This window comes from Vicia villosa, unplaced genomic scaffold (assembly GCF_029867415.1).
Source record: "Vicia villosa cultivar HV-30 ecotype Madison, WI unplaced genomic scaffold, Vvil1.0 ctg.000060F_1_1, whole genome shotgun sequence".
In the NCBI taxonomy this organism is placed as follows: Eukaryota; Viridiplantae; Streptophyta; class Magnoliopsida; order Fabales; family Fabaceae; genus Vicia; species Vicia villosa.
In genome coordinates this window covers 28,628-100,475 of record NW_026704990.1, presented here as the reverse complement: position 1 = coordinate 100,475, position 71,848 = coordinate 28,628, and the positions used below count along the sequence as shown (strand labels likewise).

At 34.8% G+C, this 71,848-nt stretch overlaps 5 protein-coding genes, 1 long non-coding RNA gene and 1 pseudogene across 9 annotated transcripts; 3 read left to right on the top strand and 4 right to left on the bottom strand.

The window, feature by feature from the left end:
- Positions 1-6,589: 6,589 nt before the first annotated feature.
- LOC131623281 (uncharacterized) lies at positions 6,590-8,083 on the bottom strand. The gene is made up of 3 exons (XM_058894280.1): positions 7,994-8,083; positions 7,450-7,803; positions 6,590-7,384 (listed from the first exon to the last, which is right to left on the bottom strand). The coding sequence occupies exons 1-3, from the start codon at positions 8,081-8,083 to the stop codon at positions 6,590-6,592; spliced, it is 1,239 nt and encodes a 412-aa protein (XP_058750263.1).
- A 4,832-nt stretch (positions 8,084-12,915) lies between these two features.
- LOC131623307 (uncharacterized) lies at positions 12,916-15,946 on the top strand. 2 transcript variants are annotated; one of them, XM_058894308.1, is made up of 12 exons: positions 12,916-13,266; positions 13,420-13,687; positions 13,789-13,879; positions 13,966-14,093; positions 14,170-14,260; positions 14,357-14,513; positions 14,616-14,773; positions 14,878-14,998; positions 15,079-15,252; positions 15,342-15,386; positions 15,487-15,546; positions 15,650-15,946. In XM_058894308.1, the coding sequence occupies exons 1-12, from the start codon at positions 13,129-13,131 to the stop codon at positions 15,812-15,814; spliced, it is 1,596 nt and encodes a 531-aa protein (XP_058750291.1). In that variant the 5' UTR covers positions 12,916-13,128; the 3' UTR covers positions 15,815-15,946. The 2 variants fall into 2 exon arrangements, with proteins under 2 accessions (XP_058750291.1, XP_058750292.1); XM_058894309.1 differs by having other exon boundaries at positions 12,918-13,266; positions 15,345-15,386.
- Positions 15,947-17,224: 1,278 nt separating this feature from the next.
- On the top strand, positions 17,225-18,274 carry LOC131623308 (uncharacterized). The gene is made up of 3 exons (XR_009290179.1): positions 17,225-17,512; positions 17,587-17,783; positions 17,903-18,274. It is a non-coding gene; the product is annotated as an uncharacterized LOC131623308 (long non-coding RNA).
- A 3,230-nt stretch (positions 18,275-21,504) lies between these two features.
- LOC131623246 (uncharacterized) lies at positions 21,505-26,272 on the top strand. Its single transcript, XM_058894242.1, has 6 exons — positions 21,505-22,462; positions 22,551-23,753; positions 24,178-24,396; positions 24,515-25,372; positions 25,453-26,046; positions 26,143-26,272. Exons 1-5 carry the CDS (start codon positions 21,505-21,507, stop codon positions 26,028-26,030), a joined length of 3,816 nt encoding a protein of 1,271 aa, XP_058750225.1. The 3' UTR covers positions 26,031-26,046; positions 26,143-26,272.
- A 6,026-nt stretch (positions 26,273-32,298) lies between these two features.
- LOC131623306 (separase-like) lies at positions 32,299-50,222 on the bottom strand. 3 transcript variants are annotated; one of them, XM_058894305.1, is made up of 27 exons: positions 49,509-50,222; positions 49,247-49,424; positions 49,075-49,170; positions 48,566-48,700; positions 48,015-48,481; positions 47,566-47,674; positions 46,678-46,803; positions 46,099-46,359; positions 45,903-46,004; positions 45,560-45,781; positions 45,340-45,450; positions 44,932-45,078; positions 44,476-44,841; positions 44,266-44,355; positions 40,320-40,583; positions 40,099-40,222; positions 39,198-39,995; positions 38,725-38,962; positions 38,167-38,269; positions 37,482-37,655; positions 35,626-35,681; positions 35,301-35,530; positions 34,960-35,194; positions 34,290-34,692; positions 33,695-33,934; positions 33,476-33,563; positions 32,299-33,386 (listed from the first exon to the last, which is right to left on the bottom strand). In XM_058894305.1, exons 1-27 carry the CDS (start codon positions 50,120-50,122, stop codon positions 32,869-32,871), a joined length of 6,495 nt encoding a protein of 2,164 aa, XP_058750288.1. In that variant the 5' UTR covers positions 50,123-50,222; the 3' UTR covers positions 32,299-32,868. The 3 variants fall into 3 exon arrangements, with proteins under 3 accessions (XP_058750288.1, XP_058750290.1, XP_058750289.1); XM_058894307.1 differs by having other exon boundaries at positions 38,866-38,962; XM_058894306.1 differs by having other exon boundaries at positions 44,932-45,075.
- A 1,071-nt stretch (positions 50,223-51,293) lies between these two features.
- LOC131623280 (uncharacterized) lies at positions 51,294-52,326 on the bottom strand. The gene is made up of 2 exons (XM_058894279.1): positions 51,861-52,326; positions 51,294-51,766 (listed from the first exon to the last, which is right to left on the bottom strand). Exons 1-2 carry the CDS (start codon positions 52,324-52,326, stop codon positions 51,294-51,296), a joined length of 939 nt encoding a protein of 312 aa, XP_058750262.1.
- Positions 52,327-52,860: 534 nt separating this feature from the next.
- On the bottom strand, positions 52,861-53,865 carry LOC131623278 (uncharacterized; annotated as a pseudogene).
- Positions 53,866-71,848: the final 17,983 nt, after the last annotated feature.

The window sequence follows — 71,848 nt, the reverse complement described above, 5'->3', positions numbered from 1 at the left end:
TCTCACAACTAAGGTTATCTCTAACGCGGAGTCGCGAGAACATCCGTGTTCTCGCGTCGGCGATCTCTCGCGCGCCGCTCAAACACGAAAGCATTAAGAACAAATACAAATAGTGAATGCTATCTCTAAATCTATCTCTAGAGTTCATAACCAACAGATAATCATCCTAGATAAGGATTCAAGAAGTTTATCTCTAAAGCACCCCAAATCCCCAGCATAGAGCAAAAATCCAGGATAATATCAACACAGATTCGTAAATGAACCCAACCAAAGAGAAATACACAAAGAAGAAGAGAAATGAACCGAAGATCTCCCGGTTTGTCAGCTCCGTTCGACGCTCAATCCACCCCCGATCATCCTTATGCAACCTCCGAAGTTGTTTTCTAAGCCAATTTTACTCTAAGAATGAAGTTGATGGTGTTGGGACTCAAAAATACCCAACCCATAACCTAAAAATGTGATTTTTCCCCTTTTTAACAAGTCTGAAAATCTGCAGGTCCGCTGAGCGGAACAGAGTCCGCTTAGCGGAGTCTGCTAAAAATCAGATTTTGTTTTCGCCATAACTCTAGAACCGTAACTCCGAATTGCGCCCGGTTCGAAGCGTTGGAAAGCTTATTCAATGCTATATCCAATAATGAATGAGTGGAAACCAAAATGATGATTTTGGTCATCCTTATTTTGAGTCTTTGGAAGTCTGCTTGATGGTGGCTAAGCGGGCTTGCACCAAAACTGCAAAATCGAAGCCGTGCCTTTGACACTTTATTCCTCAAGGCTCCAATAAGCATGAATACCTATAAAAACAAAGGAAAAAATATCAAATGGTATAAAAGTATATGAAAATACAACTATTTATAAAGTATACGTATTTATACATAAAACGGGGAATTATTCAAACGGTATTAACAAAAGTATCGATAAGTGCCACTATTTACATACACAAAATAAGTACATTTTGGCACTTATCAGATGTACATGCATTTTATCAAATCCCCAAACATTGGAGATATAAGGATGATAAACCCTCGTTAACCCTTTTGAGCCTTGAAGTATGAGTTTTTTTTATACGAAAAAAACCTCACATTTAACCCAAGGGCAGGGTAGTGTTCAGTTAACCAGATTGAGCGTTTAAAATTCATTAGGAGCACACATCTAAGGATACGACAGCGATTATCCTTCAAACGGTTGAGGAAAGTCAATACCACAATGGTTATCCCTTTTAAACCAATAAATGAGACAGTCACAATCTTTCCAACAAATCTAAGACGTCTCTGGATCATACGACCTGTTCAAAAAAAGAAAAGAATGAATAAAAAAAGAGAAAAGAAAGCCACTAAGTCAACAAACTTGAAAACAAGTGACTTAGGCAAAAATTAGGGCATCTCGCTGGACTCCAAATTTGAAACTCAAGAATTTTTCCAGGAAAAAGTTAGGGAAACAAAAAAAATCCTCAACAAAAGGGAAAAATCGTGTGACTATAAATTCAAAATCGTATGATCAGACACAAAAAATAAAAGGTAAATGACTTCCGTCGAGTTAACTGAAGTTAGGTTGGAGAACATTACGAAGGGGTGGGCACCAATAAAATTTGAGCCTAAAAATCCTTTTTTCTAAAAGCCGTGAACCTAGCCACGTTACAACCCTCAAAAGTTTGAATTGAAGCAGGGTTAATTTGAAAGCATACTATAATAAGAATACGGTAAACCGACTCCTAAGAGTTTTGCTAAAACGCTTGAGCTTGTATCACACCATCTTTCACAAAAAATCGATGTTTTGACATCCTTTCTAAAATTTTCTTTTTAAAATCGATATTTCTCATAATAAACATTCTTTGCATATGAATAATTGTTTGGCATCAGGAAAGTTTCCATCACGAACTTCAGATGAAAATTTTAAGTTTCTTCAAAGCTCCGTTGATTTCGAGCGAGAATATCTCAAATCCTGATCACCCTTAGGGGTACAAAAGAAGTCTAATACTCTCTTGAGTAATAATTCAGTCAATCTGGGGGAAATCATGTCAAGATTCGAATAATCTCTTAGAAGCGTTGAGCAATCGGGGGCATTCAACCAAGCACAGTTGAAACTACCTCCAACCCCGATCAATCAGGGGCATTATTCCTAAGTTCATGATACTGGGGCATGTTGCTTATGATAGCACAAATCTCATAAAGTCCTCCTGATAGACAAAGTCGCTTCAGAAATGCATCGAAAATCAGAAATATCTCCTGCATCTGACTCAGTTGGCTAAAGGATAATATATACAAGGGGCATGACATGTTATCATCCCATTCATTTGGGGCAATCGAATCAAGTTTCAGAGAATATCTCAAAGGCGCTGAACAACCAAAGGGACAAGTCTATCACTTGGGGGCATGTTCCAAAGGCCACTTAGTGACCAACATCAGATGGTTTCGGTATCACTCTCTCATACAGAGTTCTAAATCCAATAACTTCAAGTATCATGCTACCAATCCCAGGGGTAGATAGACTCCCACATGCAAAAGGTCATATATGGTTGAGAAAATGTTTTTCAACAAATAAGTGACGAAATGCTTGAAGACATAGGGGCAATAAGGAATTGAAATCTCAGGGAATCTTCCCGACAGAGTTGTTTTCACAAAACTATCCCAATAGAGTAATCCTCAAGAAGTTATCTTCGAATAATATCTTTTCCAACATGGTTTATTCAAACGCACCATCCCCAGTAAGGTTGACACTCGTAGCTGAAATTTGGTCAGATAGTACATCAGAAGGTTATCCATCTCGCTTATCCCTAGTGAGGGCACATCAAGATCAGATCCTTTAAATTACTTTCATCCCCAAGCGATAATCAAAAATTCCTCAGCTAAGTACCTTTGTACATAAGGAAAAATCCCCAGCTAGGCCATTCTAAGATCAGGATGAAGAAATATTGTCATCAATTCCAGTTGCAAGTAGGGATTTATTTTCCCAACCAGAAATTGCTATACGGAGTTATCAATACGCCTCAACCACATAGTGGTGTCCATACATCATAGCCCATTCATACATTATCCATAAGGTATCATGGCACATACATACATAATGTACAAAATTATCATTTATTTTGAGAACTTCATTGCACCATGCATTATATGCATCATGACATTACATAAAGCTAACTTTGCCTTTTTAGGTTATTTCATAATCAAATGAACATTATCATCTAGTGCAAAGACAATCGGAACAAGGATTTAATCCTGACACTCGTTCAAGACGCAGATATAATCCTGATGCTTAATTATGGATTATTCTCTAGAGAGTTCACAAACGATCAAAGACGAAAGTTGCTCATCCTTTCCAGGAGCCTTTTTAGGTAGTCTTCTCTAAGACGCATCTCTTATAATTTTTAGGAACCTTCTTAGGTAGTCTTCTTTAGGACATTTATCATCCTTTCCAGGAGCCTTTTTAGGTAGTCTTTTTATAAAACACATCTCCTATCCTTTCTAGGAAACTTTTTAGGTAGTCTTCTCTAAGACATTTATCATCCTTTCTTGGAGCCTTTCTAGGTAGTCTTCTATAAGACGTTTTTTATTCTTTCTAGGTAGTCTATTCTAAGACGTTTCTTATCCTTTCTAGGAGCCTTTCTAGGTAGTCTTCTTCAAGACATTTTTATGCTTTCTAGGAGCCTTTCTAGGTAGTCTTCTCTAAGATGTTTCTTATCCTTTCTAGGTAGTCTTCTTCAGGACATTTTTTATCCTTTCTAGTTATTATTTTTTAAGATATTTTCTCATCCTTTCTAGGTAGTCTTCTCTAAGACGTTTCTTATCCTTTCTAGGATCCTTTCTAGGTAGTATTCTTCAGGAAGTTTTCTATCCTTTCTAGGTAGTCTTGTTTAAGACATTTTCTCATCATAACTCATTTTGGAGGAGAAAGACGAAATATAAGAAAGAAAATCTCAAAGGGAAAATCACTTGAGGGAAGAAGAAAAATTCTATAGGAAGCCTCAATTTTTGCAGCAAGTTTCAGCAGAAAACCACCTTGGCAAATCGGGCGTATCTCTCAATCCAACCGTTGGATCGTTCCGATACTTGGACACGGAGTTCTTGACTATTAAAGGTGTGTCTCCAAATTATGTTAGAAAGGATTTCTTTTGGAGAAAAGCTTAGAGCTATGGTGAAAGAGTCTAGATTTACCAAGATAAGAGTGTGATTCTTTCATGATAAAAGATTGTATGATAGTATGTTATGGTGGGTAGATTCAATACTTTATATCCATATTCTTCTATGTGCAATTTTGGGTATTTGATGTTTTGTTGGAATGCGATGATATAAATGTGATAAGTTGTGTGCAATTGATAATCTATGTCCATTAGATTGTTGTGCTTGTTGTGGATAAACCATAGATAGTGAAATAATGGGTTTAGTTGTGGAATTGAAAATGTTAGGGTTTATGTTAGATTCTCATGAAATTGACTCTAATAATGTTTTGATATGAATTAATGATTAATATTATGTGTTTTGTGATGAATTATTAATAACATGTAACCGTGTTTGTGTGCATTATGTGTTGAATTGTTGATAATATGTAACCATGTTTGTGTACGTTATGTATTGATGAATTGTCGATAACATGTAATTATGTTTGTTGTTAGTATGTTGAATTTGTTGTTGTTGTTATAGAACCTATGGTCATAGTTGATAGGTTGTATTGTGTGGATAAGCATGAAGTGAATATTGTTGTATAGTTGGAAATGATTATGTTTGAAATAACATGATGTATGCTCTTTATGACGAATAGTTGTTGTTATGACGAGGGTGATTATATGATGATACTTATTTGATGATGATGTATTGTGAAGTTGAATATGTTGTTATTGTTGAGTTATTGTTATTATAACTTGTTGTTGATGCGTTGATGAAGTTGTAGGCCTATGGCCAATGTTGAATAAGTTGAATCGTCCCAATATATGGACATGTTTGAGTTGTAGGCCGAATGACCAGTGTTGATTTAAGTTGATGCAATTGATGCATGTTTAAGTTGTTGTTGTTGTTGTGTGTTTAAGTAGTTGTTGTACTTGTGGATGTTGCACCATTGCGTCGCATGTCATACATTGTATTATTAAGTTGGCTGGGATTGATAATGTTCTAAGTTGAAGCTAATACTCATTAAAGTTGTCATGGACTGACACGTTCTAAGTTGAAGGTTTTGCCTTATGCCTCGGAATTACTGACAATGTTCTAAGTTGGAAGTTTACTTCGAATGGTACCACATGCACTTGCATAGTTTGAGTTGCATAATGAGTCGCGTATCGAGTTGTTGTGTTGATGAATGATTGTTATGTTAAGTTGATTATGTTGTTTTCTAAGTTGGATTAAGTTGATTTTGTTGTTGTTTAAGTTGGATTAAATGTATTATGTTGTGTTTAAGTTAGATTAAGTTGATTATGATGTTGCTTAAGTTGGATTCGTTGTTGTGAATTCAATGATATGTTTTGTTGATGTTTTATCGTGATGATAGTTACGTTGATTCGCGTTGTGATTATGAAGAAAATGTTGTAGTTGTGGATGACTTAGTTGTGAATTTGAATATGTTATTATGATTTATTATTAACATTGTTGTTGTGATGCAAGTTGCTTTGAGATGATAAGTGGTGAATAGTGTATGATATTATCTTTGCTATAAGTATTATCACACATTCTTTTATACTGTTTGATATCTCACCCCTTTTACTGATGTTTCCCCTACCATGGGAAATGGGAAGGGACTCAAGTATATCTGTGGAAGTTTGTAGCTTCATCGAGTCCAGTTTGTGTGTCGCTCTGATAGGTTGCACTCGGGGGGATGTTTATTTTGTTGTTTCATGTAGTTATATATAAGTTGTTGAGTTCTAAGTTGAATAATGAGAAGTACTATGATGTTTTAAAGTTGTTTCTGATTGAATAAAGATGATTTATTTATAAAGTCGAATGTTATGATTCTGCTGCATATTAAATAAAACTTGGTTTGTTCTTAGAGCTGATATAAGTCGTTTGTGACCCTCTGAGATTAAAGTGTTGTGTATCTAATTATGTGTTGTTTATATGAAGTGAATGTGATATCCCAAATACTTGTTGATAGTTTTTAAAATTTTGGGTAGAATTTGGGGTGTTACACGTACGACTCGTTCTGAAAAATAACCTTTTATAGCCAGAATTCACACTTTAACAGTTTTGCATAAAGCTTCTTCTCTTTCAACACTTGCAATACAATCCGCAAATGTTTGACATGCTCTTCTTATGACTTGGAATTTATTAGAATATCATCAATAAATACTACAATAAACTCATCCAAATAAAGACGAAAGATACGATTCATATACTCCATAAATACTCTCGGCGCATTATTAGCATCGAAAGGCATCACTAAATACTCATGATGTCCATATCGAGTCCTAAAAGCCATCTTATGAATGTATTCAAATTTTACTCGAATGATGGCAACCCAATATTAAATCAATTTTTCTAAACACACGTGCACAAACCAATTGATCCATCAACTGTCGGTAATCAACACAAAGTCTCATACTACCGTCATTCTTATTTACTAACAACACTGGAGCTCCCCAAGGCGGGACACTTGGTCTCACAAATTTCTAATCAAGCGGCCCTTCTAAGTGTTTATTCAACTCTACTAATACAGACGCCGACATACTGTATGATGCCATAGATACATGTCTAGTACCAGGGACAAGGTCAGTAGTAAATTCCACTTCTCTCTCTGGCGGTACATCTGGAAAAACTTTGGCAAATTCTCGCACTACTGGTAATTCATCAATAGTAGCCTTACTTTCAATGATTAAAGAAGCCATCAATGCAAACACCTGAACTTCATCTTTCATCAACTCATTAAACTGTCTAGCAGGTAAGAACTCAGTTTCCTTCTCCTCATCGGAAGTAGAAAACCGCACTAATTTGTTATAACAGCTAATATGAACATAGTTGCATTCCAAAAAATTCATACCCAAAATCACATCCAGTCCACTCAACAGTAAACAAATTAAATCCACAGCAAAATCTCTATCGAACATCGACAAAGGACACTGCAAACATATAAGATAAGTAGTCACCGGCCCATTAGCCGTAGTATCGACAATCATTTCTCCATTCATAAAAGATAAAACAAGACCCAACCTCTTTACATAATCAACAACAATAAAACAATGAGTAGCACCAGTATCAATAATAGTAAGTAAAGGAGTACCATTAATGAAACATGTACCACTGATCAAATTGTCTTCATTAGTTTTCTGAGTCTCAGATGACACAAAAACTTTCCCTCCGGTTTGAGCTCGCTTCGGTTTCTGACATTGATCACTAATATGTCCTTCCTCGCCACAATTTAAACACACAACTACTTTGAACTCACAATCAGCCACCTCGTGACCAACCTTTCCACAATGAAAACATCTTTTTAACTCAATAGTACACTCATTACTCTTATGATCCGACTTACCACATCTTTAACATCTAATGTTAGCATGAGCGCCTCCCCACTTGAATTTTTTCCATCAACAACTCTTAGTTTACCTTTGTTAGCTGGAGAAGTGTAACGCTTTCCACGGTTCTGATGTTGCTTGCCCCTCCTTTCACTCATAGACTTGTAATGAGCTTTATTATCCTCCTCGTAAATTCTACAAGAATCCACCAACTCCAGAAACTTGCAGATTTTTTTATATTTAATTGCCCGCTTGATTTCGGGACGCAAACTGTTCTCAAACTTGATACATTTATAGAACTCAGCAGTAGCCTCATCGTAATGAGGATAAAACTTTGCCAACTCTACAAATCTAGCAGCATACTCAGTCACCTACAAATCTTTCTGCTTCAATTCAAGAAATTATATCTCTTTCTTCCCGCAAACATCTTCTGGGAAGTACTTCCTTAGAAACTCCCTGTTGAACGTCTCCCAAGTAATAACCTCACCAGTAGCTTCCAACCTATGATGAGTCTCTAGCCATCAGTCATCAGCCTCACTACCCAACATATGGGTGCCATACCGCACTTTTTATGTTACAGAGCAATCCATAACCCAAAAAAATCAGTTCCATCTCCTTGAGCCAAGCTTGCGCTCCATCAGGATCATGCATGCCCTTGAAAGTTTCCAAGCCGCGAGACTCGTCAATCGCATCAGTGTTAGGCTGATTCTACATAGCCTGGGCCATAGCTTCCAAGGCAGCAGCAATAGCAACATCATTTCTTCCAGCCATCTTCTGATTCACTTCAAACAACAAACAACGGTTGGAAATCAACTAGACAGTAATCGGCCGTCACACTACTCTTCTAACTCAATAACTTTGTCGGACGAACCGACCTGCTCTAATACCAATTGTAATACCCTATTTTCCCATCGATAATTTAATAAAAATCAAAGTAATTTAAATTCTCAATCAGCGTCAAATAGGATGGGTGCAGTTACCGTGCATAGATAAAAATATATGCACCGTGCATAGATTATTATGGACCCTTGGATCATTAGATAAAATTCTAAACATCAATTGTTATTACTCAATACTCAATACTCACAACTCAAAACTCAATACTCACCACTCAATACTCAATACTCAATACTGGATTAAAAACATGATACAATGGCTTAGATTGACTTATGTATGGTGCATAAGGAAAATCCTTATGCATATTAGCCAATGCCAAATAGGATGTCACATTATCATGTCATACAATTTGTTAAAGAATTAAATAAAAGGATACATAACACACTTATTCGGATGAACCGACATCACAATCATCTTGGTGTTCAACTTCACTTTATTAATGCAACATAAAATAAATAAAATAGAGATCATAAGACTCTCACAATCTTTCAAAAGCAACTGTAATAACTTTAACACCCGCATCGCAACAATCGTTCATCCCCGGTGTTACGTATCAGAGTAAGACCCGACTCAATCTACGCAATACTAGGAGCCACTCCATACCTCAAGCAAATTTAAAACCTTGTCACCTGCGCATTACCTACGTAGAGGCAATATTCAAACAGATGGGGTGAGATATCATAATAATATAAACAAAAAAATGATAACGAGCAGATAAAGTATGACACACATCATTATAATATTCATACATCATGCATTAACATCCATGCACATCACAACTTCAACAACCACACCCCTCAACCATATAATTACATCTTATTCATCAACGACATCACAAAATGTAACGAGACCGACTTCTTTGACTACATGCAGGTGGTACCATAGCACATTGCTTTTTCCATATAAGGTCACGTCGCCATTTGCCATTTAGGCCACATCATTATTTGCCATTAAGGTCACATCGCTATAAAATGCATGCAACATTATCACGTGACAACAACTTATGCAATAACACAATACACATTAATATGCAAACACATGCCATGTCTTACACATCGCTAATTTATACATCATTGCAACATCATCACATCAATGAATTCCATCGGTTTCATCATCATATTCACAACTTCACGTTATAACAAAATACTGAAAAAATATAAGTTTTTAGAAAAATGTTTTCAAAATGTTCTCAAATTATTTTATTAGATAAAAATATTTTTAGCTTTTCGTAGGTTCGAACAGCGCGTCAAACAGACACCCGAATCAAAAGATATGATTTTTCAAAATTTTCAAAAACAATCAGTTTCAGTGGTAACCGGTTACCTAGTTAGGGTAACCGGTTACACTACTTTAACCCAAAAACACTCGCCTTTGTATTATCTACAATAACCAATTACGCACTTATAGTAACTGGTTCCCATTAATTTCATAAAAGGCCCCATTCTGTCAAAGCACTCAGTAATTGGTTACCCAGTTATGGAAACCGATTACTACCTCACAAAATTTTCCAAAAGTCAAATTTTTCACGTGGTAACTGGTTCCCCCAGGTGGTAATTGGTTACCACTGCAATTTGCAGAATTTTCTTTGCTACAAAATTCTTTTCTCAAAATCCCAAAAACTAGATTTTTTTTTCATCTAAAACATTTTTTATTCTACAAAACTTGGGACACAACTTCACCCAATCTTCCTACATCATTAATCAAGAAAAATTCCGTCAATATCAAGGATTTAAAACAAAATCATCATCAAACATTCAAAATCCACCATACACACAAAAACCCCAAATTCACACAAACATGAACATACAAATTATACAACATAACTCTACCATAACTCATCATCATATAATCATTTATAGTGTTAGAACCTCATCCTTACCTTAGTGTTCTTGTAAAATTTTAACCTTAGCAATGAAAGTTCTTCCTCTCATGAACCATAGCCTCCTCTTCTCTCTTTCTCCAATTACACGGTCGTATCAGTTATGTTCTCCCTTCCTTATTTTCTCACTATTAACCCTTAGACCTCTAATATGATAATCCCAATTTATCCTTCCTTATTTTTATTATTTATTTAAATTTAATTTATTTACTAACCATATTATTATTACTATTAAAATAACCACATTACTAATAATTCAAATAACATTCTAATATTTATTCTCAATTCCACGTCACGGCTACCTTATTCTAAGGTGTTCTTCTACCCAACAATTCACATCATATCAACCACATCATATCACATAACTTTTTTCTAAATTATAAAATAAATACGATAAAAACTGGACGTTACATCAACTCTGATTAATAATAATCGATTGTCATAATACACTTTTCAATATCAACTAGCAAAATACTTGTGCGTCCGCACGAGTATATTATTTAATACGATACATATATTATTTAAATAAATATATAAATTTGAAATGAGTTATTTAATTATAAAAAGAATAATGATAATATAATATCAATTGTATTCAATAATTATACAAACGAGAAAAAAACTTGTGAAACGGAGAAATGGAAAAAATTAAAATTTGAGATTCAAAAATAAGAATTTTGTGTTTCAAATAATGGCAAATGTAATTAAAATAAAATAGGCATTTTATTGATACCGTAAAAAAAAGAGAAATTTTGACATCTGAAAATAAAAATTTTGCTTCTCAAATAAAGATAATCGTTAATTAAAATAAAATATGTATTTTGCTGACGTGAGAAAAAGAGAAATTTTGATATTTGAAAATAAGAATTACGTGTCTCAAATAAAGACAATTGTAATTAAAATGAAATAGTTATTATTTTGATAATGATTTGTTAAATGGAAAGTTATTTGTGTGTATGGCTATTGAGAATTATATTATCCAATTTCATAAATTAAAATATTATTTTATTAAATTTTAAAAATTAATTAATTAAATTTTTTAATAATAACAAATAAAATTAATTAACCTTGTCGTAAAAACAAAATAAATGCCAACATTGTATATTGCAATGTTGTTTTTTATTGAGACAAGGCATATCATATGATGATGTCATATTTATATGAGAATTTAAGAATGAATCCGAATCATTGGATTTTAAAATAAATGGTAGAGATTACGGGTGATTTTTTTTTCTCTCCTACATTTTAAAATAAATTATTTAGGTGAAAGAAAAAAAAATTCACCCATAATCATAAATATATCATTCTCATATGATATGATATGTTATATATATATATATATATATATATATATATATATATATATATATATATATATATATATATATATATATATATATATATATATATATATATATATATATATATATATATATATATATATCACAACTTTATATCAGAATAAATCACACTTTAATTTAAAAATTGTTTTAATAATAAGACACTTTAGTTGTTTTCTATTGGTTGACATAGAAAACGTGTATATAAATTAAACTCATATAACTAGATATAACTACGTACGAAGTGTTGACATTTTTTGCATAATATTACAATAAAAAACCTAGATGGATTTATCTAAAATAAGTTGTTTACACCGCGGGATTCATGTTTATTCACGGACATAAATTAAATAATTTAATGTATATCAAGGAGTAAAATAAAAAGATATTGAATTATTATTTTTTTTATAAATATAGATGCAGATTTGATGGTGTACGTTTCTACAGGTATCGTATCCATATTTCCTTCGACTACCGTGGCAAGGGTCATGTTTTCACTCTGCTGTACTCATGCAACTTCATATCCATGTCATCACTAAAATAAATGCTTTTTGAAAAATGGCAATGTTTTGGTGGTGAAGAGAAAATAAGAGTTTTGTTCTTAGTATTCCCCTGTAAACCATTGATCGTTTCCAACTTCTGAAATGACTTTTTTTTTTACTTTTTGAACTACAAATTTTCATGATTTGTGTTCTTACACCTTAGATAATTGTTTCCAACTTCAGACTATTGATTGATTCATAATTGCTCCACCGATGTTCGCCATACTAATTAATGTGAAGCTGATATAACAGAAAATTAATCATATACATGAAGTTGAAGAAGGAAAATAACTAGTAGATTTGGTAGAGTATAGAAACTATAATTGTGTGATTGCTTATGATTACCAGATACTTGAGAGTTCCTAATCCAGGAGAAAGTTGTTAATGATGATCAGCTGGTGATGGTTCGGGTGCAGCCATTTGAAATTAAATTTGTATAAACAGTGTGAGATGACTATCTATTGTGTTGCTTCACTGATAGCAACAACTTCTACTTCTTTTAGTCCCCCGACGTTTGGTATAAGCAGTTTGAGACGATTATCTGTTGTGTTGTTTCACTAATAGCAACAACTGCTACTTCTTTTAGTCCCCGTCGTTTGATAAATAAACGTTTGTATACCAACTAAACATATAGTCTTATGAATCTATCATATCAGAAAATTAGGTGTTCTTAAAAACCCCTAATTACCCTTTTTAATTCTTAATCACCCACGTGGCATACTTTACCATTAACCATTCCATTTGATTGTTTTAAAAGTGATAACTTCCTATTAATAAATTACAATTATTTCCAAATAATAAATTGCCATTATTTAAAACCTAATAATTAATATAAAATTGGTCTGCTCCTTCATTCCTCATTCAACCTAAAACCGTCTCTCACCATCACTACCACGATCCTCACTACTTGTCAGTTTCCCATCTATGTTCTACCATGTATGTTTTGAGATATTACAACTTCCAAATTCTTAGACACTATAAATACACTGAAGAAATCTTCCGGGTAAACTCTTTCTTAGGCACATCTATTTTTCCGTCATGGCCAGACCTTTAGAGAGAATCGCCGATATCAACGACAAGAAGGAGCTATGGAAGGTTGCTGTCAGGGTGCACCACAAATGGATGGTTGTCTCCAACAACAAAGAGCACTTTGAGATGATATTCATAGACAAAGAGGTAGATTTCGTAACTCAATTTGCTTATGTTTGTTTGATTTGCGACTTGTGCTTCTTTATGTTATAAGGAGTTCTCGATTGCAGACTGTTTGAAAACCGTTTTATTAACATTGGTTTTTATAATTTTGTCATTTGACATTTCTATGCCTCGCAGGGGGATGATATACATGCTGTGGTGACAACAACCCATATGGCTGCGTTCTATGACAAAATAGCACAGGACCATACTTACACGGTGTCGAACTTCAAAGTTCAGCCAAATGTGTCGACTTTCAAACCATCGTCGCACAAGTTTATGGTGAAGTTTACCGGAGGAACATCCGTTGGTGATGACGATAAACACGAAATACCACCCAAACCACTGAAATTTACAAGTTTTTCTGATATCATCACTGGCAGGTTTAAAAAAGATGTACTGATAGGTAACAGATCTATGTTAGTATTTTGTTTCTGTTTTGCTTATGTAAATAACTGTGGCTGATGTGTTATTTTATTATTCAATCCCTTTTTTTCTTTTTGGCAGACATCATAGGAATGGTGGATAGCATTGGATTTTCGGTGGCACAATCAGGGGCTAAAAAACAACAAGTTAATTTAGTGCTACGTGACCACAGGTGCATATACTTTCCCAATAAAAATCTGATTTGATTGTAAATTTACTTCATGTTTCATAACTTAATATCATGTACTCTTTTTCTAGCAACAACACCTTGAACTGCACTCTTTGGGAGTCCTATGCTGACCAATTCATCAAGTTCAATCAGGATCGGGTGAATGCGTCTGCACCAACTGTGGTCCTGCTTCAATATGCAAAAGTCAAGGAAGAGGGTTAGTTGGTTTGTGTTGTATTTAATAGTGCGACACTTTTAACTACTCACACGTATCTGTCGCTTGATTAATGTAGGGAAGTTTCCACTGTCCGTCACAAACACTTACAACGTTACGATGCTCTACCTGGATGCTGATTTTCTTCCAATCAAAGAGTTTATAGACAAGTATGTTATGCTATTTTATAAGTATTGTTTACATTTCTCTGGTAGTTATATGATTGTTTCATGTATACGTTTATTAATAGAATCAAAATTGTGCAGCATCCCTAAAGATTTGGTGGTTAGTGTGTCTGGACAACTAAGTTGTAATTCTCAGCTTACCTCACAAGGCTCCGAAAATACTCAACAAACTCCTGTTCAGAAGTTACTATCTAAGGCCGTTGTTATGCCTCTCACTGAGATTACCAAACTTACTGACGTATGGACTACTTTTACCTATAACTTTTACTTTCTATTTCCTAATTGTGTTGCCTGTGGTTTTTACATCATTTACATTTTATGCTATTTTCGGTTGATGCAGATCACATTTTGCGCTACTGTTGCCGAAACTAAAATTTTAGTAGCATCTCCATTTGGCTGGTATTATCGAGCCTGTCATTTATGCCCAAGGGTTGCACGCGGTGACAAACCTCCATTTCTTTGTGAAGCTGGTCATTCCACCGAAGCTGAGATATTTAGGTATGGTTGGTTATGATTTGTTGTCCAAAAACGTCTCTGAAAAGTATATTTTTTATATTTACGACCCATCCTATTTCTTACGACCATTATTCCCTATATCGTAGGTATAAGATAGAAATTGAAGTTTGCTACTCAGGGAAAAGTTGTAACTTTGTTTTCTGGGACAGAGAATGTGCACAGATTTTGGATTTATCTGCTGCTCAGATGCGCGACACCATGATTCAGGTTTGTTATTTATTTCAACATCAACATATTAACAACGTCGAACAGTACCCTCATATTAATTGTGTTGTTTCCTTCTTTAGGCTGGAATTCATGATCCATTAGAATTTCCACTGGCACTCGATGCGATGTTGAATTTGGAGATGGCATTTAAAGTTAAGTGGCATCCGCGTTGGAAAAATTGCTCTGTTGTCATGATCCTAAGAGATGACCCCTTCATCAAACAACTTAAGGCCCCTTGGGAACTTCCCCTGCAGGTGTAATTCATAAGAACACACTTAGTATTTTATTATTTCTTAATTTTTTGTTACGAAGATTGTACTGATCCTACTTTGATCACAACAAGAAGGCAGCTGGAAATGTCCCGTCTAAAACATCGGAGTTGCTGCAGGTTTTTTCCTCGCTCCACAATTTACATAGTCTTTTACTTTTATTCGGTTGTTTTGTAAGGGTATAAATTGCACAATGAAAATTTTGTTAATTATCTTTAGATTAAAGAGAGTGTTGATGAGGCGAGGACTGAAGCCCCTGAAGAATGTGATTTGGTTACGGTAACCTTCGATGCCCTTGCACCGTATGAATTTAATGAGTTACTGTAACAATAAATAATGTTGCATGTATTGTTAAACTTGACTATACTTGATTATGTAACAGGATCTTGAGATTACGTCGAAGCATAACCCTGATCCGATAACACCCACGTCTAAAAGACAGCTTCCAGATGGATCAAGTGAATCAACAACTTTTGAAGGATTGTCTGAAGGAGAACTCTCATCGAACAAGCTTAAGAAGATCATCAAAATGGAGAAGAAAGATTAGTTGTAGCTATACTTTGTTTATCGTCTTGAATCCTAATCTGTTTGTTTCATTGTTGCATTTTACTTTTTAATCGACTATAACTACTTTAGCATTTGCGGTTGAAGTTTATCAATATGCATTATTTATTCATAATGGATTATGTTTTTTTAATGCTAAAGCCAACTTTATATTACAATACATGCTAATACAAACATCGGCATACATGCTACTAAACAAAAGCAACAAAGAACGGAATACTGGGATGTGCTAGAACTGGAACAATACCATTTGGCACATGACAAATAAATTAAAAACGGCAACAGGAAAGTTCCACCGAATACTGGCATGTGCTGGAACAACAACATTCTTAATATTTTACATATTTAATCGAATTATTATTGTGTATGGCCTAATAGTCACATGCATCTATGTTTTGGTTTTGGTTGATCATAAACCTGAGTTAGTGACTGACTTGCAAATATATATTTTGGTTTTGTGCTGATGGTGTACACATAATTAGTCAAAAATCACAAGTTAGTTTCTGTGACACCGGACTCTTCAATCTCAAATGAGGAGGTTTGCTCAGAAGTTTAAACACTTCTTAACTAATCAATTTAGTTTGGCTTGACCTTTTCCATACAACTGTTATTTACCCCATTTTTAATCTTCATGTTATGTAGATTCCGAAACTATATAAATTACCTAAATTCAGGCCAATTAAATCTGACTGATGTAGACCGCCTTATGAGTATGTTCTTCTTTGTTTTTTGAAGAATTTCTTTATCTATAATAACTGGTCAACCGATATAGGTTGCAGATTTTGGATTGACTAGGCTTAGTGATGTTGCAAGTTCAACGGATAACATTATTCATGTGGCAGGTCCATTTGGTTACATGCCACCGAAGTTATTGACAAATTCTGCTTATTTTTTTTATGTGGTTGATGATTAATTAGAAGTTTTGTAACTGTAAAGTTTGTCCAGTTAGTTTAATTTTACCACTGGAATCATATCATGATGTTAAGATCAGTTAATTACTATTAGAATTATATCATGATGTTTATAGGGTGTAGGATTGTTTTTGCAGTTAAAATCAATTAATTACTGATAGAATCATATCATAATGTTCAATTGTGGGATTATAATTATGTTATCCGTTGCTGTCTCCCGTGCCACATCGGTACACGAGAGATCTATGAGCAAGCAATTCAATGCGGTCTTCCAAATATATGCTGAGCTTGAAAAAAGCTTGGGATAAATTATGCGTGCTCGTGGAATATATGTTTTTGCTTCAAAGTTTGCTGATCCACTGTCTGATCCAGACTTTTGGAATAACTGGCATGAATTTCAGGTTCAGCATGGAAACCAGTATACATTTAGAGAAATGCTTCGAATTAAACGGAGTGTGTCTGCAAGATACAGCCAGGTAGGTTACTTTAATTTCTCAATTTTTACTTTCTTCAATTTTATGCTAAATTTTTGTGGCATTTAGTCTAATCTTAGTTCTATTGTTTGTCATGGAACCGGTGACATCGTGCAACTCCACTGAGATCGAACTTTGCTTCACAAATGAATCAACAATATGATTTTCAATCTCATTTTTGCTATCTCCCATTCCGGTTTGTATAACAGCTACTGGTGTGATACCTCATTCGCAATAGGAGATTGTGGTGATGCTATTAAGATTGCACCCGAATCAGAACATGTACCTTCGGTCGAGGTAATAATATCATAACCTGCAGTGGCATGGAACTCCATTGATATTAAGTGTGGTTGATCATTTGTTTCCTACAGCTGATGAAGGAGAAGGATTCTGAGATGGGTGCTGATACCTGGGGTTGAAATGGTTATTGATTAATTTGGAAAATCTAACATATTTTTAAGATAAAATCTCCAAACAGTTTAGTTGAACAAATATGTTAAAACAAGATAAAAAGTCTTTCAACTAAAACAAGAAAGCAAATGTCTCTTTGTTGTCTGAATCTCTATAGGTAAGATTTGCATTATTTTTCTTTGTTTATCCATCATTTGCATTATGTGTATATGAAAGAGCTTTTATCGTTTTATCGTTGTGTAGTTGATTTGAATTCCATTCTGTTTGTGTAATCAGTTGGACAAATATTAAGGTTTGGAAACCTATAGTTGAAAAAACAGAATATGGCACTACTGCTCAACTTTGGCTAAGGCTGCTGCTGGAGTGTATGAAGCGCATATGCAATTTGAATTTTGGTATTGTTATTCAAAATTAGCACTTACTTCTTTATCTAATTATTGTAACTTTTAAAGTAAAATTTGATACAACACTGATTCGTCGATGTCAACACTGCATATTGAACCCAAACTTTTATACGGAAAGAATGTTATGATTGCAGAGTTTTCATGTTGTGGTTTATGAGTTTAGTAGTAAGTGGTTTATGTAAATTATATTTAGTGAGAAGGTTTTTTTTTTTTTTTCTTCATCATCAATATAGGAGATTCTTATAGTGATTCTGAATCATCATAAATATGCAGATTCTTAATTGGTGCTTTGGAAGGGGAGATTTGTTGCTGAGATTCCACCCGTCCTAATAATGACATAATGACAGATATTATTTTTGTTCCTTTTATAAGTTTTTTATACAATATTCGTTCCTTTATTTTTGTTTTTTCTTTTGCAAAATTAATCTCTATATTGGTCCTCTTTTAAAAAAAAACTCAAAAGAGGACCAAAATAGATCGTAGTAGTTTTAAAAATGGGGACCAAAATTGAATAAAAAAAAAAAGATAATAGGGACCAAATTTCTATTAAGCCATATTTTTACTATGAATTTTAATTTTTTTTTTATATTTGACCAAATATTTTCATTTAATCTTTCAATATTGGATGAAATATTCTTTTTAAAATTTTTCGGATAAAAGTTATTAATGTTTGTATGTATTTTAACTTTTAACATTCCTTATATGGAAAGTAATCTTTAAACTTTTAACATTTTTTTTAATTTTATCATTTATTACAGATATTAATATGTATTAAGATATAATCAATCATATTAAATTTTAAATTTAATATTTATCAGTTTTTTCTCTTCCATACCATCTTTACTTATTATAACATTCGTTATTACACTTTATTTATAGTAGTATATGTCAATTTTTCATCTTATTTATAGATTTTAAAATTAATTAATTAATTACCTTATTATCATAAAAGACTTAATTTTTAATTAAAAGTTAAATTTAATTATGATCAGTACAAATAATGGTTAATTGTATTTAACATGATCTTTAATATCTTTATTATTTTAAATATTTATATTATTGAACTAATTATTTATTAAATGTGTTTTTTCATTATTTTTAATAGAATTAAAAAATGCATTTTTTTCTTTATTTTTTAATAGAATTAAGTATAATTTAAAGAAGAAAAAAAAGGAAATAGGAGAGTAAGAATAAATTCAATTGAATCCACCATATTTAATGACTTAGGATTTATTGTATTATTTCTATATGTGTTACAAATCACAAATAAAGCATAATCATAATTTTATCGCTAACAAATTATATATTTTTCAAATTTCAAATATTTTTTATAAAAAAATTAACTTAAATATACTAAATAGGTGCTTTAAATAAATAATTTATAATCGTTTTTAATTTTATATACCATGCTTTAAAAAAATTCCATTAGTTGAACAAATATTAACGACGGAATCGGATATAAACCAAGCTCAGTACCTTCAAGATAAAAAATTCCATTAAAAATCAAAATTTTGAATAATTTTAAATATTAGTTGAACACATAAGTTAATATTCTATTTAGTAATTTAACTATGAATGTATATACTAAATAGAATATTCTGCTAAATAATGGATATAACGTGGATGTATGAACTCATTCAATTATGTATATCTAAATTAATTTAATACTTAAACTCATTCAATTACTAAATAAATTAGCTTTAATGTAAATGTATTTTATTTAGTGTTATATCCATTTTTTATAATTCTTTATAATACTGGAAGTTGTATTTTATAATGGTTGGTTACTTTTACATGGCCCACTTCACTAATCATGATGAGTATTAATTTTGTAAAAATAAGTAGCAAGTTATCGAAGGAAAGATTAAGTCTTATCCATATGTTTCAGTTTGTAATTTTTAATAACATTTGCAAAGTGAGTGGGAACACATTAACTTCACATCTTTATTGTTCTGCTACAGCTTTTGTCGACATCTACACCTTAGCGGACTTCGTGACTATGGATGTTTCCCTCTGCTTCAAGGTATGTTGAAAGCAAGAGCACACACCTCCTTCAATTGATAAAATTAATTGCTTTTATCTGCTATATTTGGTTTTCCATGTTATAATGATTTTCCCTCTTAATATGTGATTTATTGAGACTCATGTCTTCCTGTCCAGAGTCAGAACAATTAACGATTTCATCTTCCAACGATGGAACCAAACTTTATTCAAAACAACGTCACTCAATGTGCAATTGCTAGACGTAGGAGGAGGTTTATTTTGACAGCAAAGAGAAACGCACGTTACGCTGTGCATACCCGACAATCTACTGATGTACAGACCCGTAATTATGTATCTACTTTACCGGCTTCTCTTTCAAGTCCTTCATCTAATACACTAATTGATACCGTTTCTTCTACTAACTATGAAAACTTAGAAAATACTTCCGATCCTACTATTGCTAGAAGGAGAAGAAAGCTAATTTTAAGTAACAAGAAAAAGTTTCGTGATATCGCAAACAAGGAAAATTGCACCGGGGGCCATCAACACTTTGCTGTCCCTAATCAGGCCTTATTCTCTGGCACGCGTATACCTCTTTCGCCAAGCAATTCTAATTTGATAAACACTGGACCATTTCAGAGACATCTCCAACAACAACCTGTGCCTAAAAAAATTAGATTGCTTAGAAGTACACAAAACCCGCTCGACCGTTGCACCAAGACTATTCAACCGAGTTGTAACACGAGTCACGCGTCTACGTCTAATGCCCCAACCTACAGTCAATATGTAAATCCTGATATTGCAACAGAATGGCATCATTCGGACGCTGCATTGTCTAATTCTGACGACGAATTCAGTTTGAATGGTAGTTCTGACTCTGATGGCAGCATGGATCCTGAACCCTTAACAGATTCTCATTTGCAGGGTAAGTTCCATATTGCAATGCCTTTATAACTATACATTGACTATTTTATTTGATTAATGTGTTTTGAGCTCTGCAGAATACTCTGATATAGGAGACCAAGTATGGGAATGTCCATGTTGTCAATCTTGTATGTGGTATCAAGAACGCATAAAAAAATCGCGCCATACAACAGTTCCTAAGTTCCATCGTTGCTGCAAGGGTGGAAAAATTGTACTCCCCCTCCTACAAGACCCACCACAACTGTTGCAACATCTTCTGTATAACAGCACTTGTCCACAGAGTAAAAACTATCAGAACAATATTCGAACTTACAACGCCATGTTTTCTTTCACTTCTTCTGGAATGAAATTCGACACAACCTACTCGAAAACAGGAGGCCCACCTACTTTAAGACTGCACGGTCAAACATGTCATCGCATAGGTACTCTACTACCGGAAATTGGACATCCTCCGCAATATGCTCAACTATATATTTATGACACCGACAACGAAGTTGATAACAGAATGAAGTGTTTCAGGTATTTGTAATTAGTTAGGAATATATACTGCATGTGTCGGCACATTTTATGTTTCAATTTTTCACATATTATTCATTCCAAATTTACAGGGAAAATAAAGTGGTCCAAAGGGAGATTGTCACTAAGCTGAAGCTTATGTTAGACGAGTTCAATGTTCATGCAAAGGCTTTTAGGATGGCAAGGGATCTTTTGAAGTCTAATAATTTCTTAGACTTAAAGCTGAGGCTCATTAGTGATAGACCCGAGGACGGACGGGTGTACAATAGACCCACTGTGTCAGAAGTTGCTGCTCTGATTGTTGGAGATATTGATTCTGCCTCTAAAAGAGACATAATCATTCAACCACGCGATGGTCATTTGCAACGCATTGATGAGTTTCATGCTGCGTACTTAGCATATCAATACCCTCTCATTTTTGTGTATGGAGAAGATGGATACAGGAAAAATATATTGAAGAAATATGAACATCAAACTGAAGTTAATAGGAGAAATCGTCAGTCCATCAAAGATTGGCTATCATTCCGATTGCAGGAACGCCACAACGAGGCTAAAACATTACTTCACTCAAGACGGCTATTTCAACAGTTCTTAGTTGACGGTTATGCAATGATGGAGTCTGAACGACTTAATTGGTTGAGGGACAATCAATCAAAGTTAAGAGTTGGTAAATACAATAAGTTGAATGATCAATGTGGTGGTGGCGAGCCAAGTCGACGATCAAAGCGAGGAAAACGTGTAGTATTACCATCTACTTTTGTTGGTAGCAAGAGATACATGGATCAATTGTATTTTGATGGGATGGCCATTTCAAGTAGGTTGGGATTCCCTGACTTATTTGTTACATTTACTTGCAATCCCAATTGGCCAGAAATCACCCGTGCATTGTCTGGAACTGGGTTAAAGCCGCACGATCGACCAGATATTATTACAAAAGTTTTCAAAATCAAGTTTGATGAACTCATGAATGATATTACAAAACACCATGTTCTCGGAAAAGTCTTGGCATGTAAGTGGTGTTCTTAAATTAATAATGCAATTTTTCAATCATTTTTGTTCCATGGACAGCAATCCTTAACTAACTATTACGTTTACAGTTATGTACACGATTGAATTTCAAAAGCGGGGATTGCCGCATGCACACATTTTGATCTTCTTGCACCCTCAAAGCAAATATCCAACACCTTCGGACATAGATAACATCATTTGTGCAGAAATCCCAGACCCTAATCTTCATCCAACTTTATACAATTTAGTTAAGGCACACATGATGCATGGACCTTGTGGTCTATCACGGATGAACTCACCATGTATGAAAAATAGAAAGTGCTCGAAGTACTTCCCGAAGAAGTTCATTGAAGACACAATCGTTGATGCTGAAGGTTATCCCCTTTATAGAAGAAGGTCAATCTCCCATGTTATTCAAAAAAATGGTATCGAGCTGGACAATCGACATGTTGTACCTTTCAATACAAGACTACTTTTGAAATACCATGCACATATAAACATGGAATGGTGTAACCAAAGTACATCCATCAAATATCTTTTCAAATATATACACAAAGGGTTTGATAGAATCACGGCAACAGTTTCAAGGAATGACAAGGAGCCAGTTGATGAAATCAAACAATATCTGGACTGCAGGTATGTATCCCCGAGTGAAGCGTCTTGGCGAATTTACTCTTACAATATTCATGGCAGAAAACCTGCAGTCGAACGTATGTTCTATCATTTAATAGGTGAGAAAGCTATTTACTACACCGATCACGATCGAATGGAAAATATATTGGAAAATGCAAGTGTCACCGAATCCATGTTTACTGCTTGGCTGGTTGCAAATGGGAAATACGAAGAAGCCCGAACACTAACATACGGCCAATTTGTATCAAAATTTGTTTATGATAAGAGAAAAAGAATGTGGAAACCTCGCAAAAAGGGGTTCACCATCGGTCGTTTGATATGGGTTCCACCAACCACTGGAGAATTGTTTTACCTGCGGATGATGTTAACGGTAATCAAGGGACCGACGACTTATGAGGAAATTCGGAAAATTGGTGACAACCAATATGATACATTTAGGGATGCATGCTTTGCAATGGGCTTTCTTGAAGATGATAGAGAATACATTGGAGCTATCAAAGAGGCGAGTGAATGGGGTTCAGGTCATTTTCTTCGCAAACTTTTCGTCGTTATGCTTTTGTCAGGTGCTGTTAATCGCCCTGCTCATGTTTGGAAAGAATCATGGGTGCTATTAGCGGATGGTGTGTTGCATGCCCAAAGACAACTGGCTCAAAATCCAGGTTTAACACATCTCAATATCATAGATTTTGTTTAGTATTATTTGTTTACGTACTACCTTATATATTTCTAACAATTATGTTTCTGTAACTTACCATCCGTATTGCAAATGAATTAATGATATACCTTTTATATGCCAGCATCCAACAACATATATAATCTTCACCTAAAAAGTATTGTAACCACATATAGACTCAGTATCATTGCCGAAAGTATTGTATAACTAATGTACATGCTATTTTTTGACCTGCTGTGGTGAATAAGTGTTTGGTCTTTCATCATTGATGACTCTAATCTTATAGATTAAACATACATATTATTCCATGCCTTCGACTTATTAACCCGACATATGTATGTGTTTTCTTACTTAACTACCAAGTATTCTAACTACTTTCGAACTTCGTTTTCTCATATCAATGTGTCCAGAGTTGCTATTGACGGAAGCCGAATTACAGAATTTGACGTTAATAGAAATTGAAAAACTCCTTCAGGCAAACCGAAGGAGTCTCACAGATTTTAAGCCAATTCCATATCCGGATGGGTATGTTCTGCAACAGTTAGGCAATAGACTCATATATGATGAACGTAATTACGATGCGTCGACAATGAGATCCGAATTCACAAATCTCTTTAATGCTCTTACAGGTTTGTATTCATGATTAGTACCTTACTTTTTACCTTTCCATTGTCATTGTTACGTCTTATTTCGTGGCCTACTTATCATCAATAATCATAAATGTTTATGTTATCAACTCTTTATTAGATGAACAGAGGGGTATCTATGAAAGAATTATGGAGTCTGTCCAGGCGCAAAAGGGTGGCGTGTTCTTCCTACATGGTTATGGCGGCACTGGTAAAACCTACATGTGGAGGACACTTGCAAGCAAATTGAGGTCCAAACATGATATTTGTTTAACCGTTGCAACCAGTGGAATAGCTTCTCTTTTATTGCCTGGAGGTAGAACCGCTCATTCTAAGTTCAAGATACCTGTACCAACATTGGATAATTCTACTTGCAACGTAGAATATAACGATGATGTTGGAGAGCTTCTTAGGCAAACAAAACTTATTATATGGGATGAAGCACCCATGGCACACAAGCATGCTTTAGAAGCACTTGACAGAACTTTGAAGGATGTAATGAGTACCTATAGTAACTCCAAGGATGTGTTCGGTGGCAAGGTTGTTGTATTTGGTGGTGATTTTAGACAGATTTTGCCTGTTGTTCCAAGAGGGAGTCGTTCTGATATCGTACACTCTACGATAAATGCTTCTTATATATGGCATTCAGTTCAGGTCTTAACGTTAACACAGAACATGCGGCTGCATTCTGGGCCAACTGAACAAGATAGGAGAGAGATTGCAGACTTTTCTAATTGGCTTCTGAGAATTGGTGAAGGCAAAGTTTCAGAACCAAACGACGGTGTTGCTGAAATTGAAATACCCCCTGAACTTTTAATAACGGACTTCGACGATCCTATTGTTGGCATTGTCAGTAGTACATACCCTGATTTCATTCAAAATTACAAATCTAACGATTACCTCAAAAGTCGAGCAATACTCGCTTCCACGTTAGAAGTTGTTGATGAGATAAACGATCACCTTCTTGCCTTAATGCCAGGTTGTTTGCCTAATCCCCTTCCAATTTTAAATTTTATATGTTTAGTTCTTTTTTCTGATATATTTATGTTTGATATATAGGAGAGATACGCGATTACTATAGTTGTAATTCAGTTGATAAATCTGAAATTCATGATCCGACCGTAGTTGACATCCTTGCGCCTGAGTTTCTTAGTTCTCTACGAACATCTGGTTTGCCTAACCATCACATAAAGTTAAAGGTTGGAACACCTGTTATGCTAATGCGAAACATTGATCAGTCAGAAGGTTTGTGTAACGGCACAAGGCTAATTATAACAAAGATGGCAACCCATGTCGTTGAAGCTAAAATAATGGCTGGAAAGGGTTTTGGAAATTTAGTTTACATCCCTCGGATGGATATGTCACCCTCACAATCCCCTTGGCCGTTCAAACTAAATAGACGACAATTTCCAATAATAGTCTCATATGCAATGACTATTAACAAATCCCAGGGCCAGTCTTTGGATACGGTAGGACTTTACTTGCCAAGAGATGTATTCACCCACGGTCAAATATATGTCGCTCTATCAAGGGTCACAACCAAACAAGGAATCAAAATATTGGTACATGATGATAAGGGCAAGTTCAAAGGAACCACTACAAACGTCGTTTACAAAGAGGTTTTCAATAACATATGAGATAAACTTAATTACGGTAACCCATTATATATTTTTGCTATTGTGTTAATACTTTTTTGTGACTTCTTGATATTTTCATTGCTACTGAAGGATGATAATTGTTCTGAAACAGGCTGCATTTTTATCCGTCTTAGAAGAGTTGCTGCTCCCGTTATCCTACAACTTTACTGCCCCTGTATGAAGTGAGTATGACTCCTACAATATGACTGTAACTATGTTGTCCATGAATTGAATTGAAAATGACACAACTAGACTCTTATCCAATCTAAAGCAGAATAAGCTATTCTTTGAGATTAACTACAAATATCAATATTATGTCATAGTATTTTTTGTATAGTAGTGGTAATTGATAATTAATGGATATCATCTATTTTGCAGATATGTTGGCTGTGTGAACGTGAACGAGTAATGTGGGATGTTTAAGTTTTTGACATTTCTGTTATTTTTCCTTGGAGAAATACAACATCAGAATGTAGCATAATATTAGAATGTATTATGAATTCGTATTTATTTTGGCAGTTAGATATTATTGTGAACTACTTGATATTTGTATTTTCAAGTTTGTGTTACACTGCTATCTGCAACTATTGATAGTTGAACTAACTTAACATGTTAATACATTTAAATTGTTAGATATTAGTTAGCAATGTATAAGTTATATATTAAATTTTGATGAGTTAAAAAAGACTTAATCTTTTAATATACATACTGTTATCGTTTATAAGTTATATATTAAAAGAAACTTATTCTTTTAATATTAATATATAACTTATATCTAATATTCCTAGCAGATATGCAAGTTGGTTTTATTTTGTAGGAGTTGCCAAGTTGGATCCACCAACTGGAAAGCAATTCAAAGTCAAGGCTACTACACAGTCTTACACAACATACTTTGCAGAGGCTTTAATCGCAGAAGCTAAAGCAGACAGAGACATTATCACAATCCATACTGCGATGGGAGGTGGAACTGGCATGAATCTCTTCCATCGCTGATTCCCTACAAGATGCTTTGATGTTGGGATATTGGAACAACATGCCGTTACATTTGCTGCAGGTCTAGCTTGTGAAGGCCTTGGGCCTTTCTGTGCAATTCCAAGATGTTGCAGATATATATTTATTTGCATTATGTTTGTGATCGATTTTTATGGAAGCAACAAATTTTATCTTCTGTGTCAATGTGTATCAGTTTTACCATACACAGTCAATTATTCAATCTCACTTTAATAGTATCACTGCAAAAATAAACCCTTTGACTCAAAGAAAAATTATAAAGAAAAGAAAAAGTAGTGGTCTATGAAGAATATAGCAGTATGCCAATTTTGTTATCCTTTCTAATCAGTAAAAGCAGTGCAGAATAAAGACATTTTTTCTCTCCCATTTGTATCGAGATGTATTCTTTTATAACGTTTGTATTTTAATCTTTAGAGTGAAAGTGTTGGATTGGGGTGATGATGGTGTCGCCGCTGCTGCTGAAACTTCTATTTTACGCACATCTTTTAGGCAGTAAGTTGTCATCTGGCACAAACTTGACCAACCAAAGGTCACAAAGGTAGGTAATGACTTCGTCTTTTGAATCTCATTTATTGAAATTAATGTCTGCTACATCATACAATATTTCGCATCGATAAATCATGAATAACTTTTCGGATTAGTGATTGTTTTGTAATTATTTATGCAACAGTTTGTCGGAGCTTCAATGGAAACTTCGAATCTTAAGATTCCTTCAAAAAAACTCTACCGACAATCAGGAAACCCTTCCTTCCGGGGCATGTTGTGTTATCGTCGAGTTTCTTACCGGTGGAACGCTGAAACTATACTTGATCAAAAAATAGGCAAAAGAAACTTGCGTATAAGATTATGGTTCAACTTGCTTTGGACCTCTACAGAGGGTAAATCCTATTTTTCTAGCCCTGTGATTAGAAAATAAAAATCTTACAACACCACACATTAGGTGGCTAGGAGTAAAGTCAGCATTGTAATCCGACAGGTGGTATCATTTGGTTCTATTCAAAGGATTGTTTTGTCGAGACAGAACAACATCGTCGAAGTTGACAGTTATTTGGTTTTCAAAGTAAGGATATAAATCTTGGAAAAATGGTGGAAGAGGTGAAGATTTTATCTTGGAAATGGTTACATATCAAATGTGGATCGATAGCAAATAATATTACGCAATGGTTCTCGCATCCTAGAGCATGTTTGGGTTTCACTGAGGATTGATCTGCTGATTTTGTTGAGGGGAGGTTGTCTTAGTCTTGTCATAGCGACAGCGCTGCTGTTTGTAGTTTTAGTCAGGTGCAGCAGGGAGCCTTCAGTTTGGTGCAGCAAGGTGTTTGTTTTCTCATGCAGAAGTGTGATTGTTGGTAATGTGGTGTTTAAATCCTAAGGCATGCTTAGGTCATGAACAATCAATGCCTTTTCTTACTACTGGATGGTTTTGGCCTGATGATTCAAATGACTACATAATGATATCTACTATGTTACTTAGAAAATTATATCTAATGTCAGATCAGTTAAATTTAATTCCTTTTAATGACCAGAACACATTATCGTTTATTACTTGGATATAAAGCTTGTGTTATAATATTTGCAATCAGATTCTGTGAGCTTGAAGGCCTTGGAGAAGAATCATAAAAAAACTCCTAGAATTTGGGTTAAGTTAAGGGATGCCCACCACTGATAACCATTATTTAGGCCATATTAATATCCAATGTGGAACTCTTAGGAATAAAGAATATAAATAGTGAATAATTGCAATCTTGATTATAGAATTCTAGATGTTTCTTTATGCAAGCCAAAACTAATTTAGTGATGTTTCTGATTGAATAAGTTCTATGAATCTGATACTATCAATTGACTATTAACCTTCTAAACACTACAAATGGGATCCACCGCCAAAGGTTATGGTTTTCATTTCTCAAATAAGTATTAGCTTACAGAGTAAATGATTAGCAATTGATTTAAGGAACATGTTGGGAACTCATTTTGTTATACTTCACAAGTTATTGGAATTTATGTTGGGATTAGCTACTGTTGGCGTCTTCACTATATGGTATACACATGGTTCCCTGTTGGGAATTGACCTCGGTGGGGATGGACATACTCTTGTGACTTACTCTCAGCTGGCCAACTGGAGTCAATGCTCCTCTTGGAATAACTTCAGTGCAGCTCCCTTAACCGTTGGTTCTAGAGTCATCTCTTTTGACGACAACCCATGTGACTACTTCCATATCGGTAAAGTCAAAGCTATGACATTATCCCTCTCCGTGTTGGTAGCCAGTGAAATGTTTAATTCTCTCAATGATCTGTCTAAAGATGGAAGCCTTTTGACAATGCCCCGTGGGTGAATCTTTGGCTTCTTTTGGCAATGTCTATTTCATTTGGGCTGCATTTTTTGATCTTGTATGTGTCATTATTAGCTCAAGTATTTAGCATTGTGCCCCTGAGCTTCAATGAGTGGCTTTTGGTTTTGGCGGTTGCGTTGCCGGTTATTCTAATTGACGCGGTTCTGAAATTCGTTGGGAGATGTACAAGCGGGTCTGCAAGAAGGTCAAAGCAAAAATCAGAGTAGACAACTTACAGTAGTCTTAGAAATTGATCAGTCCTTGAATAGTTTGAAAGTTGTTATCCTTACACTGAAGAGGTGAACTCAACACCAATTAATTTTAGAAGTACTATTTTAGGTCTCCATGTAGTCATCAACCCATTTTATAATGAGGGATAATTTGCATATGGTTAGTATATTTTTTTGTTTATTTATCATCCTTTTTGGTTTTTTTTTCTTTGAACCTTTCAGGAATTTCAAAAGGAAGGAAAAACCCTTTTATTAGTTTTTCACATTTGGCTTCCTATAAAAAAGCATAATCAGCCTCTGGTTATTTTTTGTTTGGTTTATTTTCTGATGCGTACGTAGTCCTCGTGACATTTAGAAATCGTAAGATGGATAATTTTGTTTGGTTTCACATTATGTTTGAACTTCAGTTTGATTATTGTTATTCTTAATTTTTTTAATATATTTTTATATCTATTAAATTCTTCTATTTTTTAAATAAAAATAATTTATATGCAAAATGATGGCAGCTTATATAAATTCTACAAATTTAATTTATATATTTGTTATTACATATAAAAATAATAGATACCTAACATATAAAATATTAATTTTTTTTATTATATATTTCATATTCGACTCTATTAGAAGGGTTTGAAATTCTTTTTCTACATATTTTATTTTTTTAATATTGTAAATTCACAATTAATATTTTAATCTCAAATATTTATAATAATATATTTTAAATTACCAGATAAAATTATAATTTATAAAATTTATCAGTGCATCGCACGGGTGTACGTCTAATATTAAATAGTAATAAAACAACTTTATTATTGGTTTAAATATTTTTGACAATAATTTTAAATCAAAAATAATGTTTTAAAAATATTTCATTTTATTTTTATTATATTTTGGGAACAAGTACGTGTATCAATCTTTCTTTTTTCATATAATTTTTTATACAAAATAAATAATCTAAAATAAATGAGCATACCACACCAGTACCCGTGCGAACGCACGGGTATCCCGCTAGTTAAAAATAATATTAGATTAAGGGGACGGTTATTGAAATGTAAATGGGTTTAGACTCAAATGTAATATTTATATAATTTCAAAAAATTATTAATAAAACAAATTTAAGAAAACATAAAAAAAAAAGTAAATATATAAAAAATTAATAAAAAAATTAAAAATATAAAAAATAAAAAATTAAATAAATTCCACGTGACTCTTATAAATTAAATATAAAATAAAATAAAATTCAGCTATATCCAACAAAATATGAAAATTACAAAGGTGGTTTTTAAATTAAAAAAAAAATTACAAGGGCTTAAACCAAATATCGCTAATATTACAAGGTACTTTTGTATATTTAACCTTTTTTATTAATTTTGAAATAAATAACGCCAATTTAATCAATTTAAAATTATGCTAGATTGAAAAAAGTACAATCTAGTTTGTCTCTGCAAATGAAACAACCAAACAAGACTTCGGAGATGTATCACATCTACTTCGCATATACATCTTCAAACTATTTCTTAAAAAATGCAGTGGATGTCTGATTTACTTAGGAAGAAAGATGACTTCGAAGATGTTTCTACGAATTTACCTTTAGATAAATTTGAAGATACATTTCCGAACTTAGTTTAAACAGAAAACAGTATTTTGTGCGTTCAGATATACATTTCCGAATAACTATTTAAACAGAAAACATAACTAAATTTAAAGGTTTAGTATGTTTTTGGTACTTATTTAAAAAAAATGACATATTTTGGTCCCCACAAAATTATGCACGCAGTTTTAATCCTTAATGTCAAACTGATATGTATTTTTGAATAATTATTTTACAAAAATGTTTAAAACGTTATAAAAAATTCCACAAAAAAAAACTCAAAATTTGATTTCTAAGTCAAGAATTGCATTACTTTAATTATTTTTGAATGATCATTATCTTTTGAAATTTGAAAAATTCATATTTAATTATTCTCATTTTAAAAAATTCTATAATATGAAAAAAAAAAATCAGAAAATTAAAACTTTAAGGATAATTAAACCGTTTTTAAAATTTTAAAAAATAACAAGGATTAAAAATGCATGCATAAAAATTTTATAAGGACTTAAAATATGTTTTTTTAATAGGGACTAAAAATGAAGTTTGAGATATTTATAGAGATCAAAAACATACTTAACCCTAAATTTAATCCTCTCAAAAAAACTTATGAAAATAAGTGAAAAAAATCCTTGTGAACATCATAAATTGTTGTTATAAATTATTTTCAAAAGTTATCACATACAAATTGTATCACAAAATTTATACTAATAGATAAACTCGAATGAGTCAATAAAACAAACATTTTGTCTCATTGACCTTTTAATTTATTAACCTATTTAACATTAGTTGAATTACTCATTTACAAATGTTCAAATGAAATAGACTTTTAAGGTAGACTAGTAAGTCAACGAGGTCTTCGCAAACGATAAATTCAGACAAAAAAAATAAGTTATGGCCGCCAAAAAACGAGCGGGGCAGGCATGCCCGCCAAGTAAAATGAGCATAAAAGTCCTACCCGCCCCGTCAAGATGGCGGATTGGCGGGCTGGGGCTTACCCGCCTATTTTTATTTATATTTTTTTAATAGATTAATAGTTATTTTTACCTTTTAATTAAACTTTTCACTTTTTTTAAAACAATTTTTTATAAAAGTAATTTTTTAACAAATTTACTCAAAAAATATTACATATATTTATAAATAAATGTATAAAATAAACCATCAAGAATTGCAATTACTATAATTAACTAAAAAAAGAGTGAGTTTTGGAGGGGAAGCAAACTTTGGCGAGCGGCGAACTTTGACGGGACAGGTATGGCGGGCGGCGAGTTTTGGCAAGTCTTTGGCGAACGGCGAGCCTAAAATCCGAATTCAACCCGCCATTTTTGGCGGGTGCGCGGGCGGCCCGGCGGCCCCTGGCCCATTTTGCCACCCTTATCCCAAGGTGGAACTAGATTATGGGTTTCAAACAAGAAAAGTTACAGTTACGCATTTACAAAAATGTCTTTTAACCAAATAATGGGAGGCCAATGCAAGGCTCAATTAGCAATCAAGGTTTGTATGCCCCATTCCTCAGGGTTCAAGAATAAATAAATTGAACTCATGTTCCGAAGTTCGTATTGTAGGGTTCGTATTTAGCAAAAGTTGAGATGGTCAAGTGGGATAGATAGTAGATTAACCTCTTTAATATAATTCAACACTAATAGTGGTAGAGGTTACCTCTTGTTGGGTTGATAAGGCTAAATATCTTTTTTCTTCCAAATTCCAGTAGGAACACCATAGCATATAGGAGATGCCCCTATTAAGAAGGGAAGCTTGCAAACATTACGCGCCTGGCCCATGAAAGCTCCAATTTTGGGTCTGTGGCTACACTTGTTCTTAGGTGATTCACTCTCAAACAACTCTCTTGATTTCTTCTTTGGAACTTTTTTCTTTGCTCTACCCTTACCGCCCTTCAAATTAATGGCCTCAAATTCTTCTAATTCTAAGTTGCACTGCAAACATTGCGTTGCAACTTTTGGTCGTTCTTTCAACCAGGCATTAAACATAGCTTTGCCAAACCGGTGTATATCACTTTCTGTTACTTCCCATAGATTGGCAACAATGGATGGAGAACCAGCAAGTAGATATGACAGGGCAACACCTTGCGGTGCATAGCTACCATGTGAAGTCAGGGAGCCACTGCAGCACCCCATCAGAAGTGTAGCACCGCACTGTGGGAGTTTCTGAATCTTATGACTTGGAAGGTATTGTTCTCCTGTGAAGACAGATACAATTCAATCAGATGGAATGATAATATAATATATATGCATTAGGTACTATTTTAGATGTTTTCTTAAGCTTTACCGCTTCCATGCCCGAAATATATAAAGAGATCATGGTTCTCCAATGCATAAGTCAATTCTTCGACGGTAGGCTTAGAACCCGCCTTTCCCTATAAAGTAACGTGATAAGAAAAGACGTAAATATTAATTGGACTAGTAGATAAAACAACCGACAGGAATACAAATAGACATAAATATTCTACTTAGTTACTCTTATCAATTGAAAGAAATGTATTATTACCTCAAGGTTTTGATCTCTAAAATAATTCTCAAATTCTAACTGAGTGCCCACGAGATCACCATCTGGATTTATTAAATAAAAAGCATCTAGAGGGTCTATATTAGGAAAGGGCATCAAATTCCTTCCCACTTGTTCCTTGTGGTTGTTGCCATTATCAAGCACTGCAGAGATGCTACTAACCGAAGGCATGCGGTAAATTTCCTGGTTCCTTAGTATGGGAAAATTTTCCCAAGGGAGCATCTGTTGCAGCAATAGAGTTTGGTCATTGAAGTCCGTATTAATTGATTAAGAGCACACAAGGCCACCAGTTAAAAAAAAATATATGTACAAATACAATCTGATTATATATATATTAAAAATACTACTATTTTGAATATCAATTATAGGGCATATGTATATTGATTATTGAAATATGAAATAAACAAAAGCTAATGCTCATTCCAACATAGAAGGATGAAATAAATATTAAAAAGTATAAGCATTCTACTCTACCGTGCCACTAAATGATGTATTCCTAATCATTTCAAAAGTAGAATTTAATGCTTCAAATTATTTTAAGACAACACAATAAGCAAGTTAAAAACAAATGATTTACCTGCACCTCAGAATCCAACACAAGAATTACAGGCTCTCTATTCACAAAGTCATCCACTTCCAGCACATTTAAGGCTTCATTTAATAGTTCAAAAGCAATCTCTGATGAAACTAATTTGTTGGCTGAATTTAAAAAAATCCCACCCATTGGTCCAGCACAATAGCCTCCTTTAGCAATGTAGCAGTCTTTCTTTGAGCATAGCTGTGAAATCAATGTCTTTCCTTCGCTAATATATTTGGAGCCTCCAAGAACAATTTTAAGAATACCCTCATTTACATTCAATTTGCACTTAGATCTTAGATCATTCACAAGATTTTTAAGCACCAAGTCAAATTTTTTGTTGTTTAACCATTCACCAAGAAGCAAGCAATTCCATGAACCAAACCACAAATCTTCAAGGTTCCTGGTAAGATATGACAATTGCAAAAGGAGAGATAACAATTAGTTTCTATTTTTTGTTGACAGAATAACAATTAGTTTCTTGAAGGTTAAAACTAATTCAATGTTGTTAATGATGTCATCGTGCATGCTATTGTTTTAAATTTTAAGTTTGCTAATAATGAATGTATAGAGTCGATAGTTGTTCAACTACAGCGAAAGGATACAAAATATGCAATACATTCTCAAATCAAAATTTAGAAATTGATGAAATCGTACAGAAGTAGTGTACCTCAGAAATTTATCAAGACAATGATCAAGGTTCGTTCTTTGCTTCCACCATGATATCCTATTCTCCATTGTATTTTCAAAACGAGCCACTGTTTGCAAGTAATTCTCTTTCAAAATGGTTTTGAAGGCTGGTGCAATATCATCAACCATTGTAAAACCCCAAGGACAATGCCATACTTTACTAGGATTCTGAAAGATTTGAAAAACATCTGAACCAGTTCGCACATCACCCTCATCTGACAAAGGTGGCAAGCAATTACAAGTTACCTTGTCAAACTTCATGAAGTTTATACGTATATGATTTAATATCATATGAACTATGTACCAAGAGTGGATATATACCTTGTAAAACAGAATCCAGAGGCAATAACATCACAACAGGTTCAGTTTTAAAATTCAGTCGTGAAACCAACATCCACGCTTTAACACATCGAGGATGAGGCAACAACTCCTGAAGTAAACAAGTATATTCAGGTTCTAGCAAACTTATACCAATGATCGTTGTGAGTGGAAGACCGGCAAAAAACTTCTTCACGGATTCTGCAAGATCTACAGTGGAATCAGGAGCAACCCTGCAACACAGAGAAACACATACAACAGAGTATTGCTTCAGATTGTGTTTGAATTGATTCATTGCCTTATTATATGCAATAAGAACAATTGTTACCTGAGAGAGTCAAATGTGACTTCATTGATGAAAGAAGATCCAGTAACATATGGACCCTGAAATTGAAACTGATTAATTTAATGTGCCGTGCTTGTCATATACTCTCTCTGTCCCAAAATAATTGACTCAGTTGACTAACTCACGCAAACAAAGATAAATGTATAAATAAAAGAGAGATGTTTTTACTAAAATACTCTTATGATATATTAATGTATTCACTCTTAGCATAAATACAAAATGGAAGATGATGAATTGAGAGTGATGTAAGAAGTATAAATTAAAGGGTACAATTAGAAGAAAAAAAATATTGTATTGAAAATTGAAAGGGACAGTTTTTATTTTACAAATGAGTCACAATTGTGTTGGACGGAGGAAGTTCATCATAAATGCAACATACAACATTGAAAAAAAAGTAAGAAATTCAAAGATACATTTACAACAACAACAACCAAACTGTATCCTATTAAGTGGGATCGGGTTACATGGATCAAATTACGCCATAATGTTCTATGAAAGCCTTATTTCATCAAGGATACATTTGATTTGTTAAAAAATAAAGGACAAGACAACGTAAAATATGAGTTACATGTTTGGTTTTTAAAGTGCTTTTATATTTGTTATTTGTTAAGAGTCCCACCATCAGACAAGTGGGGGTAATCCTCACCTTATAAGTCGATTTTGTAGGGTTGAGTTAGGCCCAACCATATTTTCTTAAGATGGTATCAGAGCCTCGTTTAAGATCCGGTGGGTCACCTACTATTAAGTTTCCACTATCAGAGCCTCGTTTAAGATCCGGTGGGCCACCTACTATTAAGTTTCCACTATCGGGCCACCCACTATTTATTTCCACACTCCAGTTGTTTAGTCCTGGGCGTGAAGGGGTGTGTTAAGAGTCCTACATCGAACAAGTGGGGGCAATCCACACCTTACCAGCCGGTTTTGTAGGATTGAGTTAGGCCCAACCACATTTTGAAGAGCAGGTCAAATACTTGTTATATGGATACCACCATCCAAAAGTCGAAAATAGCCATATTGATACCCTATGAATTTGGCCAAACCTCATCAACATGGAGAGAGAACTAGCAAAACCAATGAGCCTCCTACAGTCCTACCCCACACAGCCCTAATATTTTCCATTAATTAACAAGCAACAATGAAATAAATGTTTTTTTACAACACAACTACTTGTATTGTGTTCTTCAACTTGTGTTACCCCTTAGGCCTTAAGGCGCATCCTTTTTCCTTATACATCATTATCTTATTATTAATGTTAAGAGTGTTACATCAGACAATATATAGCTCGAATTTTATAAGACAGGTGACACCTTACAAGTCGGTTTTGTAATGTTGTGTTAGGCTCAACCACAGTTCTAAGATAATATTAGAGTCTCTCCTCAAGTGTCATTGATTATGAGGAGACATTTGCTCTAGTGGCAAAGATGAATATTGTTCATATTTTACTATCTCTTGTGGCACACTTTAGGTGGAAACTAAACATGTTTGATGCCAAAATATTTCTTTTGCATGGAGACTTAGAGGAGAGGATGTATATGCATATTCCTCTAAGATTTGGTCTCACGGGTGGAACAAACAAAGTGAGTACATTGAGGAAGGCCTTATATGGGCAAAAGAAATTTACTAGAGCATAGAATTGAGATGTTCACAAAAGTGATTATGTGTTTGAGAGAGTGGTTTAAATAGACAGATACTTTGAAATCATGTTAATCATTGTATTCGGCCCATTAATCAGGCATGTTAGGTACAGCATAGTCCATATAAAGCAAGTTCGCATTTGTACACTTGACACAATATTGATAAACATTAAGATTTGTCCCAACATCAACAAGAGACTGTACCTTACATCGCCCAGTCAAATGTGAAAGAAACTGGAAAGTAAGATGAGTTCCAATTGAAGCCTGGTGGAAGTATGAAGACCAATAATTTTCATCGAAAACTTTGCTATAAGATGGGATTGAAAATTGTTCACTCACGGAAGAAACCGTGTACATCATAGCAAGTAATTTAGACACCTGTTGCAGTATTATTACCAAAACTAAGATCATAAACTGTGAAAGAGCTCAAGTGATAAAATAATATTAAAACCAAGGAAGAGATTAAAAAGCTAAGGGCCAGGATTATTAAGTAACACAACATGGATTTGCACACCATAAAAAAGGAATGTTGAGCAACACAATGTGGGTTTGTACTTCCCACAACCTGTTATATATCAAATTTCTAAGTTTTAAACTTTTGAATCTCTTTGAATTCTGTAAAGTGGATACTTTTTACTTACCACCATTGTGGGTACCTATATCAGAAACTTACTTAACTTTCAATTATAAACAATGAAGAGGATATATATTTGAGCCTTGTGAGTTACATTCTTCAGATTTAGTTTTATTTTATTTAGTTTTAAAAGTTGTCAAGACAGGTAACAATGTCGGAGGTGTTCATAATTACTAAGATTATAGCCAGTTAAAAAATTAGACCAATTACGTGAAAATTGTCACAAAATAATAATATGAAGATAGAGAATACAACCTTTTGAAAAACTATGGGAACCTCACGAGAGAGTACAAAAGCAACCATCAGCCAAGAAACGATGTCTTCAAACTTGATGTTAGATAGATTACAAAAAATGTTCCTGTAAGGAAAAACCAAAATGTCCCGTTTAAAAAAGTTAGTTATCAAATTTTATGTTCTCAAAGCAACAAATATAACCAATTTTATAAATATAACTCATAAGGAGAGAAACTATTGTAAGAATACAGGAAAGCAATACAAGATTTCCACAAGAACATAAGGGATTTAGAAAAGCAGGAAAAAATTTGGATTCGGAAATCAATATTTTCGCAACAATTTTCGAGTGCTTTTATTTAGCAGAATATAATTGGATAATTGTCTGTTGAAAACTGTCAACTTTTATCTATTACAACTTAGATGACACTATTAGTAAAGCAAACACATTATCTCGATGAAAAACACATTATCTCAAAGCATGTCAAAAGTATAGTTATACATTGCAAGTTTGTAACCATTCATATATTATTGCTGAAATGGCAGCCAGCCACTGTCGGAATATTTTGGATGCCAATATACCTTGTAAACTTGGAATGATAGAATTTCAAAGAATACCAACATATGCTATAAACTATCTCTGCGCGCTCAATAGCGAATACATCTCCTGGTATCTCCTTAGCAACCAATTGGAGAAAAGAATCAAGAGGAATTGATGAAAACCTGTGGCAGAATGGGTTTCTGACAAACAGAAGCGACATGCTTTTTAGAAGAATTTTCTGTGCTTCCTCGATTTGACCAGGATATGCATAACACGACACTGCTGATGAACATTCACATTAGAAAAAGAAAAGGAAAAAATTTATTCCATAAGGGAAAACTTTGAGTCAAGCTATTTAGTGGCAAGCTAGTTATTGAACAAACGCTTAATCTGGTGAAGTTACAGCTAATGCTCGAAAATTGTGAATTTATGTTACCACTCTATTCACTAGGTGCAAATAACAACAGAACAATCAAGCATGTACACAAGACAAAATGTGAAACGGTATACATACCTACTCGAGTGAGAAGCTTCATTGAAAGTTTCCTCCGAACAAACTCCCATTTGAGAATAATAAAATCATTCAACAAACCAGATTTCACAACTTCAGATGGAAGGTAGTTCCAACACTTTATTTTAGATAAAATGCATGATATTGCACACCTTGAAGAAATGCTGCAACCTATCTCCTTTGAAATTGACTCTCTCCGACTAATCATGTCAAACTGATCAGTAGTTTGGTTACCTTCCTCATTTTCATTGACTTCTAACTTCCTAGAAATGTTCGCATGTTGGTTTTGTATAGATCGATATCTGGAACGAGTTAACCTTGGTTTATTCTCAACTACTATGGTTGGTTCCTTTAATATAACCTTGGCAGAATTTTTAGACCTTCTACTTTGTTTGCGTTCAATCATGATTACTGGCCCTACTTCAGTAGATTTCGTTACATCTTCACCCGCTTCATTCATTATAGAGCAAGTACAAGTCTTTCCAGCAGCACACTTTGCATCCGTTGCTGTTGCATAACCATTGTCTTCAGGACAACTCAGAGGGTTTTTCCAATCAGAAAGAGTTAATTTATTCAGAGCTGATGTGTACCAATTTTTTGCAGTCTCTTCAGAAACACCCTCTTCACAAGCGTTAAATTTACTTTGACACAAATCTCCAAGATACCCGTGAAGAGTAACTTCAAGTATTAATTTACACTTTGAGCAACAAAATGGCATGCTGTTATCATTCAAAATCTGCTGGGCGCATTGAAGTTCCTTTTCTGCCAAATCCCAAAGTCTTTTCCTAAGGTATAGTTTTCCTAGTAATTCAAAGCAAAACATGGAAATTTAATTTTACACTAAAAATAGAGAACAATACCAATCAATGCAATGGGCGGATAAGGCTACAAATAACTTACACACCTAAGAGGGAAGAGAAAGCAACTATAAACAATGGCAACTGAAGCGAACAAGATATTGCTTTCCCCCATTGAATATAGGTTTCAGCCTCAATCGCATCTCCGATAATTTCATAGATGACTCCTATCTGCATGTATATATGGCATTGAAATGCAGTCCATAAAAAGCTCCTCTACAAATATTATAAGTCCATATATGACAGGATGACAAGAAATAAGCCAAACCTGAAAAGTGCTCTCAAGGTAACACTGCATAATTTTCCAAGGACTCAGATAATTGTCTTTTGAGTCCCATGATATATAATCAAATAGAAAAACCTCTCTGACAACTGACTTGCCCACTTGAATTTTATCAACACCATCCATAAGATTCTTCAAAAAATCAACTTCTACAATATTCTCTTCATTATTCTTCTGAAAATTGCGCCTAAATTTCACTTTGAAGAGTTTGGCATGTAATCTATGGGCTTCTTTTGCGAATGAAAGAGCCTAATAATTAATAAGTAAAAAAGACAAGAAATACTATAAGTCAGAAAACAAGGCAAGGGGCAAAGAAATGTAAAACAAAACAAAAATTATGACATTCATTTATACGTCATCTGTAAATGCGCATAAAAAAACAAATACTGCTTTGAAGTTTAAAAACCTTCATCTTTTGCCTTTTAAAAATCAAGGTCTGCTTGTTGTCGTAGGGAAAAAATTGAAGTAAAAAATGATAAGGTATTTATTAAAGAGAATGGTAGAATGCTGTTGTGTTTTATTCGTAAGTCCCAGACTGGTTTATATATTGGGAATACTATAAATTACATTAATTCTTTTCTTAATGGAGAATAAAGGAAAAAAAAAAGAAAATAAACGAAAAATAATAAAATAGGAAAATAAAATATTTTCCGACACCCCCCTCAAGTTGGTGCATAAATATCTATCATGCCCAACTTGTCTAACAAATGCTCAAAGATAGATCTTGCCAAACTTTTGGTCAAGATATCCGCAGCTTGTTGACTTGAAATCACGTACATTGTACCCCAAAGACACCAGTTAATAAACTATTAGTAGAAATAATTTCTTGTAATGCGTGCATTCAATTTCTTGAAAATTCAAATATGACTTTATTACACTTACTTTGTTCTAATTATAGTATGACCTTTAAATTTTTTTTGTCATTATCACTTCTAAAGACTTGGATATTTGTTTGAAATTGGTTCTGCACCATTGTAAAAAAATAATTTACGGCCTAACAAACATCTGATTTCTCCTTTAACAAGTATACCTAACATACTCTTGTATGGTCAGCTATAAATGTGATAAACCATTTTTTGAGAGAGAGCGTACATGTACGGCCTAACAAACATCTGATTTCTCCTTTAACAAGTATACCTAACAATAACATACTCTTGTATGGTCAGCTATAAATGTGATAAACCATTTTTTGAGAGAGAGCTTACATGTACGGTTAGGGCCCCAAACATCACTGTGAATAATAGAAAAAGGTTTTGATGGTTTATAAGGCTGTATTGAAAATTGGAAACGATGATGTTTTGCAAACTCACATGCTTCACATTTAAACGAAGAAAAGTTCTTATTATGAAATAACTTAGGAAACAAGTGTTTTAAGTAACGAAAACTAGGATGACCTAATCTTAAATGCCAAACCATAATGTTGTCATCTTTATTATTCAAGACAAAAAAAAAAAGACTCGGCAAGAACTTATTGTTTTTTAAGGTAGTTGTGATGCAGATCCAATGTCAAGGTAGTAGAGTCCTTCACTCTCCTTAGCACTACCAATCATCTTCCCCGAGTTCAAATCTTGAAAGACATGTGAGATCAGAAAAAATTAGTTTGACAATTTATATCTTGGGATAATTTACTGATAGACATTAAATTACATGATAAATTTGAAACATGAAGGACATTTTTAAGAGTTAATAATGGAGACAACACAACTGACCCTTTACATGCAATGACCGAAAAAGAGTCATCTGCAATTTTTATTTTTTGATTACCTGCACATGGACTATATGAAGAGAACAAAGTAGATTTACTTGTCATGTGATCAGAGATACCTGAATCTACTATCCAAGTATGAATGGGACTGACACTAAGAAATTCTGAATTACCTTTTGTTGCTATAGAGCAAGAAGGAGTTGGAGACTCGAGGAGTTTGTACAGTTTGTATAGTTGTTCCGTAGTGAGTGGAAGTTGAGACGAAGAAACTTGCTGCCCTTGATCAGAATTACTAGCCTGAAATGCACGAACACCTTTCTTCCAGTTAGGAGGTTTGTCTTTGAGCTTCCAACAAGTTTCGCATGTATGCCATTCGCATTTGCAGTGATCACACCAAGGAACTTTGTCTAACCTTTTCCCCATGTCAAGGTTCCTAGTGGCCAAAGTTAAGCCTTCAAATTCATAGATTCTTGGTGTCTTGCCCATCATAATATCGTATCGTGCCTCCTCCCTTCTTATTTCTCCAAAAGTTTCAAAGAGTTGGCAATGGTGTTTTTCCTAAAACTCTACCTCTTACTTCATCAAGGTCTTTATTGAGTCCGACGAGAAACATGAAGACACGATCATTTTCTTGCCTCTTGAGAAACAGAACACTATCTTCTGTACACCTCCAATTGTCATCGTAACAGAGATTCAACTCTTGCCACCAACAACTCATTGTAATAAGCAGTTACACCCCTGTCACCTTGTTTCGCATGCCAAAACTTTGATTTTAAACCAAAAATTTGTGAGGAGTTTTGAATATCAAAGTATGTTTTCATAACAGCTTCTCATACATCCTTTGCAGAAGACAAAAACATGTAAGGTTTACCTACTTCAGTTTCCATAGAGCTTACCAACCACGCAATAATCAAGAAGTTTTCAGATTTCCATTGTTTGTAAAAAGGGTCTACTCGTGCCGGTTCAGCTACTGCTCCTGTTAAAAAACCAAGCTTCCCTTTGCTATCCAATACCAAGCGAATGGACTCATTCATTATAGTTATTTCCATTCATCTTAGGAATATTGACCTTGAGGGAGTATGAGGAACCCTCTTGTTCATTGCCGCCTATATTGGAATAATTGTCACCATAAACATTGTTGTTTTTGTTTCTATTGTTGTCACCATTACCTCCATTATTTGTGACCACCAACGATTCCTCTACTATGCCAACTTCGCGGTCGTCGCCATTATCGCGGTCGCCGCTATTTCCGCGGCCGCCGCTCTACTCTGGTGGTGGTTGTTCGCCTTGGTTGGATCTAGTGTAGTCATGTGCTGTAGAAGGCCAGGCCACCTGTTAGTTGTGATTTGTCATAGGAGCCTAAACGAGTTTGTGAAGCGGGTCGGGTAAAAAAACAGGTTGGACAGAAATTTTCACTAGTTATGAAAAGCTTTAGAGTAACCCTAACTTAGTGCTCTGGATACCATATTAAAGAGAATGGTAAAATGCTGTTGTGTTTTATTCCTCAGCCTCAGGTTGATTTATATAGTAGGAACACCATAAATTACATAAGAAAAAATTTAATGGAGAATAAAGGGAAATAAAAATAAAATAAATGGAAATAATAAAATGGGGAAATAAAATATTTTCCAATAGTATTATAAATAATCAACTCTAAATCCATTAATGCTTTTACATTCCTATTTTCATCTAAGCTTAAATTGTAGCCAAATAAGTATTCATTATTACCTACCCAACTAAGAATATCGCTCAAGTAGAAAAACCATCACATAGGAGTGACAACAAATTCAAATTCAAGCTTTGACCTAAAAAAATCTAGGTCTGCCTGTTTAAATAAGAAAAATTAATGAAGGAGAAGGACAAGGTATTATAAATAATCAAGTCTAAATCTGTTATGTTTTTTACATTCTTTTTTTTCATTTAAGATTAAATCGTGCCTAGATAAGTGTTCATTATATTCACTTACTAAACTCAGAAGATCACTAGGTAGGGTAGAAAAAACATTGACAAGTCATCACACATTAAAGTCCAACCCAGTTTTGGCTTACTAGAAAGGAAAAAACACATAGAAGTTGAAAATCCATCACCAGCACTGCAATCTCTCCCACGAAAAGCGGCACTTATGACAAATATGAGACATGTTTCAAATAGCAATGGTAAAGTTAAAGGGGTGATGATCAGTATTGCCAGGAGCCCTGGACTAAAATAAAAAACATTGCTAATTACCTCTATTAACTTCCCATTTGCAACGAGTCTCTGGCACAAATCACTATAAAGATATCCAGCAAGGAAAGTGCAATGACTTGGAGCAGGCTCCTAGGAGAAGATTAACAGAGAATGGAGTGATGAGCTTAAATAAAATAAAGGTGTAAATATAAATACCAACAATTTGCCATTCCAAAAAAAAAAAAAAATTATGTCTAAGAAGGGCCATACATTTGAAATCAGTTTGAGTGCAGCTTTCTGAACTTCGTCAACTGTGATTTCTACTTGAAAAGAGCTACCATGGTCGCAAGAACTCCTATGAGAGCTTGCAAGCAAAAAGGAGAAATTTTGTTGAAACCCTATTAATGAGGATTGGTTTCCCTTAAGATTATGCATCCAAAAATTAACATTTGAAAGACCACTAAACTCATCCAATGAATTCAGGATGAATGCCTCATCCACAGGCGAAACGCAGAGAGCGTGACTAAACCTCCTACTTTCCCACAATAAGGTCAACCACTTCTCCGTTGAGATACTCTTCAATTTGAATATTCTGATCAAGAGCCGGTATGCATCATTGAAAAGTTCCATGAAACCCTGAAGAGATGTTGTTGAAACCAAAATACTGTCACACCATGTATCTTATACAAAAACTACATAAACCAATAATACTTAAGAGAAACAAACCTTCAAGTGTAATAAATCGATTATGTTATAGAGTAGAATCATTATACTGTCAGACAATGCAGAACATCCTCCCTCTTCAAAGCAATCCATAGAAGAAATGTCCAACCATAGATCCAAAGCAGCCTTAACATCTTCAAAAATTTGCTGCTTAATGCATAATCAAAGATAGATTTGTTTGATTAATAATAAAATGATTACGGAGAGTTATCTGAAATAAAAAAAACTTCAAAATTGCAAGAAAACTTAAAGAAATGAGGATAAAAAATATATCAAATATAGTTGTCAAATCCTTGCAAGGAAAACCAAGAAAACTGACAACTGTGACATCGTCAGTAACAATTTACTGCCCCCGAAAAAAATTAGAAACAGTTTAGTGACAAAGTGGAAAATATCAGCATGGTTTAGTACCTCTGAACAAGGTTCAGCTTCCTGGGTACACAGTGCTCGTAGACAATATGCCACACACAATTGATGATAAATGGGAATTGCTTTGGAACACATCTCACCAGGAATCTCCTTCTGCGGAAGTGGACTTCTTATTAATGGTCTACACATCTCTAATATAAAGAGCTAAACAGAAAATAGTGGTTAGCTATTTGAGAGGGACGGGAAAAACCAAACAGCTTACCATAATGATGATTGCTTCCGACAAACAATGAATGCAGTCCCGGAGACCATCTATGCCGCAAAACCTTAATGCCTTTCCCTTTCTGACTAGAGTGTGTGCCTTTTGAAAACAGCTAATTGGCGTGATATATATTTTTTGAAGGAGGATGTTTGTGATTTTCAGTTGCATTTTCTGACAGAACTCGGGGTATTTATCACTCATCTCCTCGTAGGCAGTGAGTTCCTAAACAGACAAGGAGGAAAAGATACACAAAGACAAAAGAGGTCTAATAAACATCAAATGCATAGCAGGATAATTGTGATGAAATTTCTATTCAAAGGAAATGTCTACAATATGGCTGAACCTGCTCTAAGATTGTGCCAATGTTCTGCTTTGACAATTCTGTAGAAGATGACAATATACTGTATAAGCTAGGGGAATAAACTTCGTCACGTCTGCATTCTATCTACATGCATATAATATGATATGATAATCAATAGGAAGAAGCAAACTTAAAATGTAACTGTTGAAAACAAAATTTAAATGCTTTGTAATGCTACCTTCACCCACTTCTTCACCACAGGTATAGGAGCTGGAATCTTCACATACAGATCGCTAACACTAGACCAGTTTTTAAGAGTCTCGATCAATTTCTTCCTTATCTTAAGATTGTTGGTTTCATAAAGAAAATCTAAAAGCAATGCGCTTCTTGTGTAAGCATCCATTACAAACTCTTTCAAAGCACCTTCTGACAGATTACCACAGTGACATTTAATACAGAGCCATGATACTTTACAGCACAAGTTTAGAACCTTTGAAGCCTGTAGTAATACATCATACAAGAACAAAAGTAATTTAGCAAAAGATACTAAATTCTTAATACCTAAATTCAACACACTACAATTTAAACCTAATACATATCTTAACAATAATAAACCAAATAAGATACTTGTTGTAATGGCTCTATTTATATTACACGACCTACTTCATTTTTGACAAGTTTGTTTCTCTTAATGATGACTAATGGCTCCTACCGGGAGCTCAAACGCTTGTTGAAATATTTTAAAAAGCAGTGAATAATGTTTTCCCGAGATATTTCATTGCATCGAAGATTTCAAGTAAAAAACAGAATGAAATACCTCTTCTGGTTGCTTGTTTTGGTATAAAAACAAAGCACTATTAAAGAGACAATTAATTATGTATTTCAACCCTTCTGTATCAATCCACTTGCTAGCGATGACATGCTTAATCAATTGCGTGCTTTCCTGAAATAGAGGCAAAGAACATTAGTTTTTTTAAAACACTACTTAATAGCTTTCTGCAAACATATAAGAAATTCAGTAAGATATTTTTGGTGGGAAAAATATTACAGTAGAAAATTAGAAAAAAGTAACAGTATGAAGCCCGGACACGGACACGACACGGATACGGACACAACGACACCGCTAATGTAAAAAATATAGGACACGGATACGGCTATATATTTTTTATATATTAATAAAATAATGTAGTTATGAACACAATTTATGAAGAGTTTAAAATGAGAATCAAAATTTATGTATTTTTAAGTCAACCAAAAGAATACTTAAATTGAGTACTTTTAATTAAGAAAAATAATGAGTGTCGAAAGAGAAAGAGTGAAATACGGGCGGTGGCGACGGTGGAATACCAACATGCGGCGAAGCGGCATGCGGCAAAGATGAAATCAAACAAAGAAGATGAAAACAAACTGAAAAGATGAAAAAATAAGGAATATGAGTTGTTTTTATAGTGGGAAAATGAAATATAAAAGGTAAAAAACGTTTGTATTTTTTAAAATTTTGAGAATTTGATGTGTCCGTTATTTGAAATAGTGTGTTGTATCCGTGTCCGTTGCATTTTAATTTTTTTTCCGTTAGACACTTCAAAAAGTGTCTGATACGTGTCGTACGCGTGTCAGTGTCCGGTGCACGGACACGCCTTCTGATTGGCGTGTCGGAGCTTGGATGGGTAACACGTAAACAAGACTTCATTATACTAAGGAGAACCTGGAGTTTACGATTGGTTCTGATGGAAAGAGTGAAAACTGCCAAAGTAAAGCAGGGCATTGTTTTACTCTTTTCGGCAAATCCATCATCATCCTTTTCAACGGTAAAACTGCAGCAAGAAAGTGGAACTTAGATATTTATCATCACAAATAGTACAAGATGAAATTAACAGAAGGTATAATCTTTCAAACTTGTTGAGATATCTTATAAATAAACAGTAGGAAAAAAACTATGTTCTTAGAAACTACTCAAGAGTTAATGTGACGGGTGAAAATTATAATATAAAAGAGAGCAAATCCAAATATAAGACAAATGACAAGAGGAATGGAAAACTATTTTCATCCATAAAATCAACATAATAGCCGACAAAGAATCAAATAGAAAGACATATAAGTTGATCATGAAAAACTCTACTTCATCAAAATAATTTGGATATTGACAGAGTATACCGTGGATTATAAAGAATAAATTGACAAAGGGCATGAAATGCATCTTCAACAGTGGATAGCATAGTCATAGTAGAGGCATCAATCTTTTCAGTAAGTAGTTGTTTCCTTTCTGAATTTACTGATTTAACAAGTGGTAGGCATAGAAAGTTCAAGGCCTCTACATAAAATGATTGGTAAGTCATAACTGCCTCGCAATCAGAAGCTGATTGTGTACATGTGGGGCCATCAAACTGTTGGTCTTCAACGCTAGTTGGCATACAACTACTTCTGCTGCAAATATGAAAGGAACCGTGCAAAGGAGGTGAACTCTGTAGTATTTTCTTATTTTCAAGTAAAGTTCCCAGGAAACATTCAAATTTTGTGGTGCCAGAGAATACAAGACCTTCGACTCCAGACTTCAACTTACAGCTAACAAGGAGCAACCCAGCAGCATAAAGCCTCAGTATTGAATTAAGGGGTTTCATAAACTGCCAAAGTTCCAAATTACTTCAATTAAAGCAGAATACATAACAAAATAAAAACTACAAAAAAGGAACATTGAATAAAAAAACCTGTTTATAATGCTCTGCTGTTTTGTTCAAATATGTTGCAAACGTATGACAAAAACTTGCATTTGCATTCTGGCATTTAATGACACAATAATATACAAGTTCAATAAACTCGACTCCGTCGTGTCTCTCTTCAACCTGAATGGATAAATATAATAGATTAATATAAAAATCAAGAACCGCAAGAAGAAAATACCAACAGTGTTATTTAGATGTAAAACAAACTAAATTAGTAACTAAAAGCGATCGTGGACAAAAAAAGATGTCAAATGAACAAAATCAGCTTGTAATTCATTGAAGTAAGACTTGTAATTCTTAAATGGTGATAGGCTGCATAGGGCATAATAACTAGGTCAGGTAGCTCTACAGGATTACTTGTACTGGTGCTCTTACCAACTTGAATTTAACGGCATTCAATTGAATGGAATTAAGAACAAACGGCATCACTAGATTAGCAAATTTTGATCCAAAATTAGTGAGTTCTAGACATAGAATTTCACATACATCCTTACCTTGTTTTCACGAGCAAAACAATCCAGTATATCCATGATATACAACAATTTATTCTCATCCAGCGTAAAGAGAATGGAGCACATCTTGTGGGCAATCTGCATTCAAAATTTCATCAGCATTGTTAGTGAAATGTTGATTGAAAATATAGCTAAAAATAAATAATTAGTTTACCTTGAACAATTGATCTTTAAGTGAAGGTTTTGCAAACTCAATCAATGCCGTTTGGCACAAAGTGATCACCAAATTTTTATCAGAGAATGATATCTTTTCAAGGAAATTTAAAGCACAATTACCCAAGTGATATGCTAAAGCCTTGTGAAATTTCTCATATGAATTGGAATCCAATCCCCTAAAACAGTAATAAGTTGTATAAGCACACATTGAATATAAGTCTCGTAGCATACAAAAGAAGTGAAAGCAAACATTGACCTACCGAAGCCACAGCCTTACTTCATCCATCAAATGAAGCACCCTTCTGAAGTAGCCGTCATCTTTAACTGAAGAAGCCATTGATGCACACTTCACTAAAGTCACAACAATATCAACAACCAAAGAGGATAACTCTTTATCAACTACACCACCTTTGTCAATCTCAGGAAGAATCTTCTCCTGCTCCCCCTTGCTTTTCACTTCATGAAGGCTCTTCAAAAGCTTAAACCCTTCGGCTTCAGCCTCGTCGAACCGATTACAAGACACATAGCAACGTATCAATCGAAGCCTCAGGTTATGGATAGTTAAGGGCTTGGAAACTAATTGAGAACACACTGCTTCTAAACAATCTAAACAGAGAATATAAACTTGGAACAACTCGCTGATTAATAACTCGTTGGAATTTAAAACTTCTGAAATACGTTTGGGGAGAATCGATATAGAGCAGTTGATGAATGGTACAAAACGTTTCGCTAATGTTCGAATTAGGGTTTGATCATTCTGACAAGATTTAATATCAGAAAAAGGACGGAGGTAATCGGAGATTAGGGCGTAAATACCAATAGAATCGGAGGTTTTCAGCTTGGAGACAAGAGAGGCTTCGGTAGGAGAAGCCATGGAGGGAGAGTGAATGCGATGTATGAAATGATTAGATGACCATTAGTAACCCTTTCGGAGTATCCGTTGCAATTTTATTTCAAAAAATAATACAAAATGAATACACAACAATGGTATATTTAACCTGTGTTACATACATGCATATATAAACTTTCCATATTACTGTACTTTTTTGTTGAAAAATAATTACTCTTGCAAATGTCCAAAAAAGGTAATTATTTAAGAGAAAAGGGTTGATGCACTGACAGTGTAAAATAGTTTTACACTGTCAACCAATCACAACCATATATCCAATTAAAACACTCTTTTATTTTTGAAAAAGTTTAATAACATGGCAAATTGGTGGTTGTTTATTGGATGACAGTGTAAAACTATTTTACACTGCCAGTGCATATCCATTAAACCCATTATTTAATACAAAGAAAAATTCTCTCATTCACCTACTTATTACTATTATTAAGTTATCACCTCATCAACTTTGTTTTCAAATTCAAATTTTTCCCACCTTTTATTTATTTCAAATTTCAGTATATTATATTCAAACTCGTATATATATATATATATATATATATTCTTTGGCCACCTCCCAACCTTCTAGGTCATCTCTTGTGAAAAATTCAAACTACCCCTGACTTCGGAAATGCATTTCCGAAATGCAAGAAAAATGTGTTTTCGGAGATGCATCTCCGAAAGCGCTTTTTTTTTAAAAAAAATTGTCTTATTTCGGAAGTTCATTTCCGAAAAACAGCATTTCGGAAGTTCATTTCCGAAATACTAGGCGTTTTGCAGATTAAGCAAAACAGCCCCTCCCCCATTCATTTAACTCTAATCCTATTCTAAACTCAATCTCTCTTCAAAATTTCTGCAAAAAGCAAGTGTGAAGTATCAGAGATTGCCAACATCTTCTTCCAATCTCAATTTAAGGTATCGTTTGGCCGGGCTTTTTTCAGTTGTAAAAGTTACTTTTAAGTTACAGTTGAAAATAAGAGCTTTATAACTAAAGCTAAAGTTGTTTGTTAGTTTTTATTTTTTATTTCTATAAAGCCACTTTTAAGTTAAAAGTTGTTTGGTAAAGTTTTTATATTAAATTAAAAGAGTTATCAAATAATTTAAGACTAAAACCATAAATCATTTCATTTTTAAAAATAAACATAATTCATTAGAAAAAAATTCATACATTCCTATTTTCCATCAATGCAAGGGCTATTTGGTTTCTAACTCGATTCATGTAACCTCCATCTTGTACTCTTTTTGGATTATATAAACCCACGTCTTCATTTATATTTATATCTTCTTCACGACCAGTCATATATTCAGAGTTATCATCATTTTTATTAATTTCCTCATCTTCAAGACCATACATCCGAATAAAATTATGGAGTGCGGTTGTTGCAACTATGATCTTCTGTTGTTTAATGAGTGAAAATGGTCTCATATCACATAGTATATGCCATCGTTTCTTCCAAACTCCAATTGTTCTCTCAATGAGATTTCTCAATGAAGAATGTGCATGGTTGAATACTTCATGCATTCCTTCTACCTGACTCCCATCTCTAAAATCAGGAATATGATATCTTTCACCTTTGAATGGTGATAGATACCCTTTCATGTTTGGATATCCAGCATCAACAAGATAGTACTTTCCTGATAATTTTAAAAATTCATTGTTAACTTATATAGAAAATCAATTATGTGTGTGTGTGTGTTAAAATTTATTGTATAACAAATTTATACATACCTTCTGGAGGATGAGGGAACACACTTTTCATTTCTTCAATCACACATGAAAGAATACGAGTGTCATGTGCAGTACCAGGCCAACCAACAACAACAAAAGTGAATAACATGTCTAAATTGCACACCAACATGACATTTTGGGTTGGATATCCCTTTCTACCAATATAACAAATTTGATCTTTAGTGGGAACAATGGCAGGGATATGTGTTCCATCGATTGCACCAATGCATCCTTCAAAATGAGGCCAATACCTACGATCATTTTTTATTTTGGATGGAATTTCAGTAAATTTATAATCCGGAGGCCTTACAATTTCCTTTGCTAATAAACATAAACTATCCAAAACTTCCCCAAACTTTCTACTTACAGTTTCTCCTGATTTTCCAAATTTATTTTGAACATTTCGATTAGTTTCACTATGTGCACAACTCCAAAGAAACATAGCAAGTGCCTCCAATGATGTCATTTCTTTAGATTGGATGTAACCATCCTTTACTCACCAATACTTTTTCAAGTTTCAATAGGGTATGAGTTTCCATCATAAACATGTTATAACTTTCACCTGGAGTGTTAAGATTTTCTCGAACCCAAGTCCACCCATGAGAATAAAGAAATCTATTACCCTGTTTCATTAGGTACTTCATATGATAGTCCCAAGCAATTGTTGCTGCAACATAACATATCTTATAAAACCCATATTTTCTTTTTTTAACTTTTCTCGAATGCTCGTTGATTTGATTAGAAGACATATGAAATTCAATTTAAAAAATAAGGAAATAAATGTAAATACATTATTGTTTAAAATAGTTCAACTAAATAAGCGAATATAAATACAAAACTCACAACCAAGTATTCGAAGACAAATAACAAATTAGATAGAATACTATATAATACATCATGAAGTTAAATCTCAACTAAAAACTTAAAAGTAAATAAAAATAGAAAATAAAAACTTAAATCTTAAACTAATATTATAAATTTTATGTCACCCATACTTGCCTCACTCATACTTGTATAGAATCCACTCTACCAACGCATTTGTAGAATCTTTTAAGGACATTAGTAGGATTCTATTATTTTCATCTTTAAGCATTTCTAAAGCATAGCTAAATTGTTGCCCATTCAAAAGTCCTTCCTCTTTTAAACTTTTCAATATTTTAACACAATCTGGAATTGAGTATTGTCCATAGACATGAGACGTGGCTGTAATTTCAGCCTTTTCAATTTCATTATGACCTTCAGCTGCTTGAACTAATCTCTCTAATGTATTTCTCATAGTTGTTGCAGTACCGACTTTTTTCCTACCCTTTGTCACTTTCTCACCCATATCTAGTGAAGTCTTTATTTTCTTCTTTGGTTGAATATTTTCTACATAAATAAATTCATCTTCATCAGTTTCAATATTTTCTATTGGTACATCATCAATAGTATTTTTTCCATTAGATTCCAATGGCACCCCCAAAGCTGGTGTCCATTGGTGTTGACTCGTTGCAACAGTCTCCCCAAAAATAAATTCCAGCTCATCACAAAATTCTAATCCTTGATATCGAAATTTTGCATATTTCACATTCTCCTGCGTAACCAATTAAAGATAAGACTTAGAAAAACTATTATTTTATTCAACTTTAAATAAATAATAAATATTTTCAATGCTCACCCTTATTTTAGCATCCCACCATGCAGGGTCAGCTTCAATATTTCCTGTTTGAGGATTCCATCCCAAGCCTGTTTCTTTTCCCAATAATTGTTTCCAGGTAGTCCAATCAACTCTCAAATTATCCATTCTATTTTTCAATTATTTCTGGGTATAATTTTTTTTAGCACCTTTGTTGAATGTTTCACGTATCTCTTCCCATTTTTTATTTCTAAAAGCAATCCTCGGTTTTCCACATTTTCGAATCTCATCCATACAAATGTCAAGTAACATTTTAGTATCAAATGGATTATTCCACTTTGCTTTTCCAAAATTTTCAGATTTTAATACAGGATTTTCGTTTATAGACATAGCTGCAGTATATTAGAAAATTATAAATACCTAAAAAAATTATTTAAAGATATTTCTTAAAAAACAGAGAAAAAAATATTTGACTCATCTTTCACCTACTATTTGGCTATTTTTCCATCAATTTTTTATTTTATGAAAAAAATTAAAACTATGTTTAAATTCCAATTACATGTCCTGCACCTACTATATAAAAATCAATTCCTAAAACTAATATTACTATGCAATTAATCTAATACTATTATAGAACCACTATGTCAAATTAAAATATTTATGTATGTTGATAACTTGTATAGAACTACTACAAGCCTCACAAATATAACCATATAGTTTTTTTAATGAATGAAAACAACATGATGATGGCAGTAGTACAAACTTGACTATATAAATGTTGGCTTATAAATATAATAATATAATATGTTGTGCAGGGAAGAAATATTGATATTGACGGTGATATACAACAAGTTTCACATGCAAATATAATAAAATATACTCAAAACAAAATAGTGAATGAAACAAAAATAAAGAAAATAGTACCTGCAAGATGCAGAACTTTTGTATAGAATCGGCGCAAAAGAAGAATTAAGTGGCGGGAGCGTAATAGGGTAACACTGATGATGCTCTTTATATAATATAGAAAATAAGAAAATAATATTAAAAAATGAGAAAAAAATGCATTTGGAAGGAATCGATGTGGGGACTAAAATATTACCTCCGAATAAGTTAGTTTAAAGTTCATATCAATACCTTCTTTTAAAAGCTCCTTCTATTAAGTTTTCTTCATTCTTAAAAAAGGTCTTTTTTTATTAAGAGCTTAAATAAAATATTGTTTGGCCCACCTTCTCCTTAAAATATTGGAGAAGTAGAAAAAAAGTGAGGCCAAACGGTACCTAAATCATCTCAAACTCTATTAGTGGTAAGTTTAGTGCATTTTTTTCAATTTTTAGATCCATTATTATATCTCTATTAGGGTTGTTTAGATCCATTAGTCAAACTCTAAACTGCTATTTAGGTTGTTTAGAATGAATAAAATTAGTTATGTTTTAGGATTTTGGGGTCTTTCATTGGAGGTTGCAGAGAAGTTCTTCGTAGGGGTGTTTCGGAAGTTCATTTCCGAAAACACCTCCATTCCCAGTTTCGGAAATGAACTTCCGAAGTGTATCAGAATTTCAATTTTTTTTAGTTTTTTATGTTGTCTCGCATATTAATCGATTTCAATTGTTTTCAGGAACATGTCAGGCAACCAAGCACGCATCAGACAGGGTAGAGAGACACAGACTACATCGGCTAGAAGCGAGCGGGCGGCGGCGCAGCTGGCGTCGACACAAGTACGGGGGCAGGGCCGGGGACGACGTGTGCGAGTGCCCATGGAGATGGACGAGGGTACCTCTACATCTGGATCGAGGAGTCAGCTGGCTCGGGTATCTTCTTCCCGCCAGCGAGAGGAGGAGGAGGAGAAGGAGGAGGTGGCAGTGCCATACCACGAGGCGGAGGGGGTACCGGATGTTGACCCTCCACTTGGGGAGGAGGATGAGCAGGAGGACAGCTACCCAGGAGGGCCCATTGACACTTCCGTGCTGATTACCTACCACGATCACGTCGCTCGGCGTATCTGGGAGGGAGAGGTATTTTTTATAATTTGCCCGACTACATTATTTAACCGTTTATAATTTAGACGTTTATTCAATATTTTCTTAACGGTCTATTTAACATACGTTTTTATTTGTTTTTTTTTAACAGGAGAGAGAGTCGTTGAAAATGGTGAACCACGCCCGGAAGATTTTCAGTCTGTTTAAACCGACTGCTGAGTGGTTTAACGACTCGGTGAGAGCTTCAGGGCTTAGTGGGCTCTGCATGACGGGGTATACCACCATCAGCCACGGCATGCAGGGGGGCTTTGTGGAGCGGTGGCACAGGGAGACGTCTTCTTTCCACTTGCCGGTTGGGGAGATGACGATCACCTTGCATGATGTGGAGTGTCTTCTCCACCTGCCAATCAGGGGGCGTTGTTGACCCACTCCCAAATCCAGAGGATCGAAGCCACAGAGTGGATGGCGCTATATTTGGGTATGGAGCCCGAAGTTGGTGACTATGAGTGCATCATGACATTTGGGCCTCATATTCGGTTCACCATACTGAGCCGCTATTTCGAGCACCACCTGGTGGCGGCGGCCGAGGTCGAGGATGCGGGTGACGACCTATTTACACATTATCATCGTGGCTGCGCTCTCTGGTGCTGGTACATGCATGTGGTAGGCGCTGCGATCTTTGTGGACAAGAGTGCGAGGTACGTCGACGTGACCTACCTCCGCTACTTTATGGACTTGACCACCGTTCACCAGTGGAACTAGGGGGCAGCTACTCGGGCATACCTATACCAGAAGTTGAATGAGGCCTCCAACTGGAGGACGAGGCAGTTGGTCGGATCCTGCACACTACTTACGGTACGTTTCATTTTAATTGTTTTGTATTTATTTATGTTTCGTATTTATTTTTAATACATTATCGTGTTTGTGTTTCAGAGTTGGATCATCTCCTACTTCTCCCGCATCCACGGCTTCCACATCGATCCTGCGTACGTTGACGCCATGCCCAGGGCCGCTAGATACGTTCTCCAAAGGGGAAACAATGCGGTGGGATCATACCGTGGGTACTTGGACCGCACGATGCACGATGACGTCACCTGGAGGTCGTTCAGCGACTACACTAAGATTGTCCCCTTTGACGGTATATCTCTATATTCTGGCTGGTTGGCATGCGGGACTACCATCATGGTCCGGTATCTCCCTGAGCGGTGCATGCGGCAGTTCGGATTTGTGCAGATGATACCCAGGTCACCCTTTGAGGCTGCTCCCGACACAGTGACCAGAGTGCAGCTCACTGCCATATTTGAGGATTGAGAGCATCATGTGGTACCGGAGGAGTATCGTCGCATGCGAGTCACCCAGGACTGGCACAGTGTGGAGGGGTACGTCACATGGTTCTACCGGGTGTCACATCCTCTACTGAGACCCGACGTTCCCGACGCTCCTAGGCCAACACACGAGGAGATCCTGGAGAACCAGCCGGCCGAGGATGACCATGTCATTGATATCCTGCCGATCTGCCAGCGGATAGAGATGCTTGGACGGGACGCGTTGGATCGAGGTGTCTTTCATCAAGGCGGTCCAGAGGCACTCACCGTGATGGAGATGATCGTCACTGATGCGGGCCGTGCGGCAGTATACAGGCGGCAGAGGAGGTCCCAAGGAGAGAGGGTTAGGCATATGATCCGCTGTCGCACGCGGGTCAAATTCGAGTTAATTTGTAAAACTATAGTAACGACGGTAAGGTGACTCAAATATCGTCTCTCAAGGACTCTTAATTATTACTAACTGAAATCGAAATTGGGGGGGAGGGGGTTTGGTTGGTCGAATTATAAAAAAAAGTTCTTAAAATAAGTGATTCTGAAAATAAGCTGTTTTGAAAATAAGTGATTAAAAGGCAAACGAATTCACTGCTTCGGGTTCTACTTATCATCAATTGATACAACTACGATCTCTATCCTATTCGAACACAATATCATTCAACAAGCGTGATCGACATCGTAAGATATGTATTCCTATTGCCGGATTAAGCATACGGTTAAAGATATCGCAATTTAACGGTTAAGCACTGTCGAATTGCGATCAAAAGTCAAGAACATGTATCAATTCAAATTTAATCAACAATATTATACAGAAATCAAATTAAGCAAACAATGATCATATAATATTATTGAAAGGAATAGAATTATATTTGTAGTTATAACAATTTCAAAGTATTGAACCTGAATACAGTAAATTCGTCCGGAAGGTTTAGTTCTCCATAGCAAATCGTGAAAACTCTCCAAATTCGTGAAAATGGAATATGAATGATACAGCCCGCGGCTGCCTAACCTAAGGGGAAGAAGAATGACCCGTTTTACAATCCAACTGGGTCAAACATACGACCCACGCCCAAAACCAATTGACCCGAAACTTAACTAAAACTAGTGCTGCAACTTCAACGAATATTCTGGCCCTTCTACAGTCCGATTCTGACTTCGACTCAAACATAAGAATTGTAGCTCTTTCTCTTAGCTTTCCGGCGATTATTAGAACGCCTCAATCGGACTCCTGGAACTCTAGATATGATCGTTTCCGTGCAGACTGTTATTGCTGAAAAATTAATACGAAAAACAAATAAGTGCAAAAATAAAATAAAATATAAAAACATATTAAAACATAAAAATAAATAAAACAAACCGAAGAAATGCTTGAGTACAAACATGGAAGAACGTGCATAAAAATGCACTGATCAAATTCCCCCACACTTGAACTTTTGCACTCCGAGCAAAATGAAAAGAAAGCAGAAAAACATCAACAGTTACTCATCCTTGGCTACAGATCTTCTTCGGGTGAGTTTGCATCGACAGGTACTAATCTTGCACACTAAGGACATCGTAAGAACACTAACTACAAATATGCAGACATAAGGCTCCTAAATACACAAACCAATTCAAATCATATTATTATACCATAGCCTAACTTACTCATCCTTTTTGCTCTTTTTTCATTCAGGCGCAATCACATTAAGCCCGTTATCTCCACACACTTATAGCAGGACAACCGGTTAGTGACTCTGATCCTTTTGCACGGGGTTCCGGTACTTGCGTGGCATAACCCTTTGCTTACTCAGATGTAGTTGCGGGGGATCGGACCGTAATCCTCCCTACCAAGTTCAGCACCAGAAACCGCTGAACCAACTAACAAAGAGTTTTGAAAACTTTTTTTTTTAAAGATTACACAGCCGTTGGGTTAAGTGACCGGGTGAGGATCACCAAACTTAGAAGGTGTATTACCTTTTTCTTTTCTCTTTTTTTTTTTCTTTTCGGAACATTCACTTATATTCATCGGCTTCCTGCGTAAAGTGTGTGAGAGATGGTGCCGACTGCTGAAATAAACTACTCAAGAGCTGTCAAAGAATGAGAAATTAAGGCTAAAACATAATAACAAATTCAAATCAATTTCCGTATGCGGGAGACTTACGGTGTTAGAACGATACCAATCTTGTGAACTTTTCCCAAGTCTCCGCAAACCCGACTCAAATCAGTGTGTAGCCTAAAACTTTCAAAAAGATGCATTTTTTTATTGAAATTAAACAAAATACTAACACACAAAAAAAACAAATAAAACACACAATTTCCTCCCCCACACTTAAACTAAGCATTGTCCTCAATGAAAAGACATTACTAATAAAGTAGAGAGAAGGAAAGAAGGACTCCCTGATCAAGTTGCAGTGTAGTCAGGTGCTTCTAAAGAAAGCTCCTCTATGCTGACATTTTCAGGCACCGAACTTTCATGGAATAACTTCAGCCGCTGCCCGTTAACCTTGAACACTTTGTCAGTACCTGCACTTTTTATTTCTACTGCACCATGAGGGAAAACATTAGTAACAACAAAGGGGCCAATCCATTTGGATCGAAGTTTCCCAGCCATAAGCTTAAGGCGGGAGTTAAACAGTAAAACCTGTTGGCCCACAGAAAATTCCTTCCTAAAAATCATTTTATCATGGAAGTGCTTAGTTTTTTCTTTATAAATCCTAGAGCTCTCATAAGCCTCTAATCTAAGCTCTTCCAACTGTTGCAATTGGAGTTTTCTTTCAATACCTGCTTGTTGCATCTCCAAATTACAACTCTTCACCGCCCAAAAAGCACGGTGTTCTATCTCAACAGGAAGATGACACGCCTTACCAAAAACAAGTCGATAAGGAGACATCCCAATGGGTGTCTTGAAAGCTGTCCTTTGAGCCCAAAGTGCATCTTCTAGACGACGGCTCCAGTCTTTCCTGTTTGGCTGCACCATTTTCTCTAAAACCTGTTTGATCTCCCTGTTTGAGATCTCAGCCTGCCCATTAGTCTGTGGGTGATATGCAGTAGAGACTTTGTGCACAACTCCATACTTTCGGAGTAAGGCTTCCATGGTGCGGTTACAGAAATGAGTGCCTTGGTCACTTATGATAGCTCGCGGTATTCCAAACCTGCAGAAGATATTAGACCTGACAAACTCTGCAACAACTTTAGAATCATTAGTCCTAGTGGGGATAGCTTCCACCCACTTTGAAACATAGTCAACAGCAAGCAAAATGTAAAGGAAACCAAATGATACAGGAAAGGGACCCATGAAATCGATCCCCCATACATCAAATACCTCACAGAAAAGCATAGGTTGTTGAGGCATTTCACTCTTGCGAGTGATGTTTGTACCTGCTATCTGGCACTCTTTACAAGGACCTTTCTTGCAGTCCATTGAGGACCGAAATGTCCGCCGACTTGAGATGCATGAGAAAATTTTAAAATAGATTCAATCTCATTGTCGGGGACACATTTTCTGATTACCTGATCACTACCAAACTTCCATAGATATAGATCATCCCAAACATAATATTTGGCATCACTTTTGAGTTTGTGAACCTGTGATCTAGATGCACCTGTAGGAAAAACACCAGCAACAAGAAAATTAACAATGTCAGCAAACCAAGGTGTAATCCCATGCAAAAGAAACAACTGCTCATCAGGAAAATCATCCTTAATAGGAAAAGGATCTTCATCTCTCTCTATCCTGCTCAAGTGGTCAGCCACTAAGTTCTCAGCTCCACTTTTGTCTTTAATCTCAACATTAAACTCTTGGAGCAGCAACATCCACCGAATCAATCTCGGTTTTGCATCCGGCTTCTTCAGCAAGTACTTTAAAGCTGCATGGTCAGTAAAAACAACAACCTTCGAACCTAGAAAATAAGATCTGAATTTGTCAAGAGCAAAAACAATAGCTAGCAATTCTTTTTCAGTGGTGGTGTAATTAGACTGTGCAGAATCTAAAGTCCTAGAAGCATAGTAAATAACATGGGCAGCCTTGTCAACTCTTTATGCAAGGACAGCCCCAACAGCATAATTCGAAGCATCACACATAAGCTCAAAAGGAAGTGTCCAGTCAGGGGGCTGAATGATGGGAGCGGAGGTCAATGCTTTCTTCAAGAAGTCAAATGCTTGTTTGCATTTGTCATCAAACTCGAAAGTGACGTCATTCTTCAACAAGTTCGACAGCGGAAGAGCTATCTTGCTGAAATCCTTGATGAAACGCCTGTAAAAACCTGCATGACCAAGAAAAGAACGAATCTCACGAATGCAAGAAGGGTAAGGCAGTGTAGAAATCACATCAATCTTAGAAGGGTCAACAGAAATTCCTTTTTCAGAAATAATGTGACCAAGAACAATTCCCTGCTCAACCATAAAATGACACTTTTCATAATTCAACACAAGGTTAGTCTCGATGCATCTTTCTAAAATCAAGTTTAAACTGTTCAAGCATGCATCAAAAGAAGAACCATAAACAGTGAAGTCATCCATAAACACTTCCATGCAATTTTCAATAAAATCAGAGAAAATACTCATCATGCATTGTTGGAAAGTGCCAGGAGCATTGCACAGGCCAAAAGGCATCTTCCTGTAAGCAAATGTACCGAATGGGCACGTGAAAGTGGTCTTTTCTTGATCTTCAGGTGCGATATGAATCTGAAAGTAACCTGAAAAACCATCAAGAAAACAATAATGTGATTTACCAGCTAGCCGTTCAAGCATCTGGTCAATGAACGGCAAAGGAAAGTGATCCTTTCTAGTAGCCTGGTTCAGTCTCCTGTAATCAATACAAACTCTCCAGTTGTTCTGGACTCTAGTGGGAACAAGTTCATTCTTTTCATTTTTTACCACTGTGAGTCCAGATTTCTTAGGTACAACCTGCACTGGACTTACCCACTTACTATCAGAGATAGGATAAATGATACCTGCTTGCAAGAGTTTGGTTACCTCTTTCTTTACAACATCAAGAATCAAAGGATTAAGCCTCCTTTGGGGCTGCCTTACTGTTTTCGCTCCATCCTCAAGTAAAATCCTGTGCATACACATCGAAGGACTAATACCTGGAAGGTCGGCTAATGTCCACCCGATTGCTTTCTTGTGCCTCTTCAATACCTGCAAAAGTCTGTCTTCTTGATTTAAATCAAGGTTAGAAGAGATAATAACAGGAAGTTTTTCATTATGCTCCAAGTAAGCATATTTCAGGTTCCCAGGGAGCTCTTTTAGCTCTAAGGACGGGGGCTGAATGATGGATGGAAGGCTTGGGGCAGCCGGGATGTCAAGAGCATCGACGGCAGAAACAACCTCATCGGTAACAACTTCACCTGTAGGAAATGTATCAGGCTGCAAGGAAGCATCAATCTCAGCACAAAGGACACAAACGCTAGTGTCAGTGCAGTCAGGACATGAATAATCATCATCAAAATCAGAGAGAGTTGGAAAATCAAATGCAAATAATTCAGAATAACTCTCATCAACTAGTTCAGAAATCAACTTAATGTTAAAAACCGAATGCTCCTCCACAGGGTGTTTCATGGCATCGAAGATATTAAATTTTGCGACGATGTCACCAAATTCCATGGACATGGTTCCATCATCAACATCAACTTTTGTCTTCGCCGTTTTCATGAACGGTCTTCCTAAGATGATGGGAGCTCTGCTTGACTTAGTCTCTCCTTCCATGTCCAGAATGTAAAAATCTGCAGGAAAAATTAAATCGTTAACTTGAACGAGGACGTCTTCCACTATGCCGGGGGGACGTGCATTGCTCCTGTTCGCCAGTTGAACGATTAAACCTGTATGCTGCATGGGACCAAGGCAAAGGTTATTATAAATAGAACTAGGCATAACATTAATGCCCGCTCCTAAATCAAGCAAACAATTATCAAATTTCTTATCCCCGATGGTACAAGGAATAGTAAAAGTTCCCGGGTCTTTGCACTTTTGAGGCAAGACCTGAGAGATGGCCGAAACACTTTGTTCGGGCTGAATGAAAGCAGAGATGCTTCTTCCCAAGTTGACTCTATCACTTCCTTTTACTTTTCTCTTGTTTGTACACAAATCCTTCAGAAACTTTGCATACCTTGGAACCTGCTTAATCACATCAAGAAGCGGAATGTTTACCGCTACTTTCCTGAACATATCCAAAATTTCTTTTTCTTTGTCTCCCTCCTCAATTCTTTTATTTTTCAGAACTCTATGTGGGAAAGGAACTGGTGGTACATACTCCTTTTCTTTATTTTTTTCAGTTCCGACCACAACAGAAGAAGGAGAAGAAAGCTCAGCTGGAGGAGGTTCAGAAGAAGAAAGTTCAGAAGTTACCTCAATGATTTTTTTATTTTTTTCAGGGGCTGGTTCTGTAACCTTTCCGGATCTCAAAGAAATAGCGCTCACATTAGCATTACCATTCGGATTGACAACAGTTTGTGCTGGAAGTTGGTTCGAACCTTGACCTTGCATATTATTTATTTGAGTAGCAAGTTGTCCCATCTGTGTGGTCAAGGTATGAATGCTAGTGTCAGTTCTTTGTTGAAACTGAAGGTTGTTCACGGCCATTTGCTTAACAAGATCTTCCAAGGATGGTCCGGAAGTAGTAGCTGGAGGGGTGTGATGTGGCTGGGGTAATGGAACGGTAAGCTGTTGTTGGGAAGGCTGCTGATTTCCATATCGAAGGTTGGGATGATTCCTCCAATTGGGGTGATATTTGTTGGTAGACAAGTCAGGGGTGTTGTTGTACCTGTTCTGGTTGTAAAGGTTGGCTGCATAAGCTTGAGGCAGCTCGGTAACAGTATCATCTTTCAGAAGAGGACAAGTATCAGTGGGATGATCATGAGCTGTACAATTGCCACATACAGTTGATGTTTGAGGTTTCGCTACTGCAAGTTGTTTGACTAAAGCGGTCAGCTCATCAAGTCTGGTTTCTAAAGCTCTGTTCAAGGAACCTTGAATTTGATGTACACCCTTGGTCTGGACAGAATTGGCTCGAGTGGTGAACTGCTGGGAATTTAAGGACATATTTTCAATGAGGGCTCTGGCAGCAGCTGGAGTTTTGTCAACAAGTGCTCCACCACTAGCAGCATCAAGAATGTTTCTATCCATAGGTAACAACCCCTTGTAAAAGTACTGAATGAGAAGTTGTTCGGTAATCTGGTGTTGAGGACAACTTGAAACCAACTTCTTGAACATATCCCAATATTCAGCCAATGACTCGTTGTCTTGTCTAATTCCACAAATCTCTTTTCGAATTGAAGCAACTCTAGAGGCAGGAAAGTATCGCTCCAAGAACACTCTCTTTAGAGCATTCCAGCTTGTGATTGAATTCGGTTCAAGATCATATATCCAGTCCTTCGCTGCACCCTGCAAAGAAAAAGGAAAAGCACGAAGTTTGATATGATCTTCAGTGATTCCTTCAGGCTTCAATGGTGTAGAGCACACCACCTGGAATTCCTTCAAATGTTTGTGTGGATCCTCACCTGCAAGACCATTAAACTTTGGCAACAAGTGTATTAAACCCGATTTTAATTCAAAAGGAACAGCAACAGCATCATATTCAATACACAAGCCATTATAATTAACATCAGGGGCTGCAAGTTGCCTTAGAGTTCTATTTTCAGCCATTTCAAAAGCAAATTCAGAATCAGAATCAAACAAATTATGCAAATAGTCAGAGTCAGAATCAGACTCAGCTATGGTCGGTGAAAGTGAACTATTGCTAGCCTGGCCTGCTCTACGTAGTGTGTGCAAGGTTCTCTCTACCTCAGGATCAAAAGCAACAAGTTCAGGACAGGAAGACCTAGTAGCTAGGACTAGTGCACAACAATGCAGCAACAATTGTGAAAATGCCAACTATGTCCCTAAAACAACACAATGAAGCAAATCGATTAAAAAAATTCAAAAAAAAATAAACTGACACCGAAAATAATCTAATGACGTAAAAATAAAATTTTGATATTTTTTTCGGAATTTTTCGACTCTATGAAAACAGAAAAAAAAATCATTAAAAATAGTAAAAAGGTTTTTTTCCCAAAAACCGATTTTTTCGATTCTAGAGGCGTTATGGCCGAAACCGCGAGGAACCTATGGCCAAAACGCACAAACACTACACCTAAAACTCTAATATCAGTTAATATTCACAAGAATCCCCGGCAACGGCGCCAATTTGATCCGCTGTCGCACGCGGTCAAATTCGAGTTAATTTGTAAAACTATAGTAACGACGGTAAGGTGACTCGAATATCGTCTCTCAAGGACTCTTAATTATTACTAACTGAAATCGAAATTGGGGGGGGGGGTTTGGTTGGTCGAATTATAAAAAAAAGTTCTTAAAATAAGTGATTCTGAAAATAAGCTGTTTTGAAAATAAGTGATTAAAAGGCAAACGAATTCACTGCTTCGGGTTCTACTTATCATCAATTGATACAACTACGATCTCTATCCTATTCGAACATAATATCATTCAACAAGCGTGATCGACATCGTAAGATATGTATTCCTATTGTCGGATTAAGCATACGGTTAAAGATATCGCAATTTAACGGTTAAGCATTGTCGAATTGCGATCAAAAGTCAAGAACATGTATCAATTCAAATTTAATCAACAATATTATACGGAAATCGAATTAAGCAAACATGATCATATAATATTATTGAAAGGAATAGAATTATATTTGTAGTTATAACAATTTCAAAGTATTGAACCTGAATACAGTAAATTCGTCCGGAAGGTTTAGTTCTCCATAGCAAACCGTGAAAGCTCTCCAAATTTGTGAAAATGGAAGATGAATGATACAGCCCGCGGCTGCCTAACCTAAGGGGAAGAAGAATGACCCGTTTTACAATCCAACTGGGTCAAACATACGACTCAGACCCAAAACCAATTGACCCGAAACTTAACTAAAACTAGTGCTGCAACTTCAACGAATATTCTGGCCCTTCTACAGTCCGATTCTGACTTCGACTCAAACATAAGAATTGTAGCTCTTTCTCTTAGCTTTCCGGCGATTATTAGAACGCCTCAATCGGACTCCTGGAACTCTAGATATGATCGTTTCCGTGCAGACTGTTATTGCTGAAAAATTAATACGAAAAACAAATAAGTGCAAAAATAAAATTAAATATAAAAACATATTAAAACATAAAAATAAATAAAACAAACCGAAGAAATGCTTGAGTACAAACATGGAAGAACGTGCATAAAAATGCACTGATCAGCATACCCAGTAGTGGTCGGGTTTATTTTTTTTATTTTCGGGTTGTATCTTTCGCACACTATTATTATTTGGATTTGGATCGGCTTGTATATATTACTATTTTTGTCATATTAGTATTTTCTGTTTATATGTCGCTTGTTTTATTTGCCGTCTTCCTTTAATTAAAAATACGAGACTGTTTCCAAAAACATAAAAAAAACACAGTTTCTGCATAATTCGGAAGTTCATTTCCGAAACCCCTAAAAATCTGAAAAAAAGGTGTTTTCGGAAGTACATCTCCGAAAACACCGCCCATTTGGTGTTTTCGGAGATGCACTTCCGAAGTTTGAAAAGCATTTTAAAAAAAAATACTTCGGAAATGAACTTCCGAAGCAGGGGTAATCTGAGGTTTTCGCCGGAGGTGACCCCCATAGGGAGGTGGGTAAAGAAATTTTCTATATATTTGAGCAACTGCAGTGCTACAAGTTAGTTCCATTGAAACAACATCCAAAATAAAATTATAATAAATAGCACCCAAAAACCCGAACATCTCAAAACGTGTAACAAACTCAACCTATGTAACAGATTTTAATTCCCCAAAACTCATTTATCACACTTAGACATACACATTTTTATAACTATATCTATAAAATATTCAACAAATTAACTAATGCTTATATAATGAAAGAAGATTTCTCAACAGCTCATGTATCTCTCACGCACTACCGAAATGATAAAACTGTCATCGTGCTTCCGTAGATACATCTCTGAAAGCACCTCTTTTTTTTGTTTAACGTTGCTTTGTTCCGTAGATACACTTACGGATGTCTTCCGTATGTGCATCTACAAAAAGGTTTAGTGATATAACTCGCGCCAGACCTTTCGCCTCTCTCATTCTTCACATTTTCAAACTAAACTATCTCAAACATCATACTCTCTCAACCCCAAACTATCTTTTAAGTTCAGCTATGTTGTCAACATCAACTTCAATTCTCTTTCAAGTTCAAAGCGATATTTTAATTGGTTAGTTTTTGGAATTTTTAGTTATTTTAGAGTAGTTTTGAAATTGAATTGGAATGTGATATTTAGGAGTAAAAATGAATTGATAGAGTTAGCAATAGTGTTTAGAGACAATGTAGGGGTTGTTTGACGTTTTAAACGGACGATCAAGCCGCAAAAATAGAGTTTGTAGTGGCTGGAATAGTACTCAGACGTCATTGTTGTATTTCTGAGTTTCAATTGCTTTCGTAGATCCATATACGGAAGAGATGGACGTTAGGGCATTCCGTAGATCCATCTACGGAATCACCCAAAGTATTTGAAAGCTAACATGCTTCCGTAGATCTATCTACGGAAGCACCCAATATTTTTTAAACAAACATACTTTCCTAGGTGCATCTACGGAAAGAGTTTTTTTTATTTTTTGTTAAATTATATTTCATTGTTCATGTATGGTTACCTATACATACATTATGACTCATGGCCCAGATAGAGATATACACAGGAGGACTGCGCAGCACATACCTGTGTGTCGCAAACGGGCGCGTGTTATATCTCAAGTGATTGATGGAGTTGTTGTTCCACCAGTCGGGACTTCTACATTTGTCCCAGTTGAATGGCTCTCAACTGTTGTTTCAGTTCATACACCCACTACATATGGGCATTCTACAGTTGTCCCAGTTGAGGGGTCTTCCCCGTCTACTACTACTTCACGGAGGCCTTGAGATGATGTGGAGGGTTCTTCACAAATGCCACCACCATGCAGACGTCGTCGTGGCACTTCTCCTACTTTTACTCATGTGCCTTCTACTTCTACTCCCTTGCATATGTCAGTGACGGACGATGCAGTATTTGTTGTGCCACCTCCGCAAGGACACGAGGATGAGCTAGTTCCAAAGTGTATCTAGTACCCTGGGGGTCCTTTAGAAGCATCCTTTTTGACAGGGTATGACGATCATGCAGCTAGGCGTATATATGGGATGGAGAGGTAAATTTTATTTGTTAATTACTATTTATTTTCGTCAGTTCTGACATTGCTTATTACTAACAATTTGAATTTTTAAAAAATTTCAGAGTAGGGATCCCCAGAGGTTCTACAACCATGGGCGGAAGATTAAAGATCTCGCGAAGCCTAACGAGCCATGGTTTCAGGAGGTACTTGAAGCTTCAGACATGAGGGACCTTTGTACGCTCGGCTACCATATTATACATAATGGTGTGCTTGCGGCCTTTGCGGAGAGATGGCACCCTGAGACATCCTCATTTCATCTACCCCAAGATGAGATTACCGTCACCCTAGATGATGTGGCATGCCTACTTCATATATCTATCAGGGGTACCCTTCTTTGTCACAGTAGGATGACAAAGGCGGAAGCTCGGAAGATGTTGATTGCTGAGCTGGGGGCTGATCCTGATGACGCCCTTGAGGATGTGGAGAGGACACGAGGGGCCACGTCAGGTTTAACTTCCTGCAGAGACAGTATGTTGCGGAGATCACTGCGGCACTGCAGGCTGAGGGGAATGAGTTGGAGCAATATGAGGGGGATGAGTTTGAGCAGGCTACACACAGAGAGTGGGCGCTGAGTTTGAGCAATCTGACGGTTTTCCTTATTTGTTGAAAAGAAAAAACATTTTTTATTTTCTCAATATATTTTAAATCAACATAGAAACAAAAACATATCCTGTCCATTAAAATCATCAAATCTAAATCTAATGAAAGTGATTCATTGTTCTCATTTCTCATAATAACCAAGTGTTCTCACTTGAGTCGTCATATATATATATATATACACACACACACACACACACAGAGAGAGAGAGAGAGAGAGAGAGAGAGAGAGAGAGAGAGAGAGAGAGAGAGAGAGAGAGAGAGAGAGGATGGTTATATTGACTCCAAGAGTAAGTCTTCAACACTTACTCCAAATCATAACCATTGATTATCATTAATCCAACGGTTTTAATTAAAGTTTTATATAAAAAAATATTTCTAAAAATAATTAGATTAAATGATCAGTTAAAACCGTTAGATTAATGAAAATCAATGGTTATGGTTTGGAGTAAGTGTTGAAGACTTATTGACTCCAAGAGTAAGTTATAATAACTTACTCCACATCTTGACCATTAATTATTTTCAATCTAATGGTTAAAAATAATAAGGAATAGTTTTCTCCATATCTTGACCATCTTGACCATTATATATATATTCTTTTGAAAAAATTATTTTCTAAAAAAAACTTTTTATTTTCTCGAAAAAATATTTCTTAAAAAATATTATATTTTTTTAAATAATTAGTTAAACCGTAAAAAACTACTCTCTCCTGGCTTTCAAGTTGTATGTGATTAGGATGAGTGAATTATGTAGATACTAAACGATGTAGGAGTTAATTAGTCTGCGAAGTCCATGTAATGGTAAAGACTTGAGCCAACTGAAGTAACATTGCATAAACCTCATGTAAAGTATAACAAGAGCAATCAAAGACATATTTGCTACTTCTTTCTGCACTTTCTGTCCCTAATTCTACACTTTATTTTGTTGGGAGGGTTTATCATATATTGGTTTAGAGTTTTTGAAATGCATGTGTGTTGGCCCGTGAAATATTATAATTATTGATTAACTATTGGATAAAGGTTGCAGTTATTTAATAGTTATTATGCAACTAGTCAGAGACCCGTGCTTCCGCACGGGTGATTTTTTTTCTGGTGTAGTATTTTTGTAATGATATGAATAATATAAATGAAAGGAATTATAAGCAATATGCATAATTAAAAGGAATTGTTTTATTTGAATAGAGTTAGAGTTTTATTGATTGCTCTGTTATACTCCCAATTCTTTGAAAACCTAATATCCATAGGAATCGTTTTGAAATTTGAAAATAAATACTTTAGTTTTCAAATAAAAGTCATTATTGTTTAAAATAAAATAGGCATTGTATTGAAATTGGCCCTTAAGATTAAACATTATTATCTTATTCATGTGCTAATTTTTGTGTGTAATAAAGAACCATATAAAAAAGGACATGTGAGGTTGGAGAAAAAAATAAAATTTTAACAAATGCAAATGTAAAATTTTAAATATAAATGAAAAATATGAAATAATTTACTTAATTGTTAATTTAACAATAATTATATAGAAAACAATGATCCACAAAAAAATGTTTAAGATAGGTTAAGAACACAATAGCAAAATTGGGTCAGGTAATTTAATAATTGACGGTCCAACAACAATTAAAAGAAAATGATATAGATCACTATGGTTTAATTATAAATGAAAAATGATCATATAAATTCAATTATATTAAATAATCATATAAAAAAATACTATAAGATGGAGATAATAAAAATGAAATATTAACATTTAAAAATAAAAATTATCTCTCAATTAATAGTAATTCTTGATTAAAATAAAATAGCTACTATGTTGATAATGACCCGTGAAATAAAAAAATAATTTGATGCGATATAAAATATATTTAAAAACAAATGTAAAATAAACAATAATCATGGAAATTTAATTGTATTAAATAATGATAAAAAATCGTGAGATGGAGAAAAAAAATAAAAATAAAGATATTATCTCTCAAATAAAGACAATGATTGATTAAAATAAAATAGACATTATGTTGATAGTGACCCGTGAGATAATAAATAAATAAATAAATAGAGAAAAAAATTAAAATGAAAGTAAGAAAGTGTGAAAAAATGTGAGAGAAATTTGAAATTTTAATTAAGATAGAAAAAATGTGTAATGATCGATTAAAAAAAATTAAATATTGAGTTGATAGTGGCCCGTGAAATAATTAAATATTTTTGGGAATAATAATTAAATGATCGATTATTAATATTTTTTGCGATAATAGATAAATGTTGAAAAATTAAAATGAAAGTATGGAAAAATGAAATGCGAAAGAAATTTGAAATTTTTAGTAAGATTAAAATTTAAAAATAGATTATTAATATTTTTTGTGATAATAAATAAATTAAGAAAAATTAAAATGAAAGTAAGAAAGTGTGGGAAAATGAAATGTAAAAGAAATTTAAATATGACTTCCATCATCCATGGCTTACATGTGATGTCATCATTCATGCAATAAAGTTGTAGGGAAAATGTTATTTAATTCGGACCAATGAAAAGCTAACACTTGGGGCATCCATTCAATAAAGTTGAAAGAGTGAATACTTAATTTATTAGTTACAAAAATGACTTTTTATTAGTGCAAATAAATTTTGGTGAAAGGGTAATTTAGGCAATTTGGTCAATCTATTATTAATGAATAGATAGTAGAAGTCACTCTACAAATCAACTATGAGTAATGCTACTCTTACACCCAATTCCTACACCCAATACTTACACCTAACACTGTTCACCGTATTTATACGGTGAACAGTGTTTTTAAAATAAAATAATAATATTTATAAAAAATATTTTTTATTTTTAAAATTACAGACGACACTGTTCATGTACGAACGTGCATTAACCAACTTCATTATTGCATTAACCAAATTTTTACACTGTATTAACCAAGTTTGATGACTGCTAAAAATTATTTTTAATACTTAAATTTTGCATTAACCAACTTAATTACTGTATTAACCAAGTTTTTACCCTGTATTAACCAAGTTTGGTGACTGCTAAAAATTATTTTTAATACTTGGATGTTGCATTAACCAACTTCATTATTGTATTAACCAAATTTTTACACTGCATTAACCAAATTTGAATAATGTTATTCTCACACCCAGTACTTTACAGTAGTCACCGAATTTGGTTAATGCAATGTAAATTGTTGGTTAATGAAGTTATAAAGTTGGTTAATGACACAAATTTTAAAAAATAAAAAATTATTTATTATTATAATAATATATTTTACTGTTCATAAAATATATATTTT

What these genes read in the sequence shown, in the direction of transcription:
- LOC131623246 (XM_058894242.1), top strand. Translation starts at nt 21,505, where the DNA reads ATGTTTCAATTTTTCACATATTATTCATTCCAAATTTACAGGGAAAAT. An exon ending in TCTCGGAAAAGTCTTGGCAT is followed by an intron (nt 22,463 to 22,550) that starts GTAAGTGGTGTT and finishes TTACGTTTACAG; the next exon opens with TTATGTACACGATTGAATTT. An exon ending in ACAACTGGCTCAAAATCCAG is followed by an intron (nt 23,754 to 24,177) that starts GTTTAACACATC and finishes CAATGTGTCCAG; the next exon opens with AGTTGCTATTGACGGAAGCC.
- LOC131623306 (XM_058894305.1), bottom strand. Translation starts at nt 50,122, where the DNA reads ATGGCTTCTCCTACCGAAGCCTCTCTTGTCTCCAAGCTGAAAACCTCC. An exon ending in GAAGTAAGGCTGTGGCTTCG is followed by an intron (nt 49,425 to 49,508) that starts GTAGGTCAATGT and finishes TTACTGTTTTAG; the next exon opens with GGGATTGGATTCCAATTCAT. An exon ending in CACTCAAACTGATTTCAAAT is followed by an intron (nt 44,356 to 44,475) that starts GTATGGCCCTTC and finishes ATCTTCTCCTAG; the next exon opens with GAGCCTGCTCCAAGTCATTG.
- LOC131623307 (XM_058894308.1), top strand. Translation starts at nt 13,129, where the DNA reads ATGGCCAGACCTTTAGAGAGAATCGCCGATATCAACGACAAGAAGGAG. An exon ending in TTAGTGCTACGTGACCACAG is followed by an intron (nt 13,880 to 13,965) that starts GTGCATATACTT and finishes CTCTTTTTCTAG; the next exon opens with CAACAACACCTTGAACTGCA. An exon ending in AAGAATGTGATTTGGTTACG is followed by an intron (nt 15,547 to 15,649) that starts GTAACCTTCGAT and finishes ATTATGTAACAG; the next exon opens with GATCTTGAGATTACGTCGAA.
- LOC131623281 (XM_058894280.1), bottom strand. Translation starts at nt 8,083, where the DNA reads ATGCATGATCCTGATGGAGCGCAAGCTTGGCTCAAGGAGATGGAACTG. An exon ending in TCTGTAACATAAAAAGTGCG is followed by an intron (nt 7,804 to 7,993) that starts GTATGGCACCCA and finishes AAAGATTTGTAG; the next exon opens with GTGACTGAGTATGCTGCTAG. An exon ending in CATTAGATGTTAAAGATGTG is followed by an intron (nt 7,385 to 7,449) that starts GTAAGTCGGATC and finishes CATTGTGGAAAG; the next exon opens with GTTGGTCACGAGGTGGCTGA.
- LOC131623280 (XM_058894279.1), bottom strand. Translation starts at nt 52,326, where the DNA reads ATGACATCATTGGAGGCACTTGCTATGTTTCTTTGGAGTTGTGCACAT. An exon ending in GTTCCCTCATCCTCCAGAAG is followed by an intron (nt 51,767 to 51,860) that starts GTATGTATAAAT and finishes TAAAATTATCAG; the next exon opens with GAAAGTACTATCTTGTTGAT.